The sequence below is a fragment of the Papaver somniferum genome, unplaced genomic scaffold (genome assembly GCF_003573695.1).
Source record: "Papaver somniferum cultivar HN1 unplaced genomic scaffold, ASM357369v1 unplaced-scaffold_35, whole genome shotgun sequence".
Lineage (NCBI taxonomy): Eukaryota > Viridiplantae > Streptophyta > Magnoliopsida > Ranunculales > Papaveraceae > Papaver > Papaver somniferum.
In genome coordinates, this window is record NW_020645971.1 from 4,336,995 (window position 1) to 4,409,083 (window position 72,089).

Genomic DNA, 72,089 nt, shown 5'->3' on the forward strand with positions numbered 1-72,089 from the left:
ATAATATTTGGGATTGCCATTTGTTCCTGAGTTGGTGGGCGCCTGATAGGAGGTAGTTTGATGGAATCATCTTGAAGCCATACTTCCACGAGTTCAATCACTTCATCGATCGGGAACGGGAAGTTTGGAGCAGCATCTCCAGTTTCTTTTTGTTGTGCAGGAATCTTTAATCGCGGCCTTTCGGGATGGGGTCGTCTGATGCGCTGGTGCTGGACGTTTGAGTTGTTGTTCTGCAACTGGAGCTTTTCTCTTTCCTACTACACTCACCACCCTTACAGAGGGTTGAGTTTTGTATTGTTTGTTGATGAGACGTCTGTTTCCTCGAATCTCACGTGTATCTTCATTCCTGGTGGGCCTGATTCCTTCCATCAAGGCTGGTGCTTTTGTAGCCAACCGCTTAGCAGCTTCATGAAGTTCAGAGAACGTCTGGAAGGCGCAGGTTCTCCAGTAAAGCGCGATAGACAGGTGCCATGCCATTAATGCACAACTCTAATAATTGATGTTCAGTCACATTTGGATAATAGTGCTTGAATCCAATTGGCTCTACGGTTTGGTGTAATGTTATTGTACCAGGTGTACGCTCTCCCGGTAAGTGACTTTGAGAACTCTTTCAGGCGGAGGACATGATTGTATTCGTGCTCTTCTAATGACTCCAGAAAACGAGAGATGTGTTCACGAGCATTACCAGTTCCGTCATAAAACGAAAATTGAGGACAGGAGTATCCTCTCGGAAGGGGAACTCTTTGCACATCAGGAGAATACGGAGATTGATGCTGGTGCATGTCCACCTGGTTTTCCTTGCTTTGATTTTGGAGGAGACGCTCCAGATCCTCACGTGTGATGAAGTTGGACAGCTGATTCCTTTCTCTTGAGCGCTCAGGAGCAACACAAACTTCATCATCCATGAATGCACGCTTTGTTGAAGTGCTTGCACCCAAAGTGTTGAAAGTACTCTTTATTGGCTCCACGGGATGACTAGGCTCTTGTGGTAGTCGTTCGGTTAGCGTCTTGAGAAAAGTGAGTACCTCTTTCTGAGTTGTGGCCATGTCTGTCTGAGCCTTAGCGAGAAATTCTTGTCTTTCCATCAAATCGAAAATGGTAATAGGGGGTTGGCCTCCTCTGGCTCCTCCAGTCTCTCGTCCTGATGGGGGAGTGGCAGTATCTCTAGTAACAACCAGGGGCGTTATGCTCGAAGAAACATTAGGAGTGGAGGCAACGGCTTTTAGCTCTTGTAATTGGAGGTGTCACGCCTAAGGAATGTTTCATGCGCCGTTGGTGTTGGTGGTTGAGGATGTAGTGCCACGAGACGCCTGCTGGTAGGAGGTACAGTGGTGTCACCAGCAGGAAAGTTGACACCAGGGGTTTTGTCAGCACCAGTAACATCGGGATTTGTCGCTGATCTAGACCTAAGATCCACCATCTTGAATTTGAGAAAAATTGGAATGAGATCTTGTTACCGAGAGATTAATCTCCCACTGTGGTCGCCAGTTGTTTGAGGGTAAAAACTGATGCTGCTGTTTTTTTGGTAAATTTGGGGTGTGTTGATGAGAAACGAATTTAAATCTTAAACAAATGCACTACACGGGAGTACTTTTAGATTCGAGAGATCAATCTGTAAGACTCTAGCCTAAACCAAGAAACGGTCGTTCCAGATTCAATTCGGTCACAAGGTAAAGGAGAAGGTTGATCTTAGGGAGGGAAGAAGAGAAGGTGTTTGAGATCAGCATGTTAAATTATGAAGGTGTGGATGTTTTATGACTTGTATCAGAAAAATGGTTTCTGGCTACTACTTGTGTTGATAACACTTGTGTTGTCTTTTTTGTTCGAAATAGATTGAAAACCTATTCATACAAGTCATTGAGCGCACCATGATCTCATAGGAAGTGGAGGAAGTTAAGTAGTGGAGAAGTGGGTTTTTGCTGAAGGTGGTGATCATCGTGTTTCCGTTATGAGGGAAGAATGACCACACGTTCTCCCACCACTCTCATTACCGTTAACAGTCCGTCTTTCCTGATACTTTCTCGTATTGTGCGCGTTGGACGCCGCACGATGTAAACCGCCAGACCAATAACCCAGTGAGCATCCCCCAGTTTGTGACATGTTTGATGTCTCGAGTAAGTGGGTCGAGTTGTGGGACTCGTTGCTGAAAGCATCACGTAGTGCTTTTAGGTCAAATAATAATTTATTTGTTAAACCGATATTTATAAAGCATTGCTTATAATCGATGTATGTGAATCATCGCTTTCGAATAAGCAGCTGAAAATAATCGATGTGCTAGAAGCATCGTTGTTTTTGAGATCGATCGAATCAGTCACGAATCAAGCATATTAAAAGCAGCACGACCGGCCCTATTTGGGTGTTCGTTTGAGGACACTATGGGCGAGCTATCACTTGGTCGATCGCTCCCTGTGGGGAAGAGATGGCCGGTGATCACAATGCTACTTTGTTAGATTTCTGAAAACAAATCTACATTATCCAACTAGGCTGGCGAAGTTGGATGGACGAGATGATTTGCAGCAGTTGTATATTTTCGTTGTTGTATTTAGGGTTTGGAAGTCGTGCGGCCATCCCTGTTTTAGCTAGTCGAATCAAAGCGTTGGGCGCTGATTCGAACAGGCCAATCGGTTATGTGCAAAGATGAGCCGCTGGTGTGCATGCTGAAATCTCTTGGGCCATCTGAAATTATATCTAAGCCACTCGATTCGGCTAGCGAAGATGAGTGGTCACGATCGATTTGCAACAGTAGTGCGCTGCCGCACATCATTTTTTAGGGTTTTCAAACGGTACGTTCTCCCTACTTTGGGACGGCGATTTGATGTGCTCTGATCTTGTTATGAGCGAGTCGATCGACCAAGTGTGGAGTTGGGTTGATGGTGAACACGTTAACACTTCTTTAATTATTCGAAAGAATCTAAGCCATCCAACTAGGCTAGCTAAGTTGGGCGGTCGTGATGTTTTGAGACCGTTTTGGCCGGTCTTAGCTCTTTGAGATATTTTTCAACAGCGCGATCATCCTACTTTGGGCAATCGTTTTGATGATTTCCGGGTGAGGTTCGATCGACTAAAGATGAAGGTGATTTCCGGTGAACACAACGACGCCTCTTTGATCGCCCAAAACACGATGTACGCCGTCCAACTTGGCTGGCTAAGTTGGATGGATGTGATGCTTATAAGACCGTCATGGTCGGTCTAGTTCGTTTGAGCCTTATTTTTAATAGCGTGAACGTCCATGTTCAGGCCAACGTTTGAGTGTGCAGCGGATGAGCTAAGGAGTTTCGACCGGCAGGGATGCTAGTTGGCCCGCTGGTGTTTATCGTGACGATCACCTAGTCCTGTTAGGAGTAGGCTAGACCTATTAAATTGTGTGGCCAAATCATGTGGCCGTGGTCGTTTCTTAAGACTGATATGGACAGTCTGGATTTCCCTTAAGGAATTTAAACGCGTTCGATCACGCTAACTTTTAATTGAAAGGCGTGTAAACACGTTGGTCTCTTTGTCAGAGAGTGATGCAGCCTGTGTGAGTACATCCATGCAGACCTCAATACTGACACTTCGGGAGATTCATGCTACTCTGCTGAGAGTGAACATTTAATCGTCATGTCATGTCAATATTGAGTGGGAACATAGCGTAGGAAAATACTAGGCAAGTCATGCATTAGTGAATAATGCTGGTGGAAGATAAAATTCACAGAATATTTTGGGATTGCTGTTGCACGCACCATTCTTAGTAAATTTCATATATACAGATATATTGAATTTCTCAATACATATGTGAGCGAATAGGCGTAAGCACTCATTGCTTTTAAAACCTTGTAACAATTCTTCATCTTTCTTTGCCTCAACTAAAGTCTTGACATCAACATAATCATTACAATCTTTTGCAAGCTCAATTGGGTCTTCCACACATTACTCAATTCAGTTTCATTCTAGATCAATACTTCTTCAACACCCTCATACGTTACACTATCTTGAACGACGTTTTTGTTATACCAAGACTTCACCTTTTGAATAGGCGAACGATCGTTATAATGATCCGGAGCTGGAATAACTTCATCCGTGTTACAAGGGTTTTCAAAAAGTTCAAAATCATCATTGTAACCCGTAGAATAACGTCTATCATTCTCCTTTATTAAAGCTCTTTTAGCTTTAATAACTTCTCCATCTGATGCTAGGCCTTCATTAACCAATTGATAGAACCTCCTCTCAAGTTCCTTCAAACTAGGTTTCCTTACACCAAGGAGATCAAGAATAGGTTTAGATACACTATCACAAGCCTTAGTTGGTGTAAAACTCTCAACTGTACGCTCATGATTAGAGGATGATGGATCAAGGTATTTCTCCATATTATGTGTGTGTCGTTCAACTTGTTGTGTCATCCCATTTATTTTAGTACATATATGTTCTGCAGCAATATGAAAAATATGATTAGAATAACTATCCTCCCTTCCTAGTGATTGTTCACTTACATACCTACCATAAGAAGGTTGGTATGTGTGACAATAACCAAAAGGGTACGCGGAATATTGACCATAACTAAAAGATTGGTTTTGGTTATACCCCCGTATGGTTGGTAGTTGTCATAGGATTGAGATTGAAAACCAACTAGATTATTGTGTGCATGCTCTTGTCAACCATACATATGAGACAAGTAATTGATTGGGTACTGATAGACGCATTTATGTGTCTATTTTGATCTCGATTTTCTATATTTTTAGTACCCGTTTTTGTACTTATTTTGGTGTTTTATGTCTTTATAGGTATTTTTGGAGAAATAAACATTGTGGAAAAATTGGCTCGAAAAGTGGTATACACCCCCGGAAGGAATTACTAAAGGCACTCAAATGATGTACCCCGAAAGTATGTTGTAGACGCCCCAGAAAAATATTATTCACACCCCATGACGTGTGTTATTTATAACCACATTTTGTATAAGGGGCACCCAATTGATAAGGGGAAACCCCATGGCAACTTCTATTAGCACCCCATAGATGGTTAAGGGGCATCTTCATCTTTCCCAGTTCAAAAGCAGATTTGGCGGGAAATTATTTTCTCGCCTGCGTACTTTGCTGTGAAGAATTCAGACGAGTTTTACGTGGACTTTCTAATCGATTTCAATTGGTATGGGCATGTGGCATTGAAACAGAGTTGGTAATGGGCTTATATTCGAAAAGAGAAGAAGATATCCATTGATTATCGGCAAACAGGGTGTGGCAGTAACTCATGGTTTTTTGTATATTCACTTCTGTTCTTAACTTGGAAATTACGTGGAGTTCTATCTTTGGAGGAGGGTTTATTGACAACTCAGGATGCGGTAAGAAGAAAGGACCGAAACAGAAAAGATGATATTTCGAAATTTTGTGGCTCTGTTTTGGGATGTACGTGGACCGTAGGATATATACTAAATATGATTTGGCTCTATCAGCGGCAAGTTGGAGTTTACAAGGAAACTCAGAATACGCGTGCGAGAAGAGAGGAGAAGAATAAATCTCGTGCCTTGGGTTAAAAGTCAGGGAGAGATATGGAAGATTTTCTCGAGTTATTCTCGACTCTGTTATGTATAAATAAGATGGGTGCGAGTCAGAAAAGGGGATCGGGAGACCTTGGGGTAACAGCAGAGGAAACACAGTCGAGAGGAAAAAAAAAACCAGAAAAACCGTCACCTGCTCTTTCGATTGTAACAGTTTTCCAATATTATTTTGGTTAGGGTCTCTCTGTAACAATAGGTTCTGTAACAGTGGTTTCTGTAATAATTATATTTGTTACAAACCCACTGCTTTATTAGTTTTATCTTGTTTTTCACCTTTTTGACCTATGAACACCTATTTTGATCACGTGAATAACATGAGGAGCTAAACCTCTTTCCTGAGGCGGCGTAGGAAGCCAATTTTCCAAGATTTGTGTGGTAATTTCTACTTAATTAATCCTTGCAATTTTCTTATATGATTATTTGCCTTTATTGAGAATTGATTGAATGATTTTTCCTAAACAATTGTGATTTCTCTTGATAGATTATGCTTAGACCTATGTTTTGATATTCTATGCTTTCTAAATACACTTATTATTCTAAAAATCTACCTATGCAAAATATTAGAATCACTTTAAACGTAAAGAGCTGCATGAATATTGATTAGATTAAATCACATAAAAATTGGAGCTTGGTGGAATCCTGAGTCTCAGTGCTTTTAAAATCTTGATAACGACTTCAATTTGATTTTTCTATTTGAATTTGAATCTAAAAACGAATCTTCACAAGTTCGAGAATCGAATCCTTTTCACCACCATCTATAAACCACATCAATTATTGGCGTCGTCAGCGCGAACTTTTGTTTAGGTTTAAGGTTTTAGATTTTTTTTTTTAGATTTTTTTGTTCTCTTTTACGCCTTTGGTACTTTCGGTTCTTTTACAAGGAAAGAAAAAGCGTTATAAAAGGAAAGCAAAGCCAAAGAAGGAAAGAAAAGAGGAATCCAAAAGGAGTGAAGAAGATTTTTTTTTTATTTTTTATTTTCTAGATTTTTATTTTTAGAAAAATGTATTAAGGTTTGTTGTATTTTCTGTAAATTTTATTTTTATTTTTGGACATTTTTTGGACTTTATTTTTGGACTTGGACATTATTACTATTTTTAAAGCCCTAAGGAGGGTTAATTTTATAAAATTGCTGCAGGGAAGGACGACATTTACGATACTGTCTCGGCCCCTCAGGTTCGTACACTGACATAGGAGTCGGTGGCCTGAGTCGACTACAACCGATTCGTCTCCCGTCTGGTACGGGAGGTAAAATTATTTCCACCCACGAATCCCTTGTCAGTGGGTTTTCTTTTGTGTTGAAGCTCTGAAAGCACGAACATAAACACACACGTGAACAACATTATTGCATCGTCTGGCACCGATTAATAGGAAAACACGTGGTTTGGTACAGTGAACCCTCTGGGCGTTATCATCCGAAACACTACAAGCCTTAGACTCGTACCTTTGAACAGTCTCTGACTGTAGGTATATTTTTCTAAAGGTAACCCAAGCCTACCCGAAATAGTCAACCCCAGCATTTGCATTTGGATATGCACATAAAATTCCGAACTGGTATTACAATAGCCAATACAATGATTATCCGACTGATCAAAATGGACATTATTATTTTTATGACCATAGTGTGAATAGTGGTTGGGAGCATCAACCTTTTCAGGGTTATGAATCATACCATGGTGAGCCCAATTACTATCCACATAAGCACGGGTCAAACGAGAAAGAAAATAAGGAATATTACAGTACTAGTTCCTCGTCTTTGGACAATATAATGAAAATATTGAAAACTAGTCCTTATTATGATCCTTCTGAAACTCTTCTTCCTCTAGAAGAGTCTCTCAAACAATTAACTGAGAATACAAATAGGTTTGTGTTAATGAAAAAACAAAATGCACCTATGAGTGAACCTTCTATACACGATACCATAAGGAAGTCATGTGAGTCGACTCAAAAGCTTTTGTTAGAGGCCCAGAACAGAACTGCTCGAAAATAATCTTAGTTTCCAATAATACCCTTGAAAATGAGGATAGTTATTTGCATAATCAAGATGACGAAGTTAGAATTGGTAACACTACTTGTTTCGATGAGGTTCAACCATTTTCATGTTATTATAATAATGATTATGATGAGGATAGTATTGATGAAGAATCTGAAATATGTAGGCATAGTGATCAGGAATTTATTACTCCAATTGAGCTTCATAATGATAATGTTATTTCTAGTTCAAAACCAAATAATTTTAATAACTATTCACATATTCAAAAGGACGAGGATTTGACTAGAGATACCCATACTTTGGACGATGTAGTATTTCCTTTTTACGAGGCCGATAATGGTTTAGAAGAACGAGTTAATTCTGAGAATAATATTTTAGAGTCTAGCGATTTAGAAACAATAGTCTTAGTCGACCAAGATGAACTTGTAGAGCTTTTTGAGGATGCGTCACCTGAGTATAACCTAGAAGAAGCAATTAACCATTTTCAGGATTCTGATGATCTAGAAATTAGGGAAATTGTAGCTAGTCTATCTAGAGACATCAAAAACTCTAAGTTTGGGGGTGATTATCATTATCCATGTGACTTACCTTTAACTCTTACAAATATCCCTCACTTGGGACTTGACATATGTACCTCTACCATTTTACAAGATCATCTTCAGACACGTTTTCCCAATCCTAATGATGTCCAGGAAGAAGTCCAGTTGTTAGAAACCCATCCTCTGGTTGATGTGGTTTACCCATGCTATGATACCCATATTGATTTTGTTTTCCCACCAAAAAAATTTCTTCCAATTGTGGGAATGTTTGAATTTGAAATGTGTCAGTTATTATGTTTTGAAACTAAGCCTAAGTACCTTAGGAGATTAGAATCTACAAATTTTCTTAAGAATGACCATCACTTTCATTGTGGCCAACTGTGTGAGTCAAATTTGTTTTACTTAGAGGATCCTCAATTATTCAGGTTATTGTTATGTGCTTTTAAATTCTTATTTGAGTTTTTCCAGACTCAACAACATGATAATCCGGATCTTACCTACGAGAAACACAAGCCCAAAGAAATTTATTTAGACCCTTTCATAGATCCTGAACCTGAACGACAACTAGATATAGTTGCCTTAAACAAGAAATTAGACAAGGGTGTACTTTATTTGTTAATTTTCTTGGCATGTTGCAGGTTCCTTTTATTTGTGATAGTTTTATTTGGTTTTGATGACCCACAGATGTTCCGGCTATTACTTTAAGATTCTATAAGGTGACTAATCCTTTCTTGGTCTGGCTGAAGACGTTAAACTTAGCACTTCTTGGGAGGTAACCCATGCTCATGCAACACGGTAATATCTTTCCTTGACTCTTTTGCTTCAAATGGTAATGGTTTCTCCTTGTTCATGCTTTTAATTTTATCTTTAGAACATTGAGGACAATGTTAGATTTAGCTTTGGGGTATGGGAGAAACTTTTTAGTTGCATTATTAAATTACAGAGCCTAAACATTTATGCCTATTAAGAATGGCACTAACCAATCTAAGTAGATGGAAGCATCATGGTTGTAGGAGTTGAAGAGCCAATCTGTGTAGATGGTGTTTTGGGGTAAAAACTGTTTCTGCTGTTTTTAGTAAATTTGGGTGTGTGGATGAGAATCTAATCTAAACCTAAAACAAATGCATTGCATGGTAGTACTTTAGATTCGAGAGATCAGTCTGTACAATTCTGGCCTAAACCAAGAAATGGCCGTTCCAGTCTTGCTTCAGTCACAAAGTGAATGAAAAGGGTTGGTCTTAGGGAGGGAAGCGAAGAAGGTGTTGAGATCAGAATGGTTAATTCTGAAGGTGTGGCTATTTTATGACGTATCAGAATTTGGAACTGGCTTGCGGAATGTAAGTTATGAGTTCTTTGGTGTTTCCTGTATATTGTATGGTTGTTAAACAAACTGTTATCGTTTTGGTCGAAATAGGTAAAACTATTTATACAAGTCATATTGAGCGCACTCTGATCTCGTAGAAAGTGGTAATGATTGAGTGATGGAGAAGTGGGGTAATGTGTAAGTGCCAGAAACCATATTCCCACTATGAAGGAAACGAGTTAGTTTACACCCACTACTTCTTTCCGCGTCTAAGTGCCCTGCTTTCTGACACATTCTTATAATGGACGTGTTGCACGCCGCACGCTGTAAACCGCCAGACCAATATCCTGATGAACATCCCCCAGTTTGTGACATGTTTAATGTCTCAAGTGTTTTCTCGGAAAACGTGTAGCAGAGTGTTATGTGTGGCAAGTCAAAGTCAGGAGACTTGCCGCAGGAGAATAGCATGTGATGCTATTAGGCTTGTCTTGGCTGGTCGCCTAACACTTGCCACAGGCTTGTCCATTCTGTGGGGTATTTGGGCGGCTGAGATTGTGACTCATGAGAGAGGGTGGCCATTGATTATGGCCAGATTCTGTTGGTGATGAGTGCCAAATATTGTATATATTTATCCCTTTTTGTTGGCATTTTAACTCATCTTTTGCGCATTAATTCTACATTTTATCCCATATTCTGTATTTTCATTGTTTTCAAGAATAAATATTTTTATTAATTAATTTTGCATTTTTAGGTAATAAATAAAGTTCGGATGAGTCGCGGAGCGAAAAGAGCAGAAAAGTAGTGAAAAGCCGGGAGAAATTACGCAAGGAAGCCGCGAAGAATGGTGCGCACAACCTCATTTTCTACACACAAAAGCGCCTCCGTTCTCAGCCGTCAGATCAGTTCTCAGAAGCATCCAACGGTCGCTCCTTCATAGAGCATCAAAATCTGAAGTCTCTGCCAAGCACCACAGCGCTGAAATTCCAAGCCTTCAGATTAGATGGTAGTTGAATCCAACGGTCGCTCCGTTGCTGTTCATCAACGTTTGATATCTCCGCCTTACACTACAACACCTAACCCCATCTAGAGCCGTTAACTTCGTTGTATCAAAAAAATCTGACGGTCGCTACAAGCTTCACTTCACATCACCGTCCGATCTACCTACCATCTTCGCATCTCGCAGCTCAGAGTCACAGAACATCAAGACTCGATGAATCCGCCTAACACCCTAGCAACCGAGCCTATACCACCTACCCAAACACCCCCCTTCTCCCAAACAATCGAGCCCTCTCCTCCATCACCCCTCCTCTGCAGAACCATCACCCTGCAACTGTCGCCACCATCATCGCCACCACTCCCTGTCGCCACCAAACACCACCATACCACCTCCGTCATCATCCTACACGTGATTGAACACCTTCCCCCATCATTCTAGCCCTTTATCCCATCAACTCATTACCTAACCTAAACCCTAGGTTATGGGTTGATGGATTAACGTGTGCTAGAGAAGCAATTGATGCATGGAGGTGATACAGGAGAACAAATAGAGTAATGGGTCGAGCTCAATTTGATGTTGCTACATCAAATTAGGTGAGTAATCACCAACCCTAGCTACTGTTATTTTGGGGGAAAATTGGGTAGAACCCTAATTGTCTGTGGGTATAAATATGTAGTATGGGTGTGTTGTAAAAACCATGCTTGGAGTAGCCAACATCCAGAACTTTCAAGTTCTGTTAAAATGTTAATTTTCAGTTCACAGCTCAATTTCAGTTAAGTTCAAATTTTGTTAATGTTTGTGCAATATCCTGTTAGTGTTTCTGTTAAATGTTCATTGTTAATTTCAATTATGTTCATGTTAGTTGTGTTAGTCTCCTGTTAGTTCAATTCTGTTAAGGTTCTGTTAGATTCTAGAATATCCTGTTAATGTTTCTGTTGAATGTGCAATGTCATGTTAGTTCACTGTTAATTTGTCATGTCAGTTAAATGTTCACTGTCATGTAATGTTATGTTCCTGTGAATGCTAGGCTAGATACATTTGAAGCTTTGATGTGATTGTGCAATGGAAGAAATCAGTGCTTATAGCAAGCTGATTTTCTTGCCATTCCTTGTGTATGCTTAGATTGCAATGTGCTGATTGTGCAATGGAAGAAATCAGTGCTTATAGCAAGCTGATTATCTTACCATTCTATTTGTGAATGCCTGTATTCTTGCCTTAGTATTGCTTCTTTTCAGTTTCATTATCACCCTTGCCCTTGGCCTTAGGCCTTGGTTCATCTTGTTTTGTTTTGTTTTTGTTCACTGTTTTGTTGCTGTTTAGTTTTTAATCTGTTTAGTTTTTGCTGTTCCTGCAACTCTGTTGCCTCTCTGGTTTGCTTCCATCTTTGGCCTTTGGCCACTGTTTTGCTTTCCTTCCCCCACTGCTGCTGTTGCTGTTGTCTGCTGCTGCACTACTGCTGCATTGCTCTCTTTCTCACTTGCCTTGCACTGCTGCTGTGCACTTGCCTTGCTGCATTGCACTGCTGCATTGTACTGTTTTTTTTCCCCTGCTGCTATTTCTTTTCCTGTTAACTGCCCTTTCCTTCTTCTTGGCCTTGTGCTGTTGTGCACTGCTTGTGCAGCTGCTGCATTGCCTTCTCTGCCACTGCTGCTGCTGCTGCTTCCTCTCCAAAGCCCAGCCCACAGTCCACTGTTAGCTCAATCCCATTGAGCCCAAAAGCCCAGAGCACAACTTGAGCTCATCAGAAGACCAAAATAAAAGCCCAGGTTTAATCCACAGGCCCAGATCCTTGACTGAATCCAAGGCCCAGTGCAATTCAAAAGACCAAAGCCCAAACTGCTTCACAGTTAATCAAAGCCCATCTTGCTCTTATTGTGAAAGCAACAGTTCCTAAGGGTATTCAAAGCCCATTGATATTCAAGACCCTTTGGTATTCTAAGCCCAAAGCAAATTTAGGAACCCAATTAGCTAGAAACAACAAAACACACCCAATCTCTGTGGATCGACCCGTACTTGCACGAGCTACAACTGACGACCGTGCACTTGCGGTATTACTGTAGGCCCCCGTTTTTATTGCGCTTAATTTTATACATATCTCCGGGCCCACAAAGTTTTTGGCCGGGGATAATTTTTAGGACCTCTTTTAAAAGCCTGCCAAGTTTTTTTGGCGCCGCTGCCGGGGATTGGTGCTGTGTTTTCTTGTTGTTTTATTAGCTATTTTTGCATTTCACTGCATAGCATTTGCATCTGCATCTGCTTCACTTCATTTGCTGTTGGACCTGCTGTTCTGAACCTGTTTTCCTCTGCTGGGACGCCACCAAGGAAAAGAACCAAAGCCCAACTGGGTTTTTGCAACAATATCAGAGCAGCTGGGCTGTGCTTAAAAGGTAACCCATTTAAGAGAACCCGAATTGTGGGCTTCCAATTTTTTAATTGTGGGCATGTAATATTAAAGCCAATTTTTGGGCTTCTCTTATTTTCTGTTGGGTTTGTAATAATTTATTTGTGGGCTTGTTTGTTTAATTTGTGGGCTTGTGTATTTAATTTTTGTGAGCTTGTTTAATTTGGACTGGTAATTTGTATTCTGGGTTTTTAAACCCAGCTGAGCTTGTAACCGATTGTGGGCCGCAGCCTTCCTTCATTCCATTAAAGGACCAACAGTGGGCTTGCTCCCAATTTTAAAAAACCAAATCTTATTTTCTTAATTTTATTTTTTAAAAAAAAAAAAAAAAAAAAAAAAAATTTCTTGCTCCCATTTCAAAAAACCAAATTTTATTTTCTTCATTTTATTGTTTTTGAAAAAAAAAAAAAAAAAAAAAAAATATTTCTTTTGCTCCCAATTTCAAAAACCAAAAATTTCTCCCATAAAAACCAAAGTTTTCCAAATGTCTCCCGACAAAACCAATTTTTTTCCAAAAAGTCCAATCCCATTAAAAAACCAAATTTTCTTGTAGATAATGTGTTAGTTAAATTTCCTTTTGTATATATTTTGCTAATCCAATATGATCTCGGCTGAAATATGTTGGATTTTTGCCTTGAATAAAGGGAATTTTAATTCTGCTTTCGCCGAAATCGGGTATTCTCTCTCCTTTTACTCTACTCAGCATGTCCCTTTCCATATGTTGCATTTTAATTCTTTCCATATTTTGAAACATTGAGGACAATGTTTAGTTTAGGTTTGGGGGTATAGAGTAGATACCACGATAATATGCTATAATTGAAAACGAACTCCTTCTTTTGAAAAAATTGAAAAATTCCAAAAAAAAATTAAAAAATGAAAAATCATAAAAAAAATGGAGCTCATTTACCTTGAAATGTTGACTCTTGTGCAAATATGTAATTATTAGGAGTCTTAGTCTAGATATTTAGGCACCCTGATTCTAGCACAATTCACATAGTGATAAGAAATTTGCACGCGCACGATCTACCAATACATGTATGGCCTCGATCTTCAAGGTGTTTGATAGGAAGTTACGATTGCCAATCACTTTAGAATACTGAACGAAACTTGACTAGCTTGTTCTTTGGTTGGTTGGGATAGAAGGTGGAGGTTACATTAAGAAAGACAACCATCGAATTTAACTGGGTGCATCAAAAAGGGCTACCTCTTGCAAAGTGTCATGTAATTTTTTATTTCCTTTTGTACATGTATCAAAAGTGTTTCAGAGAAAAAAAAAAAAAAAAAAAAAAAAATCGATGTATATATTCAGAAAAAAATATCAGAAAAATACCAAAAAAATCAAGTATTTATCAATTCCATCATCTCTTGTTCCAAAAATAAAAAGAGAATAGTCAATGTAAATAAGAGTCATGTAAATGGTCATTTTGTTGTTTCATTATAATAAGCAAGGAGGGTGTATGCCATTGATGTACAACGCGAGTAATTGTGAAATACCTACAACTCATTCACAATTCTCGTAAAGTCCGGACAGCTAGCTAGATTTCGACCTCGGTTCTTAGCCTGAGAAACTATCTCTTGGTGATTAGTAGTCATAACTTCAGATCTTTCTTTACACATGTGTAGATACACTTTACACTCTTATCACATGTCTTTTTTTGTTATCAGTGCTAGGATTGTGCCTTCGATAGCTAGATTGACATCTCCATTTTGCTGTGAGCTTAACTGTTTTGCACATGTCACATTTGATGGAATCTGAGCTTATATTTTGTCCTTAGGTTTTGTAGGCACACCTCTGGTAAACCTTCACGAGACTTCAACTCGTCCACTAGGGACACTTAGTGGTTTAAAAGGCTTAGTGCATACGCTAAATGCATTCGAGAGACCAGCGACAGTGGTATAGTTAGGATTTCCTTAGTTTTGTTTTACTTGAGGACAAGTAAAATTCAGGTTTGGGGGTATTTGATGAGTGCCAAATATTGTATATATTTATCCCTTTTTGTTGGCATTTTAACTCATCTTTTGCGCATTAATTCTACATTTTATCCCATATTCTGTATTTTCATTGTTTTCAAGAATAAATATTTTTATTAATTAATTTTGCATTTTTAGGTAATAAATAAAGTTCGGATGAGTCGCGGAGCGAAAAGAGCAGAAAAGTAGTGAAAAGCCGGGAGAAATTACGCAAGGAAGCCGCGAAGAATGGTGCGCACAACCTCATTTTCTACACACAAAAGCGCCTCCGTTCTCAGCCGTCAGATCAGTTCTCAGAAGCATCCAACGGTCGCTCCTTCATAGAGCATCAAAATCTGAAGTCTCTGCCAAGCACCACAGCGCTGAAATTCCAAGCCTTCAGATTAGATGGTAGTTGAATCCAACGGTCGCTCCCTTGCTGTTCATCAACGTTTGATATCTCCGCCTTACACTACAACACCTAACCCCATCTAGAGCCGTTAACTTCGTTGTATCAAAAAAATCTGACGGTCGCTACAAGCTTCACTTCACATCACCGTCCGATATACCTACCATCTTCGCATCTCGCAGCTCAGAGTCACAGAACATCAAGACTCGATGAATCCGCCTAACACCCTAGCAACCGAGCCTATACCACCTACCCAAACACCCCCCTCTCCCAAACAATCGAGCCCTCTCCTCCATCACCCCTCCTCTGCAGAACCATCACCCTGCAACTGTCGCCACCATCATCGCCACCACTCCCTGTCGCCACCAAACACCACCATACCACCTCCGTCATCATCCTACACGTGATTGAACACCTTCCCCCATCATTCTAGCCCTTTATCCCATCAACTCATTACCTAACCTAAACCCTAGGTTATGGGTTGATGGATTAACGTGTGCTAGAGAAGCAATTGATGCATGGAGGTGATACAGGAGAACAAATAGAGTAATGGGTCGAGCTCAATTTGATGTTGCTACATCAAATTAGGTGAGTAATCACCAACCCTAGCTACTGTTATTTTGGGGGAAAATTGGGTAGAACCCTAATTGTCTGTGGGTATAAATATGTAGTATGGGTGTGTTGTAAAAACCATGCTTGGAGTAGCCAACATCCAGAACTTTCAAGTTCTGTTAAAATGTTAATTTTCAGTTCACAGCTCAATTTCAGTTAAGTTCAAATTTTGTTAATGTTTGTGCAATATCCTGTTAGTGTTTCTGTTAAATGTTCATTGTTAATTTCAATTATGTTCATGTTAGTTGTGTTAGTCTCCTGTTAGTTCAATTCTGTTAAGGTTCTGTTAGATTCTAGAATATCCTGTTAATGTTTCTGTTGAATGTGCAATGTCATGTTAGTTCACTGTTAATTTGTCATGTCAGTTAAATGTTCACTGTCATGTAATGTTATGTTCCTGTGAATGCTAGGCTAGATACATTTGAAGCTTTGATGTGATTGTGCAATGGAAGAAATCAGTGCTCATAGCAAGCTGATTTTCTTGCCATTCTTTGTGTATGCTTAGGTTGCACTGTTGATTGAGCATTGGGAGAAATTAGTGCTCATAGCAAGCTAATTCTCTTCCCATTCTTTTAGTATGCCTGTATTCTTGCCTTAGTTTTGCTCCATGTTAGCTTCACCATCCCACCTGCCTTAGGCTAATTGCCTTTGTGTCACTTTCACTTTGCTCCATTTTGTTTTGTTTTTGTTCACTGTTTTGTTGCTGTTTAGTTTTTAATCTGTTTAGTTTTTGCTGTTCCTGCAACTCTGTTGCCTCTCTGGTTTGCTTCCATCTTTGGCCTTTGGCCACTGTTTTGCTTTCCTTCCCCCACTGCTGCTGTTGCTGTTGTCTGCTGCTGCACTACTGCTGCATTGCTCTCTTTCTCACTTGCCTTGCACTGCTGCTGTGCACTTGCCTTGCTGCATTGCACTGCTGCATTGTACTGTTTTTTTTCCCCTGCTGCTATTTCTTTTCCTGTTAACTGCCTTTCCTTCTTCTTGGCCTTGTGCTGTTGTGCACTGCTTGTGCAGCTGCTGCATTGCCTTCTCTGCCACTGCTGCTGCTGCTGCTTCCTCTCCAAAGCCCAGCCCACAGTCCACTGTTAGCTCAATCCCATTGAGCCCAAAAGCCCAGAGCACAACTTGAGCTCATCAGAAGACCAAAATAAAAGCCCAGGTTTAATCCACAGGCCCAGATCCTTGACTGAATCCAAGGCCCAGTGCAATTCAAAAGACCAAAGCCCAAACTGCTTCACAGTTAATCAAAGCCCATCTTGCTCTTATTGTGAAAGCAACAGTTCCTAAGGGTATTCAAAGCCCATTGATATTCAAGACCCTTTGGTATTCTAAGCCCAAAGCAAATTTAGGAACCCAATTAGCTAGAAACAACAAAACACACCCAATCTCTGTGGATCGACCCGTACTTGCACGAGCTACAACTGACGACCGTGCACTTGCGGTATTACTGTAGGCCCCCGTTTTCATTTCGCTTCATTTTTATATACCCATCTTTGAGGCCTGCCAGTTGGCGCCTGATAATAACATATTGGCGCCATTAGCACATGCCAATAGCGTAGTGGCATATTTAGCGCATGCCAGTGGCACAATGGCATGGTTGGTATAGTTTGCGCATGCCAGCGGCACGGTGGCGCAAGTAGCGTCTGGCGTAGCCATGACCGCTAGATTTTGGCACATTGGTGTTAGCCCCAAATATGGCTTGGCAACGTTAATTATGATTGCCACATCAATCCCAATGCTCTGGGTATCATTACTTGTGGGCGCAGCAACTTTACCTAAATTAGGGTTTGGGATGCCGAAACCCTAATAAGTGCGTGTGGCATGTGGGTGCGGCAAGGTTTTTGTGCAAACGGTGCCATATCTACGCCAAAGGAACTATAGCCAGGCCATAATGCGAGAACGGCCATAAGAGCAAGGGTTTCTATGAGTGGCCATGATATAGCGCCATTCATAGGGTTTCCTAAGTCCCACATGGCTCGTGGCATGTCGTGGGGCCCGAAGTGGCGTAATTTAGGTCACGACTGGAAATTAGGGTTTCGACTAACGCCACTAAAGCAAGGTCGTGTTCCTGATTAGGATACCCTAATTTAAAGTCCGTTGTCCATGAACATAAGGTGGATTAGCACGTAGGCGCGCTATTTATGGCACATTGGCACGTTCGGGATGCTGCTGCGACAAAGTGGCACGTTTGGCATGTTTGGCATGCACGTTTAGTACATTGACGCGACATGGAACGTTTGGCATGCCATTAGCATGCACAGCGCGATGGCACGTTTGGCATGTATATTTGGCATGCCATTGGCATGTTGGCGCGGTTTTGGAAAGCCAATGTGGCGTTGTGACCATCTGGCGCAATTTTGCCTCTTTTAATTCTGTGGCAGGTTTAGAGCGACCTGATTGGTCGATAAAAAGTGGGGTCGGACAAGCATGGGCGTGGACACGCTTCCAGTGCGCGTAGCGGATTTAAAGCGACCTGATTGGTCGATGGGAAATAGGACCGGCAAGTATGGGCCTAACCACAACTCATGTGTGTATGGCGGGTTTAAAGCGACCTGATTGGTCGACGGGAAACAGGGTCCGGTCGGGCAACATGGGGTGTGGCCACTTGCAAGTGGCGCCGGATGGCCTATGGCATGGCCACACCTCCCTTCGTTGCTTCTCCTATTCCGAGACTCCTTTTATTCCTTGTTTTCTGATTTTGGGTAGGATTTTGCACCTACTAATCCATGGCGGATTAATTTCCTAGTTCGCATAAGCTTAATTTTGACCGGCGGGGTCTAATACACTGTGCAGGGCGCAAAACCCTAATTTTTGCAAATTAGTCAGGGTAATATTTGAATCTTGTGAATTATCACAAAATTGATTGAAATCCATGTGCTGACACAGAGTTCTTTAAGTTTATTGACAGAGAGCAGTATGCTTTCCGATTGAGTATTTTTTTGCAAGGACCTTAACCTTGCTTGGAAATTCGTGCTACTCTATTGCGAGTGAACACAAATTGTCATGCCATATCAATATTAAGGGTTCAGCTAGGGAACATAGCATAGGAAAACTACTCGGCAGGCTCCGACATTAGTGAGTAACGCAGCTAGGAGCTTATATACTCATTAGGCTCTATATTAGTGAACAATTAATCTAGGAGCTTGAGTTTCAATATAATATGAAGAGAGACATAGGCACTCATCAGATTTTGATATATTCTCCAAATTCCCTGCGGAATATAGACATATCAATGTCTACCACATCTGATGCTGGGTCAAGTAGATAGACTTTTACAGTTTTCGCCCTATACTAAAAACCACCATCAACATTAAGTCCCCTGCTTAGCACGTAACCGTGACATTGTTGCGGGGTAAGCATTAGATGGTGACAGACGAAATTAAAATGGAAAATACGAAGCAGGTAGATATTACCATGAAAATTCCAATCGGCCTTCAGCAACGGGACCGCGCGGACAATGATCTTCGTATTAGCGTGTTCATAGGTCGGCTACAGGTATGAGTGTTGTCAGCCCAGCCATCTATTCCCGTCCATGGAGCAAGAAGAAATCCTTTTTATGTTCGATCCTCTTTTGTTTTTGTTGCTCGTCTGGCTCCGTGCTTTCGTCTATAGCAGCCAGACCCTCTTCGTCGCTGTCAGCAGCTCCATCACGAGTGTGCCAATCGTCAGCGGCAAGGTAAGTACATCATGTTCTTTCTTCTTCTTTTCGCAAGTATGAACTTTAGTTGTACGCATAACTTTCATGGTTTTGAAATTTCATCAGAGTGAACTCCATCGATCCTCTCCGGAATGTATGATAAGGTCATGTCTCCAGAGAAATGAGTATCTGCCTCTCTAGTGGATTTCAAAATTTTCCGAACTCCATTGTGCTCAATTGTAAGAGGCCTTAACTTTAAGTTGCTTGGAGTCTGGACTGATGATCATCAGGCAGGTCCCGCAGCTGACGTCGTGTTTGGTTTTGTTCAAAGGTGATACGACCATCAGTATCTCTGGATCTTCCTTTGGTGTCTTTGATGCGTGGCATAGCCATGGTCGCTAGACTTTGGCACCTCGGTGTTGGACCCACATGTGGCGTGGCAACATTGGCCTTGTTGCCACATCAATCCCAACGCTCTGGGGAACGTTATTTGGCTTTGGTTGACGTAACAACTTTTCCCAAATTAGGGTTTGGCATGTCGAAACCCTAATTAGTGCGTGCGGCCGCGGCATGGCGATACTTTTTGTGCAAATGGCGCCATAGCTATGCCAAAGGAATTATGGAAAGTCCATAGTGTGGAAACGGTCACATGAGTAGGGATTGCCGTGGGTGGTTATGATATGGCGCCAACCCTAGGGCTTCTTGGGTCCCACACGGCTCGTGGCATGTTGTGGGGTCGAAGTGGCATAATTTGTGCCACGACTGGAAATTAGGGCTTTGGTCAATGCATAGTCATGCTTTTGACTAGAAAACCCTAAATTAAGCTTTTCATGGCGTTGGCCACGAACAGGAGGTAGGTTAGCACATAGGGCGCTATTTATGGCATGTTGCCACTAAGTGGCATGTTGGTGCGGCGGAGTGGCATGTCTCTCAACTTATTGGCGCAACATGGCACGTTTGGCATGTTGGTGCAGGTTTTGGAAAGCCAATTGGCTTTGTGACCATCTGGCGCAGTTTTCCCTTTTTAACACTGTGGAAACTTTAGAGCAACCTGATTGGTTAATATAAGAGGGCCGGACAAGCATGGGCGTGGCTACACTTCTGGTGTGAGTGTGGCGGCTTTAGAGCGACCTGATTGGTCGATGGGAAATGGGGCCATCTAGTATGGTCCCAGTCACAACTTATGTGCATGTGGTGGGTTTAAGGCGACCTGATTGGTCTAGGGAAATAGGGTCGGTTTAGGATGGGGCGTGGACAATGGCAAGTGGTGCCAGCTGGCCTATGGCATGGCCATGCCTCCCTTTGCTGTTGCGGTTGTTTTCTGATTCTGGGCAAGGTTTTGCACCTACTAATCTATGTCGGATTAATTACCTAGTTTGCCTAGGCTTACTTTCGACAAGCAAGGTCTGGTATACTGCGCAAGGCGCAAAAGTAATTGATTGAATTCTATGTGTTGACACAGAGTTCTTTAAGTTCATAGCCAGAGAGCAACATGCTTTCTGATTGAATACCTTATGCAAAGACCTCATCCTTGATACTTGGAAATTTGTGCTACTCTGCTGCAAGTGAACACAAATTGTCATGCCATATCAACATTAAGGGTTCAGCCGGGGAAAACAACACAAGAAGCATTCAAAGAAACTTATATTAATTGAATGTAGGCAAGGTGTCAAAATTTACAGAATACCTGGGATTGTTGCTGCATGCACCATTCTGGGTAAATTTCATAAGAAAATATTGAGTTGCTCAATAAATGTGCCAGTGAAGAGGTTAACACTCATGGATCTGTTTCTTTACAGAGTGACGCCACATCAGATGCAAGGTTTTACAATTTTAACCCTAAGCTAAAAACCACCATCAACAACTGGCAAATGACATACTCCTAGTTTTTCTTTGTTGCTATGCATCCATGAGCGGCCCAGAACCATATCATAATTTGGGCATTCTTTAACAATATGAAATTTGGCGTGCGTTAGAACATCTCCCACCTTGATTTCGAGATTAATGTACCCGTAAGCATTTTCTGATTCTTTTTCTGGGTTTTTGATCACAGTTGGGAAGTGCACAGCTTCCTGCTTTAAAATTCATGCGGCTCTCAGAGTTTTGACGGTAGAAATGTTGAAGTCAGAGGCCGCGTCAATCAGTGTGTTATCGAACTCGACATCCCTCAGGTGGGCAGTGGTCAGCAGTCCCCAGTTGCATTTACCAACAACACCTTCAAGAAGAGGTTGGGATTTGGGAGCGGCTTCCCCGACTGAAAACAGCCGCTTGCCTGACACAACACGATTGAGGGATGCAAATATGTCTTGACGTTGCGCCTTGGAGAAATACAAATCTCACATAAATGCTCCATCATAGACTGTACGGTTTTGTGGACGGAGTCCCCAGAAATCATGCAGCTCCTGATGGGAAGAGGGTCTCTGTGAACTCCTTCGGTGCCTAATTGAAGTTCTTCTGCATCTACCTTCTCCTTGAAAATGCGTTTCAATTTGTTGCATTCATTGGTTGGATGATTGACGAACCTATGGTAATGGAAATACTTGGGATTTGCCATTTGTTCCTCAGTTGGTAGGCGCCTAACAGGAGGTAGTTTGATGGCATCGTCTTGAATCCATACTTCCAGGAGTTCAATTACTTCCTCGATCGGGAACGGGAAGTTTGGAGCAGCATCTCCAGTTTCTTGTTGTTGCGCAGGAATCTTAGCAGTGACCTTCCGGGGTGAAGCCGTCTGATGCGCTGGTGCCACACGTTTGGGTGGTTGTTCCACTGCTGGAGCTTTTCTATTTCTTCCTTCATTAGTGATTGACTGGAGGTTGGATATTTTATTGGTAGGACGCCTGCTTTCCTGAATGTATTTACGATCTTCTTCATTCTGATGCAATATGGGAATTGATATTTTCCAAGAAGGACGCACTTAATGAAATCACCTTTTCTTTGCGAGGACTCTGATGAGAACGTGATAAATCCCACGAGTCTTCTTTCTGATCTTGATAAAACATCTCTTGATCTTCATGAGCAGACAAATTAGGTTGGTGGATACTTTTCCATTCAACGTGACCATAGGCTTCATCCTCCTCACTATGAGTAGGAATATGCATCTTGGAAGAAAGACTAATACCATCAACATTGATCCAAAATGAATTGTTGATGTCGTTTCCTCCAAAATGAATACGTGTTGGTTCCTTTAATAGTTGATCCGTGAGCGCTTTCAAAAGCGTAAATACTTCATCCTGCGTCTTGACAATAATAGCTTGATTCCGACAATATCATTCAGGATTTTCGTCAAATAGTGAATAGTTGTTAAATATCAAGACTCCATAGCCTCGACAAGGGTTTTGAATGAAAGAACGGATTCATGGATAACATGTGAAGTATTTTCAGTGCTAGGAGAAGTAAAATTGGGATTGAGGGTTTCTAAACCATTCCTAAGATCAACCATCTTGAGAAATTTAGGAAATCGAAAATGGAATTGGGAAAATGGTTTTTTTTGCAACCGAGAGATTAATCTCCCATTGTAGTCGCTAATTGTTTTGGGGTAAAAACTGTTTCTGCTGTTTTTGGTAAATTTGGGTGTGTGGATGAGAAACGAATCTAAACCTAAAACAAATACACTGCATGGGAGTACTTTAGAATCGAGAGACCAATCTGTACAATTCTGGCCTAAACCAAGAAATGGTCGTTCCAGTCTTGCTTCGGTCACAAAGTGAAGGGGAAGGGTTGGTCTTAGGGAGGGAAGCGAAGAAGGTGTTGAGATCAGAATGGTTAATTCTGAAGGTGTGGCTATTTTATGACTTGTATCAGAATTTGGGAACTGGCTTGCGGAATGTAAGCTATCAGTTCTTTGGTGTTTTTTGGATACTGTATTGTTGTTAACCAAACTGTTGTCGTTTTGGTTGAAATAGGTAAAACTATTTACACAAGTCTTATTGAGCGCACTCTGATCTCGTAGAAAGTGAGAATGATTGAGTGATGGAGAAGTGGGGTAATGTGTAAATGCCAGAAACCACGTTCCCACTATGAAGGAAACGGGTTAGTTTACACCCACTACTTCTTGCCGCCACTAACTGCCCTGCTTTCTGACACTTTCTTATAATGGACGTGTTGCACGCCGCACGCTGTAAACCGCCAGACCAATACCCTGATGAGCATTCCCCAGTTTGTGACATGTTTGATGTCTCGAGTGTTTTCGTGGAAAACGTGTAGCAGAGTGTTATGTGTGGAAAGTCAAAGTCAGGAGACTTGCCGCAGGAGAATAGCATGTGACACTATTAGGCTTGTCTTGGATGGTCTCCTAAGACTTTCCATAGTCCTGTCAATTGTGTGGCGAATTTGGACGGCTGAGATTGTGACTCATGAGAGAGGGTGGCCATTGATTATGGCCACATTCTGTTGGTTCCTGATAATAGCACAGTGGCGCCATTGGAACATTCCAATGGCGTAGTGGAATATTTAGTGCATGTCAATGGCACAATGACATGGTTGGCATAGTTAGCGCATGCCAGCGGCACGGTGGCGCAAGTAGCGTCTAGCGTAGCCATGACTGCTAGATTTTGGCACATTGGTGTTAGACCCAAATATGGCTTGGAAACGTTAATTCTGATTGCCACATCAATCCCAATGCTCTGGGTAGCATTACTTGGCTTGGTGGGCGCAACAACTTTACCTAAATTACTGTTTGGGATGCCGAAACCCTAATAAGTGCGTGAAGCATGTGGCCGTGGTAAGTTTTTTGTGCAAACGGTGCCATAGCCACGCCAAAGGAACTATATCAAGGCCATAATGCGATAACGTCCATAAGAGCAAGGGTTGCTATGAGTGGCGATGGTATAGCGCCATTCCTAGGGTTTCCTAGGTCCCGCATGGCTCGTGGCATGTCGTGGGGCCCGAAGTGGCGTAATTTAGGCCACGACTGGAAACTAGGGTTTCGACTAACGCCACTAAAGCAAGGTCGTGTTTCTGATTAGGATACCCTAATTGAAAGTATGTTGGCCACGAACCGAAGGTGGGTTAGCACGTAGGCGTGCTAATTATGGCACGTTGGCACGTTCGGCATGCTGCTGCGGCAAAGTGGCACGTTTGGCATGCCATTATCATGCAGAGCGGGATGGCATGTTTGGCATGCCATTGGCATGTTGGCGCGGTTTTGGAAAGCCAATTTGGCATTGTGACCATCTAGCGCAATTTTGCCTCTTTTAATACTATGGCAGGTTTAGAGCGACCTGATTGGCCAAGCATGGGTGTGGCCACACCTCCAGTACGCGTAGCGGATTTAAAGCGACCTCATTGGTCGATCGGAAATAGGGCCAGCAAGTATGGGCCCAACCACAACTCATGTGTGTGTGGCGGGTTTAAAGCGACCTGATTGGTCGACGGGAAACAGGGGTCGGTCGGGCAACATGGGGTGTGGCCACTTGCAAGTGGCGTCGGCTGGCCTATGGCATGGCCACACCTCCCTTTGTTTCTGCTCCTATTCCGCGACTCCTTTTATTCCTTGTTTTCTGATTTTGGGTAGGATTTTGCACTTACAAATCCATGGAGGATTAATTGCCTAGTTCGCCTAAGCTTAATTTCGACCGACGGGGTCTAATATACTGCGCAGGGCGCAAAACCCTAATTTTTGAAAATTAGTAAGGGTAATATCTGAATCTTGTGAATTATCACAAAATTGATTGAATTCCATGTGCTGACACAGAGTTCTTTAAGTTTATTGACAGAGAGCAGTATGCTTTCCGATTGAGTACTTTTATGCAAGGACCTTAACCTTGATACTTTGAAATTCGTGCTACTCTGCTGAGAGTGAACACAAATTATCATGCCGTATCAATATTAAGGGTTCATCTAGGGAACATAGCATAGGAAAAATACTCGGCAGGCTCCGGCATTAGTGAGTAATGCAGCTAGGAGCTTATATACTCATTAGGCTCTATACTACTGAATAATTCATCTAGGAGCTTGAGTTTCAATATAGTATGAAGAGAGACATAGGCACTCATCAGATTTTGATATATTCTCCAAATTCCTTGCGGAATATAAACATATCAATGTCTACTACATCTGATACCGGGTCAGGTGGATAGACTTTTACAGTTTTCGCCCTATAGTAAAAACCACCATCAACAGATGGAATTATCTAAATAGAGTCTATTCATAAAAGAACAGAGCCCAGGTGTTAGAAATAACATGGTAGTTTCGCCATATCTCGTTGAGTCCTTTTCACCTTTTTTTTTTAAAAATTATGTTTCTCTAAGTGATTTGGTGGGTCACAGGCATCGAATTGTTACCATTGTTAGGATGAGATAGAGTGATTGAGTTACTAAAAAAAAAAACCTAAGACCAGGCCAATCAAATTAATCGGAATAAATATTAACACTTGGATAGCAATATTGTGTGTTCTCCCTGTCTCCGTCGCCTAAACAAGCGTGGAACGCAGGATCCGTGGGAATTACCATGTAATCTTCTAACAGCTGAGTTGATATAGAATTAAGATTATCGACCACTGGGTCCCTTGTATATGCTAATTGTGTGGATATTAGTCAGACCAGTATCTCGGTCCATTAGGATAGGTTCATCTTGGCAGTAGCCTTCAGACAGATATGAGAAACGCCGTTCACCTTAGTCGACATTTAAACCATCTACGTTTTTCTCTATATCCATTTTCTTAATCTATCCATATGATTTGTTGACTCCATATATTGATATCCACAGTGCGACTATCTGAGTGGAGCTCTGTCACTTATATATGAATTTTAGTATGCTTGAGTGCAAACTCGTGTACAACAATGGGAATTTCTCATCGGGGTACTTCCTCCTGTAGTAAATGAGAGTATGCCAACCAAGGAGATTATTTAGTGCTATTCCAAGGTTCTGCGTAGATAACTAGGGTTTGGAGTAAAGGTTTTGTGGGTGCACCTCTGGTAAACCCTCCCGAGACTATAACTCGGCCACTAGGGCCACCTAGGGGTTTAAAGGCTTGTTGCACACGCTAAGTGCAATCGCGATGCCTGCGACGGTGAGTTAGGATTTCATTTTAGATTTTCTCGAGGACTAGCAAATAATAAGTTTGGGGGTATTTGATATACGCATTTATGTACTTATTTTGGTGTTTTATGTCTTTGTAGGTATTTTTGGAGAAATAAACATGTGTGGAAAAAATGGCTCGAAAAGTGGTATTTGCACCCCCGGAAGGAATTACTAAAGGCACTCATATGATGTGCTAAAGGCACCCCGGAAGTATGTTGGAGACGCCCCAGAAAAATATTATTCACACCCCATTACGTGTGTTATTTACACGTAATTTTGGATAAGGGGAACCCAGTTGATAAGGGGAAACCCCAGGGCAACTTCTATTAGCACTCCATAGACGGTTAGGGGGCATCTTCATCTTCCCCAGTTCAAAAGCAGATTTGGCGGGAAATTATTTTCTCGCCTGCGTACTTTGCTGTGAAGAATTCAGACGAGTTTTACGTGGAATTTCTCATGGATTTCAATTGGTATGGGCATGTGGCGTTGAAACAGAGTTGGTAATGGGCTATATTCGAAAAGAGAAGAACATATCCATTGATTATCGGCAAACAGGGTGTGGCAGTAACTCAATTTGTTTTGTATATTCACTTCTGTTCTTAACTTGGAAATTACATGGAGTTCTATCTTCGGAATTTTATGGCTCTCTTTTGGGAAATACGTGGACCGAAGGATATATACTAAATATGATTTGGCTCTATCAGCGGCAAGTTGGAGTTTACAAGGACACTCGTGCGAGAAGAGAGGAGAAGAATAAATCTCGTGCCTTGGGTTAAAAGTCAGGGAGAGATATGGAAGATTTTCTCGAGTTATTCTCGACTCTGTTACGTAAAATAAGATGGGTGTGATTCAGAAAAGGGGATCGGGAGACCTTTGGGTAACAACTTAGAGGTACAGAGTAGTTGCAGAGACGTCTTCATCAACAGAGGAAACACAGTCGAGAGGAAGAAGAAGACCAGCAAAACTGTCACCTGCTATTTCGAATTTGTAACAGTTTTCCAACAATGATTAAAGTTAGGGTCTCTATGTAACAGTAGGTTCTGTAACAGTGGGTTCTATAATTATATCTGTTACAAACCCGCTGCTTTATTAGTTTTCTCTTGTTTTTCACCCTTTTGATCTATGAACACCTATTTTGAGCACGTGAATAACATGAGGAGCTAAACCCCTTTGCTGAGGCGACTGAGGAAGCGAATTTTCCAAGATTTGTGTGGTAATTTCTACTTAATTAATTCTTACAATTTTCTTATATGATTATTTTCCTTGATTGAGAATTGATTGAATGATTTTTCCTAAAGAATTGTGATTTCTCTTGATAGATTATGCTTAGACCTATGTTTTTGATATTCTATGCTTTCAAAATATACTTGTTATTTTAAAAATCTACCTGTGAAAAATATTAGAATCACTTTAAACGTAAAGAGTTGCATGAATAATGATTAGATTAAATCACATAAAAATTGGAGATTGGTGGAATCCTGAGTCTCAGTGCTTTTAAAATCTTGATAACGACTTGAATTTGATTTTTCTATTTGAATTTGAATCTAAGATCGAATCTTCACAAGTTCGAGAATCGAATCCATTTTACCACCATCTACAAACCACATCAGGTACTCTTGGCGTTTGGATGCCAATGATCAAGTACCTGAAAAAGGAAATTCTCATAAAGCTAAATCATAAACAAGACACAAGAAACAAAAACCAAAAAATAAAAATAAGAAACCAAAACAAAATAACAACAGTTGCCTCCCCAGCAACGGCGCCAAAATTTGATCGTTGTCGTATGCGTCAAAAATAATTTCACTTTCTCACTTTAACAATATTTAAATGAAGTATGTGATAAGAAAGAGCCTGTTCCATTGGAGGATTTTGTTGTTATAAGATTTCAGTTCCTAAGTAACCAAGGGGGAATTTTTAGAATTTATGAAAGCAACAGAAAGTAAATCAAAAGAAAAATATAATAAGGGGAATAATCAATGAGAGAAAGATATTGGTCAAGGAGTTCATCTTCAATCTTAAACATGTGCTTGCATACATGATTAGAATTACGATTTAATATCTCTTATCATCAAAAGCTCTAGAGTATCAAGAGAGAAAGTTACTCCGTCAATTTCCGAAGTTCATCAACAAACACATTAGAGCGTGAATGTGAATTCTACCTAAAGAATAACCTAACGCCTCTCTTTCTTCCTGAGTTTCAGATGCAAATGATTGAGAGGAATAACTTCTCTCAATTTAAGGGTTTTCTGTAGGAATGAGAATGGCTATACCCACTCAGATAAAGTAGATGGGGTACCCAGAATGACTCTAGGCACCCATAGATAGGATAAGGGCTAACTAAATGGAAGGCCTTATCGACTCTCATGCGACTCGCCTGCGAAATCACCACTCTGCCTTTTCTGCTCCAAATGGATGGTTTATTCTCCTTTTTTTTTTCTCTCCAAATGTCTCCAAAGTACCTGATAAGCTTAAAAGCAATCATAAGATACATAATTTACAAGAAAACTCACAAAGAAAGCATAAACAATAATATAAATCAAGGTGTTTTAGACACCTATATATCGGTAATACTTTTACACAAATGAAAATCACAACATAAATTAGAAAATGATCATGATGCTTTTACTAATTATAAATTAACTAATATAACACAATCATTAGTCGAATCATCAATCCTACTTAAATTACATATTGCAATAGATCGTGATTTGAAAGAAAGACTTTGCTTAGAAGTTGAGAAATTAAGATTAAGTGTTGTGATTATGGGTATGGGTAGTTGTGGATTTGGTTCTTCTAGGAGTAGTGATAAAAGTAGAGTTGGTAGTTTTAGTGGTTATTGTGTTTTCCATTATGTGTTTGTCCTACCGTCGCCATCTGCATAATTTGTATATTCTAATCCTAAAGTCATCCCTAGACTTCGCATACTTATGATTCTTTCCTTAAATAAATATCTATAACGTCTATATTCTTTCAACCGCACAATTTAGATAGACTGTTAGAGCATAGCTCGGTTGAATCCACCAAGCGTTGGTATGTCAAGATTAGTTTTCATATTTTAGTGAATCAAAACTCATTTAAGAGTCGCTTGATTATGTACTAGAGTCAACTTCGTATAGGTTAGCTTGAAAGTATTAGGATATGAGACATTGCAAGTATTACGAAGACTTGAAGAAGTAAAGAAGTAAGAAGCTACAAAGACAACATCATCCTTCCACTTGAGGTTAGTGATATTTGACTTGAATTGCTTCATTCCCTAAAGTATCTTTCAAGGCGTGCATATTGAAAACGAAACTGCGAAGCATGAACACTCTAGATAGACATAGTATTAAGGAATACAATATGAAGTTTATTTCTTAACCATTAAACTTTGTAGATAAGACATCCACATAATCATTTAAATTCTATTGTGATTATGTATGGGTATGAGGTGAGGATTTCATCCTACTAAACAATGTTTTACATGTGTTTTAAGGAAGTAAGTTCATAAAATTGTTTATGAATCGAAAAGGAAATCGCCAAGCGTTATTGGGATTGTTATTCATTGCATATCTTGTGAACATCCAATATGTGTGACTTATGTATTGGTATGACTTTTATTAGTGAAACCGATCTTAAGTAATCACCTGAGATGGTATGATCGAGTTTGTGCTTTGTTGAACCGAATCTGGTTAAAGGGGAACCGATCCTATGAAGAGGTGCAACATATCACAAAGGGGAATCGATCCTTGTATGAGGTGCAGTATGAGGTGCAGCAAGTTTGTAGCATAAATGGGAACCAATCCTATGGACATGTGCAACACGTTTTTAGGAAAAGGGGAACTGATCCTATCGACATGTGCAACACATATGAGTTGGGTACCATATATATTTGGGGAACCCATCCTAGTACCTAGTAAACCGAATTTTGGAAAGCTAGTGTGACTATGCACAATACTCACATGGAGGTAGAACCGAAACTTGTTTTGGTAGAACCGTTAAACCCATGATTTGTGATTGAGTGTTTCTTAATCAATCGCATAGTTGTTGAAAGTCAGATGAACCAATTCTAAACTTGTTTGGAAGTGTGGAAAATCGGTTTCAAGGTTGTAAGTATGAAAGAGAACTACAAAGTAAGGATGTCGGTATACTTTGAACACGTACAATAATGTTTATCTTTTATTGTTCAAAGTTATTCCTTAATAGCTACAGGAAGAAAATCCCAGGATCGAAATATAAATAAGTTAAAAAACTTTTAATTAAGGTTGTTAATTTTATTTTAGGAAAATGAGAATTAGTAATGTGCATTTACTAGTTAAGATTTTCGGTCATTATTTTGGACAGAGCATTTCCAGGAATTATGAAAATCGAATTTGGAATATATTGAATATCTTTGAGAATATTTTCGGTTTTGGAAATTCCTTGGTGTCCAAACTTCCTTGTCTATAAATACTTGAAGTTTTTCTAGAAAACTAATCCTTCGTGACAGTAAACTTCCTCGGTTGTGTTGTTACTGGTGTAGCCGCCTATTCAGAGAGGAGAGTAACCTAATTAGGTGAAATATCTTACGGCCGCTCACTTTAAAGTCTTTTTTGGGATTGAGAAGCTCTACGAGTACCGTTGGTGGGAAACTAGATAATTGTGGTTTATCTTGTGTTTTCAATTGATTTGATTGACTAACGGTGGTTGAAATTTGATTACACCTAGTTTGTTTATGCTTGAGAATCTTCTCTTCTGATGTAAGATTCACTCAAACTAGATCGAAGTTTCAACATGGATCTTTAGACTGTTGTTAGTGCTAAAGAAGATCTTGTAATAATCCATTGTTAACAGACTCCGTTCTGTGCGTGATTGATTACAAGAGATTCAAGTTGATGTGTGCAGGTGTTTATTGAAGATCTAAGAAGATTTGAAGACAAAGAAGAAATTGAAGATTTCTGATTTGGGGTTCATAATCTTTGGTATGCAAAATACTTATTTCGGTATAAGAGGATCCAACTATAATCTGTTTATCCTTTTGGTAGATTAGATTGATTAGTTGTGTAGATCGGCATCAATACAATTCTTTGTGATTAAAAGTATTGATTGCAAAATCTTAACAATTACCTTTGGTAAATGAACATAACATAGATCTAAGAACCTGACGAAGGATTTTATGTTATGATAAACAGAAGAGCCTTTGTCCGACTCACATCACTTGGTTGAATAGAGTTGATACCAAACAGATTTGTTGTTCCTTTACTATTTGGAATACGAACCAAAGGAATTGTTCCAAGTACGTGACTTATTCATAAGTTGGAGGCGTAGGAATACTGACGGAACTAGGTGAACTATAGGTTTAGTTACTTGGTCTCAACTATACGAAGTTAGGTCTAATTTTGTGTATCGGATTAATCCTGAGAGTATTCAATTCTGGACAAGGTCCCGGGGTTTTTCTGCATTTGTGGTTTCCTCGTTAACAAAATCTGGTTGTATCATTTACTTTATATTTCCGCATTATAATTATTTTATTATAATTAAAGTAAATTATACAAACGTTAATTCCTATTTACTTGATAAGCAATCCTATTTTGTTTGGTTAAGTCCGAACCTTTTTATCAAGTAAACATACTTCGTTGTTGTATTGTCTTGATCTCGTATCCATAGACGATCACACGAAGTGTGAACCGATTAGTTTCATTGTCTCGACTTAGTCCATAGACAATCACTTTTGGAGAAAGGACTTATAGGTAGGAAAAGTTTTAGCTTGAGGTATATTTGGGTACCCTCGCCTTTTGAATTGGTATCAGAGCAGGCAAACACGAAAATATCTAACAATCTGTGTTTGATGCGATTCAACCTATAAGAGATGAGTCAAAATAAGAAAAGCAAGGCTAACATATGTCAAGATAATGAGAATAATGTCTCAGAGAAGGTCAATGGAAATTGGTCTCGAAAGTTTTTTCGAAAATCAAAGAAAAAGTTTATGACTAATGATTTGATTGCGAGTCAGGTTACTGATCAGAAAAGAATGAGTTCGAAACTCAAGAAACATGTTTTGGATCCGACTACAATTCCTAGTGAACAATCGTCTGAAAAGAGATTTGATTCACTAGCTTGCCCAAGTTCTGGATTTCAAAGATGTTGGAAATATTTTTCAAACATGTTGAAAAATATTCAGAAAAGGAAAAGACCATTGACAATCTAGATGATTCACAGAACTTATTGTTCAACTAAATGTAAGAATATGTGAAGGAAAGCGAGAAACACTCTGTCTTCAAAATAACCTGGCAGATTATATGGAACAAAAACTGGCCTTGTGCAAAGAAGTTCATCAACATACTACAGAGTGTGAAATTCCTACTCAATCGCTAGAACATTCAAAGATAAGGAATAAAGTCCTTAATGAGAAACTTCTTACTGTAACATGTTGTGAATACCAATATTTTGTAGAGCACGTGTCACGATCTTAGTGGTCGCATATGTGTCTAAAACTGTATAGCCTTCGTAGACAGAGGAGCCTGAGTAGCAAGGGATACCTCCGCAGATCTGCTTTATATCATCCCAAGAGAAAGGACGTGAACGGTCAAGATAAAGGAAGAAAAAGGCTAGTCTACATGGGGTCAGATGGCAAAGGGACAGAGGTAGATGACGCATCCAATCAGCATTAAATGCTCTGATTCTTATCTACACGCATGAGTCAAAGCACGTGGAGAGAGGAAGCGTGTCAGAACCCGATTGGCGGAAGCAAGCGGTGAACGAAGATACAACGTGCACTGAGGCTGGGTAGTTCCCAAAGGAACGTGGGTCAGCTGAGGTGGTGAGATACAACTGGAGAAGCATGCGGTGGACGAAGGTACCACTGATACGGATGGTATATCAGCAGACGATGGACCTAGAGGCAGCAAAGATATACCAGGAGCAGAAGGCGCTATAAATACCAAGCTTCACCAACAAATTAAGGGCATTCAATATCTAGGAGAGAAGATCTAGTCTTAAACTTATACCTCTTTAATGTTTAGAACTTAAGTAGTTACTTCAACTTGAGTTCTCTCTATTACTTTGGGAAACATTTAAGATCTTTGTAACCACCACATACTTAATGCGATTTTATCACTCATTACCCCGTGGACGTAGAAAAATGTCGAACCACGTTACATCTTGTGTCTCATGATAACTTAGAGGCCTTTACATTACTCTTATGTTCTTTGTTATTATTGTGATCTTAGATACCATTTATTGCTTAGCTTAATCAGTTCAACAGAGGTATCGATACTCCTTAGTATCAGATCCTTTGAGATGTACACATCGCGTAGGCTACGGGAAAACGAGTAGTCACAGTTTGACGCCCACCGTGTTTTCCTCACGTACCGGAGTTTAGACACGGTTTATATTTTGCTTATATATCTGAAATGAAGGGGTCTGTGTTTCAGCGGTGAATTTCACTCTCTAGTGATTCATTCATCCATTTCTTGTGTATGTTTTTGGAGTTCATAGCCTCTCAAACCGTGCCACACTACAGATCCACAAAAAACTTTCAAAAAACACACTCACAAAACGCCAAAATGTTTGTTTTTTACTAAAACAACACACCACGTTTCAGATCTGAGAACCTTTGACTGACAGAGGAATCTCAGTAAGATTTTAAGGATAAAAGATCTTCTAACGCATTTAATAGCCCTGTTTTTCGCAAGATCCGACACCCCTTTTTCATTGGTTTTCGACGTTTTAAGGTTGTTTTCCCAAGGGTGTCATAAGCATTTAATACCCGTCTTTCAAAAGCTTTATTTCAGTCCTTTTCTGAAGAAGCTGCTTAACAGTCTTTTGTGTCAGAGCATTAATTGCTACTTTTAACGAAGGCACCCAAGTAGCAGAAATTTTTCGTCTTTTCTGTCACCGTAGGTTACCAAGAACCAAAGGTATGTAGAAACCAACTGATGCACCAACAAACTCACGATCAGCTATCACAAGAGGGAGATCCCAAAAGCCATCTCAATCAAACCAAAGAAATGAAACGGAGGACGGCCAAAGTGAAATAGCAAGAAGAACAGTTGCTAACAAATCACCTATTCCTGCTGAAGGGATGGGGAAAACATCAGGAGCTCAACCAATCTACGACATGCCGTTATCGGAGCATGAAACTACGACAAAGCCACCTGCGGATAATGCAGGGTTGTCCAGAACCTTAGCCCCTAGGGGACGAGGGTTGGGAAACCTAACTCCAATTCAGATAGATCCAAACGCGCCAATTATAGAAGGAGTGGAAAACTCCGGAAATCCAGACGACAACACTCCTCAGGGAGGTGGAGACCACAATGAAGATCAAATGGAGGCACAAATAGCATCTTTTTTACTCCGTAACAAGGAAAACGAAGATGCCATGCACAACATGGCTCAGGAGAATCAGAACCTCAAAGGTATGTTACACACACAGATCGAAGGTTCCCAAACTCACCCCCCGCAACGGAGGCGTTACAACGGAGCTATCTCAGGAAGGCGAAGGGTGGATACCAACCCACCAAAGGCGACTCAACCTAGAGGAGCAAACAAAGCACATCACGATCCATACGAGACGGATTAAACATACAAGACCTCCCAAAGCTACTACGACGAAGCATTTTCTAAAGATGCTCACAATGTGAACATGGTCATGGAACAAATGGAGAAAATGCGGAAGGAGATCCAAGGCTTAAAAACTGGTCACGCAGGCGCGCGATTGGAAGAGGTACTACAGGAAGCAACTACGTCTCCGCTATCCTTTCGCATTTTGAGGGAGTTCATCCCTCCGAAATGCCCGATACCTACGTTCCAAGCATACAATAGTACCTCTGATCCCGCAGCACACCTACGGTATTACACTCGTGTTCTTTCCCATTGGGAGAAAAATGAGGTAGTACTTTGCAGATACTTCCCATCAAGCTTAACAGTATCATCACTAGCATGGTATTACAACTTACCAGCAAACTCAATTGACTTCTTCAAGCAATTGTCCACGGTGTTCTTGGAGACGTACATGTATAACAAATCAACTAAGGCTGGGTTAGATAGGCCATTTGCTTTAACCATTGGACACCGCGAAACACTGATGCAGTACACAAACAGATGGCAAAAGACATGCCAAGCAATTGGGAAAGTCAATCCAGAAATTAGCATAAACTGCTATAAGTACGGACTTGACAGAACCTCAGCCATCTTTGTGGAGCTCCACAACAAAGCCTTAGATTCTGAAGGAGATCTCAGAGTTGTCCAAGACCGATACATCAGACTCGAAGAAATCCAGAAGGACAACCCCGGGTCACAAACAAAGACAGTATCAGCTCCTTAAAGGACCAATTCTATGGAACCAATTCTGGAGATACCTAAGCGACAGAACAAAGCAGGGTGCAGAGCCAGCTCTCGAGACAAGCGATCCAAACACGGAGATGGAAAAATAGGCAAAGAAAGAGAAGAATTTGCAGATAAAGTGTACACGAAGCTGAACACAACTTTTTCTCACATCCTCATCAAGGAGGGAGCAAAGTCGGGCTTTCCTTACCCTAATACTAAGGGGAAGGAGCCTGACAGAACGAAGGAATCTAAGGAGTACTGCGCATACCACCAATACTATGGGCACACCACTGATTCATGCTACCACCTCCGCAATGTGATTCAAAGATTCATTGATGAAGGTAAATTCATGGAGTACGTACAACTGCAGCCAACAAAGACGGAGGGAATCCCAAAGAAAATGGTTGAACTACCCCAGGATGGGAAATACATCAACATGATCACCTTCTCCAACGGAGGTCAAGAAGAGATGCTCGAAGATATGCTCGAATTAGCTCGAAACAGAAAGAAGGTCAAAACCCACGAAGTATTCAAGCTAAGCGGACCACCTTATAGCACTTTGGAGGACTGGATGGCTACACCATTAACCTTTTCAACAAAAGATGTCAACCAAGAAGTGGAAATGCACAACGATACACTGGTAATCACCCTCCCAATACATGGATGTAATGTTACGAAGGTCCTCGTCGACGGAGGAAGTTCGTTAAATGTGCTATTTTACGAACCATACCTACGTATGGGACAAAAAACAGAGCAGATGGATTCTTCCACTTGCACGATATATAGGTTTAACGGAGCAGTCTCTAGACCAAAAGGAGAAATTGTTTTGCAGGTACACGTTAACGGAGCAGTCTCTAGACCAAAAGGAGAAATTGTTTTGCAGATGGATTCTTCCACTTGCACGATATATGGGTTTAACGGATCAGTCTCTAGACCCTTAGTAACCAGCACGTGCTTCTGCGTGGTAGAAGCACCTTCGCCCTACAATGTGATCATGGGCAGACTATGCGTCCATAGATTACGAGGAACAGCTTCAACGTACTTCCCCACACCTATGGGAGAAATGGAGATCAAAGGTGACCAGCAAGACGCGAGGCTATGCAATTTAGCAGAAATACGACTCAACGAAGAAAGAGTTGCTGCTTAGCAGCATGAAAGAAAGAGGCGTTAAGCAAATACTAAGGAAGTGCAGAACGCAGCACCCTCCACACACAAGGATGTCTCATCACCAGAAGCAAACACCACCACCAATCCAGGTGCAGGCGTCTCCACCAAATAATAATTACAGAAAAGAATTCCTCACATCTCCTTGCCAATTGAACCAACAAAGAAAATCAACATCGGAACGGAGGCAGAACCAAAGATGTTAAGCATCGGAACGTTGCTTGAAGATGAAGAGGAAGTGCAAATACAAAGGTTACTAAAGGAATACGCAGATGTCTTTGCATGGTCAATGGAAGACATGTCAGGAATTGATCCGAACTTGGTCTCACACCACCTTCGGCTCAAACCGGAGATACCACCATTTAAGCAACGCATACGTAAGGTGGCAGACATCTACCATGAAGGGGTAGAAAAGGAATTGCAAAAGTTACTTAAAGCAGGATTTATACGAGAAGTGAAATATCCCACGTGGATATCCAACATGGTCATCATTCCAAAAAAGAACGGAGGCGTACGCATTTGCATTGATTTCAGCAATCTTAACAAAGCGTGCCCCAAAGACAGTTACCCACTGCCAAATATCGACCAACTGGTCAATGCAACATATGGTCATCAAAGATTATCCTTCATGGATGGATACTAAGGCTATAACCAAATAGCCCTTGCATAAGAAGATCAGGAGCACACTGCGTTCTTTACCCCACGAGGCTTGTATTGCTATACAAGGATGCCTTTTGGACTAAAAAACGCGGGGGCAACATACCAACGATTAGTAGACAAAATCTTCAAGCTATGGATAGACAAGATACTAGAGGTCTACGTAGATGACATGCTTGTCAAAAGAAAAGAAGAAAAAAACCATCTCTCAGACCTAAGGGAGGTATTTGAAGCTATGAGAAAATTTCACATGAAGGTAAACCCGGACAAATGTACGTTTGGAGTTACCTCAGGAAAATTCTTAGGCTACTTGGTCACCAAACGAGGAATCGAAGTAGTTCCTGAAAGGGTCAGAGAAATAATGGAGATGCCATCCCCGCAAACGCTAAAAGGAGTACAAAAGCTAAACGGAATTTTAGCTTCCATGGGAAGATTCATATCCAGGTCGTCAGATAAGTGCAAAGCGTTCTTCGATACGCTAAGGAAAGGAAACATGTTTACATGGACCAAAGAGTGTGAGCAAGCTCTTCACAAGATCAAGGAATACTTAGCATCAGTACCCATCTTGCAAAAACCGGAGCCAGGTGAGACACTCACCCTATACCTAGCAGCAACGATCTACGCTATATGCGCAGTATTGGTAAGAGACCAAGGGCAAGGAGAAAAGCCCATATACTATGTTAGCAAGATACTCAGTTTGGCGGAGCGTAACTAAACCAAGGTGGAGCAACTCATATATGCCTTAGTAGTAGCAACAAAAAAGCTAAGGATATATTTCGATGCGCACACCATCAGAGTTTTCACAAAAGCTCAGATAAGCCAAATCCTTGACAGCACGGAGAAGATCGGAAGAGTGGCAAAATGGAATGCCATGATCAAACAATTCCATATAATCTTCGAAACCAGGAAAGCAGAGAAATCACAAATCTTGGCAGACTTCTTGGTGGACTTACCTATAAACGACGAAGCGGAGATAGACGACATTCCAGGAATGGAGGAAGAAAAGCCGGAACCAGAAGACCTCTTGGAACCGCAGAACGCACGAAGGTGGGAAATATTCGTAGACGTCTCCTCAAACGGAGAAGGAGAAGGCATAGGGATCGTGATAAAGACCCCTACTAGATACCGACTCATCTATGCATTCAGTTTAGAATTCGATCAATACACCAATAACATCATGGAGTATGAGGCAGTCATACATGGCCTACGATTGGCACATGAGTTGGGCTTGTCATATGTTCGTTTAACTAGTGACTCGCAGCTGGTCATTAGACAAATAGAACTCAAGTATCAAACTTTGGATCCAATACTATCTTCGTACCTAAAGCTGGCACAAGAACATGCAGAGAAGATCCACAACGTCGTGTTTAGGCACGTCTGCCGAAAAGACAACAGACACACATATGCCTTAGTATTCATATCATCAATGCTGAAGGACAAAAATACTACCTCAATCCAAATTCGGAGAATTTATGAACCTTCGATAGATGTATTAACCTCCGGTACTGAAAGTACCTTAACTGTCCAAACCAGGGCTATGAGAGAAGCATAAAAAGAAAAAGAAGACGAAAGAATGGAGGAACCAGACAATGAAGCCGAGGAGTCTGACGAAGATAAACCCATGTCAGATGAAAACAATGAAGATGAAGCTGAGGACGATTGGAGAATTCTAATTCACCAATACCTCGACAAAGGTACTTTACCAGCAGATGTTAAGGAGGCATGAAAACTCACGTCAAAAGCAGCAATGTACAGCCTGTGAGACGGGGTATTGTATAGAAGGTCATTTCTTGGACCTTTGATGCGATGCCTCTCACAAACCGAAGGTAAAAGGATATTGCATGATATACACAGCGGAGTGGCCGACAATCATAGCGGAAGAAGGTCACTAGCAATCAAAGCTAAAATGCAAGGGTACTATTGGCTGAGCATGAACGAAGATGCGAAGAATGTAGCAAGGTGTTGTGAAAGATGCCAATGCTACGCAAGAAAAATCAGAGCGCCAGCAATGGAGCTTAACTCAGTCATCAGCCCTTGGCCATTCTCCAAATGGGGTGTTGATATCGTTGGACCTTTGATAGAAGGGTCGTCAAAAAGAAGATATCTTATTGTAGCTACGGATTACTTCACCAAATGGGTGGAAGCAAGGGCTTTGGCAAGAATTAGGGACACGGATGTCTTCAAGTTCTTGTTCGAGCAAATCATCTGCAGGTTCGGAATACCAGCAGCCATAGTCTCTGACAATGGCAAACAATTGGAGGGAATGAACATAGATATGCTCTTTAACGCCTTCAACATTCAGAAAAAACAAGTCCACTCCGATATACCCTAAGAGCAATGGACAAGCGGATGCCACTAAAAAGACGATAGTGATGAACTTAAAGAAGAAGTTGGGGTATACAAGAAGAGATGGTGCGAACAGCTACACAATGTCATATGGGCCTACCGCACTACAAGAAGTGAATCCACGGGATAGTCTCCGTTCTTACTAACCTACGGAGTCGAAGAAATCATTCCAACGGAGATAATACTGCCAACAACAAAAACAGAAGCGTGGGAAAAGAACCTAACCACAGACCTCATGCTAGAAAAGCTCGACGACCTCGAAGAAATGCGGGAAGTATCTTTGCAAAGGATGGTGAATTATCAGCGAAGGCTAGCTCGTGAATACAACAAGCGGGTAATCCCTAGAAACTTTGTGGTAGAAGAATATGTGTTACGTCAAACACCACCATACCAAAGGAAGAAGGAATGGGGAAAGCTAGATCCAATGTGGGACGGACCCTACATCATACACGACATTACTGGGAAAGGTTCATACTACCTAAGGAACCTCAAAGGGGAGGTATTACAACACCCCTGGAAAGCAATGTACCTAAAGAAGTATTACCCATAAGAGAATGGTTATCACTCAGGAGAAGAAGGGAAGGGGCGGAAGCCCACCATGTTCTATCCCTGATCAAAGGTATTATAAACCTAACTAATCAATGAAAGAAACTTTTTGCTAAGAGAAAGTGTATGTTGATTAAAACAAAGTGGGTTAGAATAGACACCCTCCGTCAAAATTGACGATGAGACAAGGCACGGCATAACTGTGCATATGTCAATCTCGGATCCTAAGGGAAAACGAATCCCTCCAAAAGGCAAATAATAAGCAATATATCCCATAAAGAGAGATATCTTGTCGAAGTAAAGCAGCAATCACGCTGAACGCGTAGGGTTACAAGAAAAATATTGCCCACGTAGGAACCCTCGCCACCTCGGTACCTTCTGGCCAAAGGATACTAACGTAGGACGATGAATGTTCCACCAAAGGTTAAAAAGATAAAAATACCTTAGCACCTAGTGATGACTCGAACGTGCAAATAATTAGACAAAATACGTCTACACACACACATATATATATATATATATATATATATATATATATATTAATTTAAAGGTACCATAATAGAGTTACCAAAAGAAGACTAACGCGCCCCAAAAGTTGCATGTGACAAAGGTTTGACAGTTACAAATAACGGAGCATTGTTTCAAAAGAAATGAGACAACGAAGGACCCTCAGCTGGGGGCATAATACAACAAAGGAGTTCGGTTAAAAACGAAGTCAGCATAACACAATCAAGGATAAGGAAGACGAGGAAAGGTGACACCCTCCGCTTGGAGCTCAGCCTCCCCAAAAGAATTGTTGATATAATCAATGACAGAACGCTTAAACCGCGCCTCCATCTCAGAAGCCTGAGCTGACAGATCAGAAGCCAACTTCTGACGAAGCTCCCTAAGCTGAGCACTGAGTTGATCGTTAGCTCGCTGAAGAGCCTCAACCTTAAATTTCGCAGCAGCATCAAACTGGCGAGATATTTCCAACTGGGATATCTGACCCTCAAGGTTGCTGATCTTAGCATTTGCACCCACCATATTCTCTTGGAGACCTACGGATACGAAGGATATTAGAGACAATACAAAGCAACTAAAGATACGAGGAATACTATGAATGGAATAGTCATCCTAAGCTACCTACGGCATGGATATGAGACTCTAATAAACTATACCTCCGGTAAGGTCCACCTCAGCCGTATCAAGATCATCCAAAAGAGTATCCCTTTCAGTCCGAAGATCGTCAACATCTATGCGGAGCGACGCATTCTCAGAAGATAAAGCTCGGTACACATTCTCTAACTCTTCAAATCTTTTTACTAAGGATGCATGAGACACAGAAGAAGGCACGGAGCCGGCATCGACAAGTTTTTTCTTAAGGGAGCAGGCCTTGGAGGTCAATACATTACGCTCTGCAGTGACCTTGGCTAAAGAAGCGCAAGCATCTTCAAAATCAGCATGATATTTCTTACGAATAACTTCTTGAGCAGAGAGACGTTTCTCAAATAAGGAAATATCCTCTTTTTTCTTTAAAATAAGACCTTCTTTCCATCTAAGGGCTTCGTCACACTCCTTACGAAGCGAAACCATCTGCTTCACTAAATCAACATTATGGGCAGACTCAAGGGAAAGCTGGGCCTCATTATGAACGGTCACATTCATCAACCTATCAGACTTCTTTTCGTAATACCAGACGTCGGAGGTTAGCTTAGCCACTTGATCTTGGAGATATCTAAGTTCACTAGAACTACTGGCTGGTAGATGAAGGTTGTCTCAGAACCAAACAACCACAAAGTAAAGAAACAAGCTAAGGACAAGGAAAAAACTAACCAATAGATTTGGAGGACTCAGTGGCTAAGGTAGAATCAACAGCTTTACGACCCTCCTCGGCAACCTTAGCAGTGTTATTAGCTCTCTCAAGAGCCAATAAGCAAGCTTCCAGAGACCTCTTCGTCTTCCTCAGGTCACCCTCCAACAAAGATATCCTAGCAATTGAAGCAACATCACTAGACGAAGGCTGCTGAGCAATAACAAGGGCATAGTCTTGACACGCACGCTCCAACAGGGTACTCAGATGAGTACACTTACCCCTGTATACCTTAAACAAGGTATAACTAACATCGATTTGCTTGCAGAGCTGCAAACAAGGCAGTATGAGAGCAGGCGAGGGAGTAAATCGATAAGAAAGGCGACAAAGTAAGAATCACTTATCGAGAATGCTGAGAGACGAGGGAGAAAGCTGGCATAGATATCCATAAAAGCTTCCATTTCTTGAATGTTACCCCGGCGGATCTCACCAAAGCTTTGAATAGAGCAAAGACAATTAGGATCAAAGAACAAACAAGTCTTTGGCAGCACGGTACTGAGCAGACAAGACATCCAACTGCGAAGCTATCTCAAAAGAACTACCAAGATGATGATGGTCAACTCCAACAGCAAAGAGATCCTTGAAATTACGAAGGATGGCCTCAAGAATAGCATCATCAGAGTTACCTAAGCTCAAGCTCTCCGACATTCGACCTTGGCTAGACTCAGCAACTGCACCCTCGTTCGTTTGCACGAGAGCAAGGGGAACGACAGCTGAACCCTCACCACGACGGAGGGATGGCATGGTGGAAGATCTAGGAACAGAAGGAATAGACTGAGAGCCGCCCAAATCCATATCACCAGCAGAAGGAAGATTTCCCAGTATGGCCCAGTCTGGTGACGAAGGTGGAACTCCAACAGCTTTGCTAGCAGGGCCAGTAGAAACAGACCGAGCACTCCCTAGTGAAGCAGGAGAAGCATCGAAGGAGAAGTTGTCTAGTGAAATCACAACCTTCTTCTTCTGCTGAGAATATGAGCTACCAGCCCTCGCCGAAGGGGCAACAACCTTAGAAAATGAACCGCTAGATTGGAGGGAAGCAGCGGGAGACGAAGGAAGGCTCTTCGAAGCTACAACAACATCTCCAGCAGTAGCAGAAACGGTAGGCAAAGCCTTGCAGGGAGCAGAAAGCGAAGGCATCTTCAAATACAACGTAGGCGCAGGCGCTTGAATACTAACAGGCTCGATCAACTGAGGACCAGCACCAGCAGGGAGGTTCTCACCCTCAACGGAAGCAGCTCGGACTGGGCTAGGGTTATTCTTGGCAAAATCCTCTTCAATGTCATCCAAGTGCGGACTAAAGACAGTATCCTCGATATCCTCCATATCTTCGTCAACAGGTTCCTCAACGGCGGCCTTAGGGTCATCATCCAAGGCATCAAGATCAACAACGATCTTCAGCTTTCCCTTCCTCTGAGAATACTGCAAAGAAACACATGCGACAGCTAAGAATCAGGGGCAAGGTACTAAGGAATATATAAACACAAAGGTATGATCCTTACCTCCGCAGGTGTACCAGACGAAGCCTTTCTCTTCCTAGTCCTGGTGGCCACGGAATTACCAGCAGAGCCTTGAGCAGTCCCAGCAGAAGAAGCAGAGGCAGACTGGAAGCCATCGAAATAAAGACGCTAAAGTTAGCAAAGATACCATAGCATACGAAGCTATCTAAGCAGGACAAAGGCGCTACAACAAGGGCACCTCGTGAGAAGCATCAGGATTGAAAACCCAAGGCTGATAACCATCATACTTCTCAGGCAAAAAACGAGCTGAGCGAGGAACCGAAGGGTCCGCAGTGGTAAAACTATAGGACCAAGGACCAACCAAACGAAGGGGAGTACGAGCCCAGCGGTCATCATGATCAAGACGAATGCGGTCAGACTTTGGGAGAGACATCCTAGCAGAGTATGGGATCGTAGTCAAATCGGTCTTGTCAATTTCCTCCAGCAAATGAAGGTTGTTACCTTCCCTAATCTTCCTAGCAGTAACATGGATGCGAAGAGGGACAACGCTCCAAGGAAGAAGGTTAGTCTTTTTAATATCATCAGCATAGGTGGCATTGAAGTTTGCGATAGTATAGTCTTCTCGCTTAGATCTCCCCTCAGCAAAGGGATCATAAGACTCCAAGGTGGTCTTGCCATACTACGGTACCAGTACTCACGAAGGGCACGCCAGTAATTACCAGTATACTGATAGATTCCTCGAACTTGAGTCTTGTTCGCCGGGTCATCCCTAGTGGATAAGACATCATAATAGAGAGAATCCTTTCTACTATAAAAAGGAAGAAACATACCAGCGGCCAGCTGACCAACACTAATCAAAAGGTTGTTCTCATCGTAAGGAAAATCTCGAATGAGAGACTCGGTGAGGACATCAGGGCCGTTAACAAAAAAACATATCAAACTTGTGAAGACGAAAGTTCTTTGCAATCTCAACAAGGGACAAGTGAAAGTAGCCATCTTTGTCACGTAATTGAAGCCTCTGCAGCTCATAATGAGGAGGAGGAGGAGGAAGATCTTCAACATCAAACTCTTCAGCCCGAGACTCCGCGGCCTCCTAAGAAACTGCAGATATATCAGCAATCGTAGGCACGTCAGTATCTTCAGGAGGAGGGGACGGCGTAGCATCAGGATGATCCATCCGTGAAGGAGGATCAGTCGACGAAGACACCCTCGGCCCTTTACGCGTAGGTTTCTTCGGAAGCCTCATTATACTTAACACCACCAGGAAAAACTTCATCATCAACAATGGTGGCAGAAAAATTACAATACCTCCAAAAGGAAAATAAAGGGGCAGAAACGGGAAATTTTGGGCATGGGTTTTATAAACCAACCAAAAAGACCCGTTTGAACATATCATGACGCAAAAGCGAAAATCTTTGATCACACGACCAAACTGGTAGGTGAAGAAACAATCATGGCAAAATTAATATCAAAAGCCAAATTGGAACAAAACCCAAGTTCCCAATCATCACAAGCAGTTAAGAACGAGCGAAAATTCTCACATGCAAGTATAACAATAACTACAAGAAGAAAATCATGATCGAAAGTGAGTATCACTTACTTGTACGATCGACACAGTGAAGACAACGTACGAGGAGAATCGAAGAAGAAAACAGGAGGAATAGCAGTTAACAGCAGAAGAACATCTCCACGAAAGTGATGGAGAGCGACAGTTCAGAAGAAAAGAAGGAAAGGGAGTTAATGAAATTCCCTTCTGTTTGTTCTCCTCTTATAAGCGGCTGGAAAATCCAAAAAAATTTGGATGTCCCGAAATTCAAGGGGAAGTTATTACATGAAAGGACATGTAGAGCCACCCAATCGGTACGTGCAAAATTGGCAGCGTAACAGAAGTTTCCTTCCACTTCTACCAAACGGCAGAAGATGAAAGAAAATGGGCAAACTGTGAATACCAATATTTTGCAGAGCACGTGTCACGATCTTAGTGGCCGCATACATGCCTAAAATTGTATAGCCTTCGCTAGACAGAGGAGCCTGAGTAGCAAGGGATACCTTCGCAGATCTGCTTTATATCATCCCAAGAGAAAGAACGTGAACGGTCAAGATAAAGGAAGAAAAAGGCTAGTCTACATAGGGTCAGCTGGAAAAGGGACAGAGGTAGATGACGCATCCAATCAGCATTAAATGCTCTGATTCTTATCTACACGCATGAGTGAAAGCACGTGGAGAGAGAAAGCGTGTCAGAACCCGATTGGCGGAAGCAAGCGGTGAACGAAGGTACAACGCGCACTGAGGATGGGTAGTTCCCAAAGGAACGTGGGTCAGCTGTGGTGGCGAGTTACAACTGGAGAAGCATGCGGTGGACGAAGGTACCACTAGTACGGAAGGTATATCAGGATACGATGGACCCAGAGGCAGCAAAGATATACCAGGAGCATAAGGGGCTATAAATACCAAGCTTTACCAACAAATTAAGGGCATTCAATATCTAGGAGAGAATATCTAGTCTTAAGCTTATACCTCTTTAATGTTTAGAACTTAAGTAGTTACTTCAACTTGATTTCTCTCTATTACTTTGGGAAGCATTTAAGATCTTTGTAACCACCACATACTTAATACGATTCTATCACTCATTACCCCGTGGACGTAGACAAATGTCGAACCACGTTACATCTCATGTCTCATGATATCTTAGAGGCTTTTACATTACTCTTATGTTCTTTGTTATTATTGTGATATTAGATACCATTTATTGCTTAGCTTAATCAGTTCAGCAGAGGTATCGATACTCTTTAGTATCAAATCCTTTGAGCTGTACACATCGCGTAGGCTACGGGAAAACGAGTAGTCACACATGTCAAGAGGTACATCTAAACAGATGTTTAGAGAAACACTTCCAACAAGGAATGGATACCTTAATAGGACATATAGAGTGCCTTGAACAAGAGACATTGGTAAACTGCCGATTGGCAGATCTAGACCACGCGGGTTCAAGCTCAAAGAACATACCATCCTGGGCACAATATGTAAGCGAGGATATTGCATCTCGTAATTTTCCCAACAGAGAGGATGGGTTCAAAACCCACAAAATAGAACATGATGATGTTCATAAAGGGGGTAGATCTCCTCATGAGGTATTTGATAAGGAATATCCTCGTCCAAGTACTTAAATCGCATTGGATTGTGCATCCTTACAATGCCCAATCTTCGGATGTAAGGAAGCACATATACCTAGGCTATTGGTATCCTACTAATACCACTTATTCAACATAGATAGATTACACTCTCTAACTAAGGATATTTTAAACATCTTTATGTGTAGAAAGGTTGTCTTACAACAACTTGTGTAAAAAAGGATAAGTGTAAGTGTTTGAAGTATCTCTTGATGGCGATCTTGAAGATAATCTCTTTTTGGAGAATGTTGTGTTCCAATAACACATAAGATGCGAAAATATTTTCAAATCTTGTCGGAATTATTTATTTAAGGCTGATATATATGTTTGGTATGTGTTAAAGGTATTTCTAGTATATGTACTCAACGTGTCTGAGAACTTATGCTAAAGGATGTATTCTCAAACCAGATCTCAAGCAAAACTTCTGAAATCCTTAAGTGGAATGACTTCTAAGGAAACCATTCATCTTGATGATACCTTCAAGAAATATGGTGGTGAAGATATAGACAATGAAAAGGAAGATGTCATTAATCTCATGCAACGGATGCGAGTTCGACCGAGCAATGCTCTAACAATCTCCCCCTTTGTCAATTTTAGTGACAAAACTATCAACACATATGGAATACAAAAAATAAATAAATTAACTTTTGTAGCTCCTATTCCACATGTCTAATCTTCAACATTACTCGAAATATTCGTCACTTCCAAGTACTCCAATGATCCCAAAGGTTGTAAGTTCAGCATCATCGTTGTTGAAAATCCGTAGCTATATCAACGAGAAAACAAGAGTTCTCAATCATTGTTATATAGTGTCATAGTATCATTACACATCGTCAAAGTTCAATTGTATCGTAACTTCAACAATAATACTACGGTGTTATGTATCGCTCCCTCTTAGTCAATACTCCATCTCACATGGAAACCACTCCCCCATACATAATGCTCCGAAAACCATATGTATTTGTAGTGTGAACTACATATTAATTCTCCCCCATTTTGTTAATAAAATTGGCAAAGGTACAAGAACGGGATCCTAATGAAATTTCCGAAAGAGACATTTCATGACCAAAAGAAAGAAACAGATATCATCTTATTTAGATGCAATCATATAGCCGAAGCTAAATGCATTCATCAAGGAGTTTATAAAGATACAAGATAACCCCTATAATATTCCACAACCGCACTCCCCACAAAGACTTGGCAATTAAGCACAAGTTCAATTAAGAACTTCCCCCGTAAAATGTCATTCCCGAAAGAACAACGAGAGCGACCTTAATTTCGAAAGAAAAGAAGGATTTCTTTGGACATAAAAAATCACATACAATTATGAATTTGAATCCAAAAATACTCAATTAAATTAACCGCAAGTGAACCCATGATTAATTTAATCGAAAATGCTCAACATAAGTGAACTTATGGAGACTCAAAGATATATAATTAGATTAATCACAAGAAAACCCATAATTAATCTAATCGAAATACACAATCAAACTAATCACAAAAGTAATCAATTTAATTGGTCATGCTCGACATAAGAAAACTTACGGAGCAACAACTAAATAACCAAACAAGATGATTAATTTAGTTGAATATGCTCGACATAAAGTACCTCACGGAACAACAACAAATTTAATCATAAAAATAATCAACTTGGCCGTTTAGTGCTCAACATAAGACACTTTACGGAGCCTCACAGTAATACATAAAATATGGATCAGGGAAGATCAATACTGCGGAATACACAAGGATTCATTCTATTTTCCATCACTATTCGCATAACGACATTCAATAGACATAATCCTTGCAAACAAAAGATTTTAACCTATCTTCCATCAATAATTGACATAATAGGCTTAACTTTTGTATTTATCAAAACTCTATTCATTCTTTTATCAATACATGCATATCGACATACGAAAGAATTTACTTTTGACAAGGTATTGGACAATCATAGTTCACGGACGTAAACACACATATCTCATAACAATATTGCAATATATAAAACCATAAAGATTAATACTGCAAAAAAACATCTTCCAAACCAATTTAGAATTTAGACCAATAAATCTAAAAACATGAAAATGAAAACGTTGGACATAACTATGTGTAATCACAATAATGGATATTCCAAACTCTAGTTATTCTTCTAACAAAAACAAGAAAATAGAAGATTTACTAGGAAATAAGACATTTGAAGAATTCTTTATCGTCCCCGAACTCCTTGTCGTCAACAACCATTGGGACATAAGGTTCATTAAGGTAGGAGTTTATATCAATAAACCTTCTTGGATGATGATGTCGAACCAGGGCCTTCTGAATCTCATGAGTCTTATACACAAAAGCCTGTATTTGTTGAATCTCCTTTCGCATCTCCTTCAACACTTCAAGAACATCATAAAACTTCTGAGAGTTTGAAGAAACGGCTCTTGGCTTCCTCACATTCCTTCTTTTTCTTTTCAAGGTAGGAGATAGCGGAGATTTCTCTTTTTCCTTCATGATTGATGGCTTAACAATCATATTAACATCTTTTACATCAGAGGACATCATGCTTGGAGTATCTATAACGTATGGGTTTGTGAGAGGAAATCAAAAATTGAACTCAACAAGTAGTCTTGAGACAAAAAGAGGTTTTGAGGAAGGAAAAAGGAATGTAGGGTTTCAAAACCTTTAAACAGGTTCGTACACGTCCAACTCATAAACCTATAAAGAGTAGAATTGTCGATAATAAACCTCGTTTGTTGATAGACAGGGAAGAACAAAAACTAAGAAAAGAAGAGAAAAAAAAACTTTTCCTAAAGCCTGAGAGGTACAAAATCATTGTCTCTTTTGATCAGGCACATGAGACAAGATTTCCAAAACAACACAGTCAAGTTACGTTGCGGTGAACAATAATTTGTCCACAATTTTCCTCTTTCTTGGTTTATCCTTGGAAACTAACTTCTTAGACGAAGATAAAATCCTACATACCTCAGCGGTTTTCTGAGCAAGTTTAAGCTTATTTGCTCATTGATTTTCTCTTCGTTGAAGTTTGTTGACGTGCCTCAATTGGTGTTTGTACTTGTAACACTTTGAAAGTCCATGACCCTTTAGAGAACAATACGAGCACGTCAAACTAGGATAAAAGTCAGGCTTCTGAGATGTGCACGCAGCTAGACACATGGTGGAACCTGAAACATTACAAACAGAGTTTCCAAGAAATGGGTCAATTTTTTCTACAGTTATCAAAATCAATATTTTCACCAAGAAGTGCAACACTTGATTTCTCGTCTTCATTAGAATCATAATTGTCAGACATTTCATCAAGAGTTGCAGCAAGACCTTTGTTCCCGGTGTATTTTCTACGATTTGGGCACTCGTTTGCAAAATGACCAAATCCCTTACACTTAAAGCACCGAGGCATATCCTCATCATCAGTTTCATCTGTTTCCCTGTTTTTAAGAGGAATACGATTATGAGGTTTAACTGATGCTTTAGGCTTATCTCTGGAGAACCGTTTACTTCTCTTCAACAGAAGATCCATAAACTGTCTTGTGATCATCGAGATTGACTTTTCAAGATCTTCATCTGATGAATCTGTCACAGAGTGATCATCTTCAGAGATATACGCTTTTTTACTCTTATCAAGTAATTTAGTGTCCTTTTGTTTCTTGAACGCAACATCCTTAGTTTTGGATGAATGTTCGTGATCAAATATCTTAAGCTTCCCGACCAGCGTATTTCTGGAGAGATTATCAAGGTTATTTCCCTCAACGATGGCATGCTTCTTAGAGTTGTATCTAGATGGCAGCGATCTGAGAATTTTCATCACAATGTCCTTTTCAGGAATAGTCTTACCCAATGCAAAAAATGCATTAACAATTTCAGACACTCTGCGATTAAACTCATCAAATGTATCTTCATCTGCCATACAAAGGTTTTCCCAATCGGAATTAAGGTTTTGAAGCCTAGCTTCCTTTTCACTGGAGTTACCTTCGAATACGGTTTCTAAGATATCCCACGCATCTTTAGACCTCGTGCAATTTGACACATGGTGCTGAAGATTTGGGGTAATGGCATGTATAATGGAATTCAAACCGTCGGAATTTTTCCACGACGGGAGCATTAGAACCATTAACAGCAAATACCCATGAATGAAAATCACGTGCTTGAAAAAAACTCGCATAACAATTTTCCACCATAAGTAATTAGAGCCATCGAAGACTGGTGGTACGTTAGTTGAGATAGCACCTCTGTCCATAGAGTCAAATCACTACAAACAAAAACTTGTAAGGTCTTAAACATGTTTGCATGTTTTGATACCAATTGAAAAGGAGGGGGTACAACAACCACACTCAATATTTCTCTTAGCAATTTGTATGGACAAACTCCAATATACTTTTTAGAGAATCAACTAGACAGTCATACTCAATATAGGTAAAAAGTATATCAAAGAGTTTATATCTCAATCTCTCGATTTGATATATACTCAAGCAAATAGAAATTTTGCGGGTCTTTATCAAATACTAGAGAGATAACTTGGATGGTACCAAAAACCAATATCCAAGTATCAATCAATTTAAATCAACAACCAAAAGGTCGGATATTCTAATTGATTGAACAACGCACAACCTGTGATATTTCAATTATATAACAAAATATAATGCGGAAAAGAAATAACACAGACACCAGAATTTTGTTAACGAGGAAACCGCAAATGCAGAAAAACCCCGGGACCTAGTCCAGATTGAACACACACTGTATTAAGCCGCTACAGACACTAGCCTACTCCAAATTAACTTCGACATGGACTGTAGTTGAACCCCGATCAATCTCACACTGATCCAAGGTACAGTTATGCTCCTACGTCTTTGATCCCAGCAGGATGCTACACACTTGATTCCCTTAGCTGATCTCACCCACAACTAAAAGTTGCTATGACCCAAAGTCGAAGACTTTAATAAACAAATATGTATCACACAGAAAATTCTACGGTAATAGATAAATCCGTCTCCCACGAATATACCTATGAGTTTTGTTCCGTCTTTTTATAAATCAAGGTGAACAGGAACCAATTGATAAACCGGACTTATATTCCCGAAGAACAATCTAGTATTATCAATCACCTTACAATAATCTTAATCGACGCAGCGAAAAAAGATATTGCGCAATCACAAACGATGAGACGAAGTGTTTGTGATTACTTTTATATCCTGTCTATCAGAGATATCAATCTCAAGCCCATTATTTCAATTGTACTCGTGCGATAGAACAACAAGATCAGATCACACAACTACAAGAAAGTAGTATCGTGCTGGCTTCACAATCCCAATGAAGTCTTTAAGTCGTTAACCTGGTTTAGAAGAAGAAACCAAAGGTTAAAGGAGAATCGACTCTAGCTTAGCACAACTAGTATCAAACAGAAGGTGTGGGGATTAGGTTTCCCAGTTGCTAGAGTTCTCCCATATATAGTCTTTCAAATCAGGATTTGCAATCAATGTTAGCTTGGTAACAAAGCATTCAATATTCACCGTTAGATGAAAACCTGATTAGATTCAAGCTAATATCTTTCAACCGTTAGATCGAAAACTAGCTTGTTACACAAATGAAAAGTATGTTTCTAGGTTTGTGTAACTGTACCCAAACTTGTACATTTGTTGGTTCAAATATAGTCAACCAAATGGTTAGCCATATGATCACTTTCATATCAACCATATTCTTCTTCACCATAACTAGTTCAAGTGATTCACTCGAATCAGTTCATGAACTATATAGCCACGGTTTGCAATTTGCATTCCTTAGTTTATATAAGAATAAGTTCACAAACATCGTTTTTAGATATAACCTACTCAAGTTCGTGGACAGGGTTCGCGGACTTAAGTTCGCGGACGGAGTTCACAAACTCCAACAAAATTTCTCGAGTCGAGAACTTCCTTCAGTTCGCGGACTGATCAACAAATTTCGCAAACTTCGGTTCAAGGAATAAGGACTTATACATATATGTGTTTCCACAACAATACTTATATCCTCCAATGGTCATATAATCTAAACTCTCATTTCAATCATTGAAACATTCTTAGAGGACGTTGATATTCTATAGTTGTTATTCACAAATTATTTTTCGTCAAAGTAAGCAATTCTCAAAGTGATTGAAACTTGTCATCATGACTTTCGTCACTAGTTAAAGATGAACTCGGCTAAAGCGAAAGCTTACCAACACATATTTCGAGAAATAGATAGGCGAGATAAACTCGGCTCGAAATAGCAAATGTGTATCTAAATATATATAGCAAAACGACTTTTGTCTCAAGATAGAAGATAAATAAACTTTTGAGTGATAGATAAGTTCAAGTTTCCACATACCTTTTAGTCGATGAAGATACACCGGTTCCTTGAGTAGTCCTTCGTCTTGTATGATGATTGCCATGGAGTTCTTGAGCTCAACTACACTTTCTATCCTAGTCCGAGACCTTAGCTATATTAGATTAGAAATCAAGACTTATAGTTTTGATCACTAACATTGAAAAACATGCTTGATATATCAACGCATGCGAGTTCGACCAAGCAATTCTCTAACAATCTGTCGTCCTAGCATCACCACCATCACCAACTTGAGTAATTCTCACACCAATAGAACGCCAAAAGAGTTCAGTTTTCTGAATGTTAAGATCAAACCCTACAACAGATCCTTCATTCTTGATAATGTGGAAGGCCCGAGAAACCATCAGTGTATCTTCTATGATGGTACCATCATCTAAATACCAGGCCTGCAGGTCAAGTTTGCATTGCTGAGAAATTTTCAACACAATGGGGTGCAAAGTCAAAGAGAAAAGGAGAGGACCTAAAGGATCTACTTGTTGTACGCTTTATGCCGAAGACAAAGTAGAGGAGCCATAATACAACCTAGCAGAGGACGCGTAACAAAACTCAACCCATCTCGAAATACTAGGGCATTTATTTCTTACTGCTTTTAACATGGCTGATCTATCAACTAGGTTAAAAGCATTCCTAAAGTCAACTAAAAGCATGGACATGGAATTCAGATTACGCTTATCATCTAATATGTGATTAACAGAATGTAAAATAGCTTCCTCTCCACATGGTACTCCCACACCAAATTGGAAATCACTCAAATAAACTGACATTTCTTTACCTACAATAGAAGCAGCAACCTTAGATACTAACCTTCTCCATGTAGTACCAACATCAATAAGTCTAATACCACCACCTGGTTTAAGCAAGGGTGTAAGAGGTGCACTAGCAAAAAAACATACCAAGCTGAGGGGGGCAATTACCAGCCAATAAGAGATTAACAATTGCTGTGATAGAAGCTAGCAGATCATCTGCAATAGCCGCGACAGACCCACTAAGAACATCTACAAAATGTTGCGCATGAAGTCCATCTCTGCCACATGAAGTACCTTTGGTAAAACTATGAATCCTATTTAGAACCATATCCGAACTAGCAGATGCTGCAGCAACTCCATTTGTTACAGTAGGCAAGGTAGGCGGCGCTGCATAATGATGCTTAAGCTGCAAATCTGCCAAAGTGTTGTTAGATAAAGGGGTTACACCAGAAGAAGTAAGAACTCTGATCGCAACAATATATGAACCTTGGCTTAGTTTCCTTCTACAAAGTCTAAGTTTAACATATTAACCTTGGCTTGAGAGTGATTACTCGTAGAATTCTTGTTAGACGTGTATTCGAGTGTTCGAATGTTGTCTATTGTTTTTCAATCATGGATTCAGAGACTTATTTATACTGTCAAAATAGTAACACCACTGACCCCTGTAAGTGTGACGGTTTCTTGAGTGAAAGAGTGAGAAAGTGGGAGATCGTGGTAAAGTCAGTTCCATGTCGTGTGGAGACTTGACTGATCGTGCACCCATTACTTTGCTGACTCCTTCAACCGTTTACACGACTTACGCACATTTCTCGTTGTGGATGAATCCACGCCGTAGACCGCCATACCAAAACCCTAAGTGATATCCCCTCATTTGTGACGTGATTGATGTCTCACAAATCGTGGAGTCGGCAGCGAAAACGTGTTTTGATTAGTCAATTGTTGACTGAATACAATGAGTCTAAGTATTAGTGAATCGACCATGAATGGTGAATGCTCAGCGATTCGTAAGTTGAACATGTAGTTCTCTGAGGGATGTCAGTACGATGGATTACCGACTAGTTGAGCGATTGAGCAAGTATTGCTCAATTCTGCGAATTGCTGAATAATGAGGATTTGATGAGCAACTGAGCAAGTATTGCTCAATTCACCAAATTAAGGATTTGATGAGCAACTGAGCAAGTATTGCTAAATTCACCAAATTAAGGATTTGATGAGCAACTGAGCAAGTATTGCCCAATTCACCAAATTAATGATTTTTGGTAATCTGACGTGCAACTGAGCAAGTATTGCTCAATTCGATAAATTATGATGAATTGTTGAATATTGGTCAATATTCGGGACCAAGTATTGCTCGATTCAGTGAATTATTTACTGGTAACGTGACCCAATAAAATATCAATTAAAATATTAGTAGATTACTGAATATTGCGTAATTAATTTAGATGCTGATTGCTGGATCAACAGAATTTTATTAGTATTTGAAGGGTTCTCAGAATGATGGTTTCACAGAGCGTTTGTTCAAAACCCTAATTTTTGGTCAATTCTTCATCCATCCATTGGGGAATTGCTTAAAATTGACCATGAGTGATGAGGGACCGACCACATGGGATGATGAGCGCTCATGTGATGCCCAGTGCTCAAGTGAGCACGCACCAAGATTCTCAGTTTGAGAGTTGAAAAATCATGAATAAATGGTGGATTCACCATTTACTAAAAATATTGCTGGGTTCAGCATTAGGTGTAAAACCTAGGTATGAGAGATGGAATCGACCAAGGGGGAATGGGACCGGCCCTTGGTGGTCACGTGACCAATTGTTGGTCGTTTGGAGGATTCTCCAGTTGGTTGGAGAGAGTTCGGGCCCAGTATGAGCAATTGAGCAAATTAGGTCAGAATTGCGAAAATGTGTGGGACCGGCTTCGTGCAAGCCCTAGGAATGACCTGGTCAGTCATGCAGGCATGCACGTGTTGCCATGATGTCTGTGTCTCCATACCGAGAGTTCCACTATTTTCTGATGCGCGTTTGAGCAATATCGTGAATTTTCGGAAGAGTTTCATCTTGACCGAGAATTCTCGATTTTTTGGTGGAATGAGCATGTATGCTCAATTCATCAATATTTTGAAAATATTAAAATAAAAATATTTTAATATTTAAAACTTTTGTGAGAGGCTAGCCGGCCGTGTGACCATGTTGGCTTTTGATTTTTCGTGATTTGAGCAATATTTGAGAAAACATGGAGAAACAACGAATTTTACTCAAACCCGGGAATTTCACGAGTTGAGAAAAATAATAATTATGAAAGACTAAGGATTGCAAGGTGTGGGACCGACCACGGCTAGGGCATGGCCAGCTGGGCATGTTGCCCGGTCCCGCACACCTTTCCCTATTTTACAATATTATTTTTCTGTGAATCCACCAAGTTATGGAGAATCCTTGAAGATATGGAGAATCCATGAGTTTTTGTTGAAATAAGGAGTTTCACCAGATTAGGGAATAATAATTATAAAAAGCTAAGGATTGTGAGGTGTGAAACCGGCTACGACTTTGGCATGGACGGCCGGCTAGGTTGCCCGGTCCCACACTCTCTCCTTATTTTATAATTTTATTTGATGAACCCACGAAGTTGTGGAGAATTCACGAGTTTTGCACAAATAAGGAATTAAGATGGAGAGGTCTTCATGAGTTTATGAAAACTACAAAAATAAGGGAAAAATAATGGAGGAAGCATGGGACTTGCCAAGGCTAGGGCATGTCCGGTCGGTGGGTTCGGCCCATGGGCACTTCCCCATTATTTTATTATTATTATTTTCTCTCTCCTGTTTTGTGAAGGATTCCCCATTGTATCACATTTTTGGATGCTCGTTCGTGCATCTGGGTGCTCAGTCGTGCATCATTGTCGAGTACACTTGCACCATTTTTGTGGGGCTTACTCAGTGATAGTCCAGTTGCCCAGTTGTTGAATATTTATTACTAATTCTTGGAATTCAGTGGAGAATAATTCATGAAACTGAGTAATAAAATGAGTAGTTTTTATTATCAATTCATAGGATCAGCCGTGGATTCAACCATGAATTCGGAATAATAAAATAGGTATTACCATTTCATGGGATCGTAGATTCGACCATGTAATCAGAGTAGTAAAATAAGTGGTGATATTACCATTTCATGAGACCAGCCAAGGGGTCGACCATGAAATCAGAGTAATATCTATTACCATTTCATTAGATCAGCCGTGGATTCGATCATGAAATCGGAGTAATACATTTATCTATTATCATTTCGATCATGAAATAAGAGTAATAAGATAAGATAGATTATTTTCTAGGAATTATGCGGCGAATATGACATAAAAATTAATCTCTTGCGTATAGTCAGTGAATCAGCGAGCGTTGCTAATGTCCCGAAGACGTTTTGCCCTCTCAACATTTCATGCATGGAGGACCGCCTGAGTCTATACACTAACACTCTACATAGTCAGGGAAGAGTGGGTGTCACCGGCCTCCTGAAGGCGTTATTACTCTCAATCTTACGGAGAACCGCCCAATCATTCTTCTATGTAGAGGTGGATTCCTCTATGTAGTCAGAGAACAGTGAGTGTCACCAACATCCTGAAGGCGTTAAGCTCTCAATCTTACGGAGAACCGCCCAATTACATTATTCTACATAGAGGCCATAATGAAATGCCAGGGATCGAACGCTCAGCTAATGGAGGCTTTTCGAAAACATATTCATCATGGCTTCGTAAAATATGAATCGTTGCATGCCTGAAAGCCGTGTCAAAAACATGCCTCATGATTTTACGATTTTGCCCTTTGTTGAAAATCCACCATCTACATTAAGTCCCCTGCTTAGTGGGGAACAGTCATGTTCCGCGGTATGCATAAAATGGTGATTTTCAGTCGACGAGGTCTGTGATTGAACTCAGTCTACAAAGGTAGTTTCAGAATCCTCGATTTACCCCAATGGTGTCACGTACGAGCCAATGCACAGATGAGGACTCTGATAGTAAGGTAGAGTGTCATCTCGTAAGCGTGGAGAGATGAGGTACTGCTGATTTGGGCATTTGGAAGCCTAGTCATGGTCGGTTTAGCGTTTACGGGCTCGACCCAAAAAGGAAATCCTTGTTTTAGGAACAGAGGTTCCTTCGTTAGGTTAAGACACGAATCAAATATACCTGAGTCTAATGATACAAAATTTTGTCTATGAGATTTCATGAAAACCAAAATTTTATTTTTAACAATATGTGAGATTTCACAAAGTGAATAAACCTTCGTTTCAAAGGGGGGTGCTCATGAGAGGGAGAAAAAATATATACATATATTTTCAAAGTTACTTGAGCTTCACGTTATATACCTTTGTAAAATCAATGTTTTGATTTTGAACAACTGGTGAAGTAATATCTGTATGTGAGTTTTTGCAATTGTAGAATGGACGTATGTCCAATTTTTTGAAAAACCAGTGGATGTTCACTCAGTAAAAATTTACGTGGGTTTTTCACGGTTTTATAAAAATCAATTTATGATTTTGAGCAATTGCTGAAAGCAAACAATTGTATACGTGATGAAATAATGTATGTATGAGTTTGGCGATTTTATAATGTATGCACACATGTAGAAAATCAGCGAGTGTTCACATGAAAGGTTATGTAAATTATTCATAGTTTTATGAAAAGTCAGGTGTTGACTTTAAATAATGAATTTTACTCGTCTTGGCAAGTTTGAAGAAGCGAGCAAGTTTTTCGAGGTTTTTATGTTATTATCACTAAGTTCGTGAAACCGTAAATAGGTAAAGAATTGAGGATTACCATTTTTGTAGACGCTGTTGTGAGAATCTTTATTCCATGATTCATTTTTCTGTCGAATCCTGCGCTTTGTATGAACATGTGATGAAGTAGCCACTTTGCAAGAATGACTGACTCCCATGATGACACTTCCAAAGATGGTGTTTCCAGAGATAACATCTCTACGGACGAAACTTTAAGAAATGGTACTTCTGGGACCTCTGGGCGATGGTGAGAGATCCTTCACACTGAGTTATACTCCTGGTTATTTCATTAGCTTTACCATAGGATGATCGTATAGTGAGATACCGGATCAATGTAGACTCCACAGAAATGTAAGAAAGTCTACGGGAGCGGAGAATCCAGAAGCAAGGACTGCATGATGTTAACAAATGACGTGCACTCCCCAGCCGTTTCTTTGGTGAGTTGTTAGCGATGCTTGTTTCATGATTTTGCCCGTGAAATTAGGATCACGAGACCAAGGTTTGTTATTTCTTTTTTAGACTTTTGCTCACCATCGATTGACGGTCTTCAACTTGTTCCCCGGAAAACAATTCATGAATCTAGCACTGATGGAGAAGTCGATGCAAGTATCTTTTTAGTGCAGGTGATTGTGACATCTCCTTGAATAATAATTGTTGTTGATGAATCCAGGAATAAATTATTTTAGATGAGCATCATGTTGATGAAGCGTGCTCTTCTTTTGGATATGGGAATATGAAGAATTCCTGAAATCCCGAAACGGATGGAGATAGCGGCGTTGCCAATGGAGATTCCGGCATTGCTGAGCCGCATTGCTGAGCCTTCAAATGATTTAGATACTCCCATAGTAAGCATATCTCCTGTAATCTCTTCATATAAGTATGAAATTTCTGATTTTTGCATGAATGAATGAGAATCCATATGAATATATGAATAATTTTGCCGAAATACGTCACCAGAAAATTTCAGACTTCAACTTTTAATGAAAACACCTTAAAATCTTCGTTTGGAGTCGGATTTTCAATGTCTGCATATGTATCCTCAAGCCCCGGAAATTTCCAAGATTTAGCAAAGAAGATTTTTGAATGTTGAGCATGTTTAGGGCCTGAAAAAGGCGAAACACTAAACTTCTAGGAGGTTTTCAGAACTTTTCCACATTGCATGTTGTCCAATGTTTCGACCACATCTCTTTGATCGTTCATCCAATTGTTATGAAATTTTGACATGTTGTAGAGGACTTCCATACGAAAAAAATGGTATACAACCCAACTCTAGATTATTTTTTTTTACTCGGTCAACTTAAAAATAAAATAAAAAGCGAAACTGTATAGGGACTAGACTATATTAGCGCTAAGCCATTAGGCTGCTCGCCAATAAGACCTATTTGAAACGAAAATAAACCTCTCCAGGTCATTCAACAAACTGAATGAAACCTGGACGACCCTCATAAAACTCATAAATTTCCTCAGCCAACAAACATGCTTGTTTGGCCGAGGCATTAGCTGAAAAATTAGCCTCTATGTAGCTATGAACATAGCTAATACTGTTGTAGAAACTCTTCGCCATTCTCCACTTCTGCATTAGCTGCCACGGTAACTTCCCTTTCTGAAGAGCTAATATGCAACTCATCGAATCCGATCTGACGCATAGATTTTTGACATTCCACCTTTGAGCAACAACTGCGCCATAGATAACCGCACACACTTCAGCATAGTAGTTGGTCTGCCAGCCCAGTCCAACACACAAAACTCCCAGAACTGCCGAGTTAGAATCACGAAAAACTACACCAGAACCAGCTTGGCCCAGGCAGTGAACACAGGGCAGTGTAAAAACTACACTTCAGCATAGATAACCCAAATCTAGATTACCCACCAAATACTCCCAGTTCGTCATTGAACACATGGCAGTGTAAATTTTCTTCAGCTGAGTTTCTTTGAAAACGTGTTTCATAACCTTTACAACATTCGTGTATGTCTTAGACGCATAATAAGGAACTTAAATGATGTTAGTTCACTTACTTTCTTGACTTTATGGTTATATTGGGTTTCCACATTTGAAATCCTTCTAATCCCATGTAATCTTCACGCTAGGTGCCAAATGTCGAAGTTGGGAATAACGGATCCGATGGTGACGGTTTGAGCAATCTCGGTGTTGTAGATGATGAAGCTTCCATCCCTGCACCTCAAGGTCATGAATTGTTGGTTGTTGATGCCGCAAAGGTGGTGGAAACTCCAATTGTACCTGAGATAGTGGAACCTGAATCCAGAATGGCAGAAACTGCTTCGTCTGAAGTTGTCTCCATGATTGTTGATGTTGCTCCAGTAATTGAAAGGCGTATGATAGTGCATGAATATCCCAATGCAGGGGTTTCTTTTGATCCTCCATTCGGTGAGACACTCCCAAATTACATGTTAGTTGGTGGATTTAGCGTTCCCACTGAGTATGCTGCTATGTACGAGAAGTTGTGGAAGATGTATGGCCACTTTGTTGTTACGAAGGATCCAGAGCATAGCTATTTCTTGATAAGGCAAGTATAGATCATATTGTGTGTTATAGGTGATGTTCGTACCAGGGCCAGAAATACTGTGGCTCGAGACGTACTCTTTGATTGGGAGTACAACTTGAAGAATTCTGAGAGACTTGGCTTTAACTTGAAGTGGCTTCGTCAGAATATCAATACCATCAAGGATGCAGTGGTGGAGAACATCCCTTATACTAGTGAAGCCGTGATGAAGAAGATGATTGAAGTTGCTGAATTGACCAAAAAGCTGGAGTTGGAGAAAGCGGCTCTATAGGTCTTGGAGAATGTTGAGAAGCAAAAATCATTCTTTGACGGCTTTCTTTAGTTTCCTTTCCATAATCTCATGAACACTGAACTTCTGAGAGATGTGAGATTTTATTTGGGTTTTGATTTTTGATAGGTTTTGAATTCGATTGAGGATTTTCTTTTGGATTTTGGATTTGATAGAGATTTTTCTTAAATAAAGAACTTTGATAGATTGCTGAATTTTCAAATAATGAGCGCAAGTATGCACACGTTTTGGAGGAATTGAGAATACAATGAAAGAAAATCCTTAAATGCCAAATTCAGATGTTTTGGATGTTCATGTCCTGAACTCCAATACCTCAAATGTCCCTTTCTTAGGCTTCAAAAGCTTTGAGCCATTTATCACGAATCACCGGTACAATGGCTTTATCATCCATGTCGATCAACTTGTAGTACCCACCGACCATGGATTTGGTGATCATGAAAGGCCCTTCCTAGTTAGGCTTCCTCCTTGAATTCTCTTTGAGTTTAACTTCTTTGAGAACTAAATCTCCTTCATGAAATTTGTTGGGTTGGATTGCTCGTGCCTTGAATATCTTCTGCTGGTTAGGGATCCCTCGTGGACTCCATGTTGGTGGAGCTTTCCAATTATGCGGCATATGTGGACACTCGTGTAAAGGAAAATACTTAGGATACTGATTGTGAAACTCAGTCATTATCCTAGCAACGACCTTGTTAGTAAGATGATGGATTTGGAGGGGTTCTGCATCTAACCATTTGGTGAAGTATTGCTGAGGAGAGACTAACCACTCATAGCGTTTGGTGATAGCTAGGTTTTGAGCAAGCCCCCGGACTAGGGTAGCATATTTGAAAGTTGGTAACACATATGCATCATGAGGAATAAGACTTGCCCGAGTGCGAAATCTCCTGAAGAATTCGTGGCGTTCTCCCCAGGTTTTTGCATGAGTTCCATTAAGGCTTCGACTTTTCCCAAATGCTCGAAAAGTTGAGAGTCAGAACTTCCTTCGACCGAGAATTGTGTAACCGAAGATGAAGATACCGCAGCAACTTTTCCACTGTGAATCCATACTCGCCCCAGAACCATGTCATATCCCGGATCCTCTTTAATTATGAAGAATTTAGTTTCGGTCCAGGTTGACTCATTTCTTATGTTGAGAATAATGTATCCATAAGCATCCCTGGAGATTCCTTCGTGATCTCTGATTGAGATAGGAGCATGAGTTGCTTCTTGACGAGTGATACCAGGCGCTCCGAGGGTTTTCAAAGGGATGATGTTAACAGCAGTGCCAACGTCGACCAATGCTCGCTTAAATTCATTTCCTTTGAGATGGACCATGGTGACAAGTCCCCAGTCGTACATCTCTTTGTCCGTCACGGGCGGTTCAGGGAGTGTCTCTTGAATTTTCAGTCGTTTTCCTGACACAATATGGTTCAGTGCAACAAACATATCATCTCTTTGAGCCTTTGACAAGTACATCAACTCACAGACGTGCTCAATTTAGGATTGAACTGCTTCCTTGACTGGCTACTCGAAGGGTGAGAATGTTCTGATTGGGAGAGGATTTTTGTGCACTCCCTCATCCCCAGTTCCCCTGAGTCGGCCTTCTCCTTGAAAATGCGCTTCAAATTTCTACAATCACTTGTTGGATGGCTGACATACCTATGGAAATGGAAGTAGCGTGCATTTTCCATCTGTTCCGCAGTTGGTTCCCTTTTGACAGGAGGTAGTTTGATTGTACCATCTCGGATCCAGACTTCTAGTAGTTCGATCACTTCTTCAATGGGAAAAGGGAAGTCAGGCGATTCCTGATCGTCTTTTTGATGTTGAACTAGTGGTTGTGCATTTCTAGTCTGATTGTCCTTTCTTGGCACTTTTTTAGGATGGGATGTTGGAGGAGCATTCTTATGATGTTGCGCCCAAGCTTTCCTTTTGCCTCCTTCAGCAACATTCATGAAAGTTTGAACATTGTATTCTTTATTGACTAGGCGTCTGATGTTTCTTCGAGTGTCTCGCGGCTCCTCGGTTTTGACAGTTTTTGTTCTTTCTAGTAAGGCTGGAGCAGTAGTCGCTGATCTCTTAGCCGCTTCATGGAGTTCTGAGAAAGTTTGGAACCGGAGATTTTCCAGCAAGGCTCGGTAGACAGGAATCATCCCGTTGATGCACAAGTCCACCAATTGTTTCTCAGTAACATTAGGATCATGACAATCCAAGGCTTGAATTATGAACCTCTTCACATATTCGTTCGGATGCTTGGTGTTTTTCTGAGCCGTTCTCCCTAAGTCAGAAAGAGTAATATGTTCTGAAACGAAAAATTATTTCATGTAGAAGGCATTAACCATTTCTCCCTAATTAGCGATGCTCCTTGGTGCAATGTTGTTGTACCAAGTATATGCTCGTCCGGTCAGAGACTTTGAGAAATCCTTCAGTCGGACGACATCATTGTGTTCATGTTCTCCTAATGCCTCCGGGAATCGAGAAACATGCTCTCGGGCGTTCCCCGTTCCATCATAAAGTGTGAACGTTGGAGAAGTATAGCCCTTCGGGAGAGAAATCCTCTGTACAACAGAGGAATAGGGAGGTTGATGGCGATGGACAGATGGTGCCTTGCCCTTTCTTCGATCCTCCATAAAACGTTCCAGGTCTTCACGAGTGATGAATCCGGCAGGTTTAGGTTCTGCAGCTTTGCGGGTTTCATCGTCATCAGGAACTGGAATAACTTCGGTATCTGTAGTTGGAGATGTTTCCTTGTCTTTTCCCTTCTCTTGAGTTTTATCTGACATCTTGTCAGTGAGAGTTTTGAGGTGGTTACATAGCTCCTTCTAAGTAGCAACCATATCAGTTTGATTCTTGGCGAGAACTTCCTGAACCTTCATGAGATCAGCGATAATAGGTGGATTTTCTCTGATTTCTTCAGGAGATCGTCCAAAGAGGGGATTGCTTCCAATGTTAGTTTGAGGAGGATTGGTTTCGACACCAGTGTTGGAAGCGGGAGTAGTTTCTGGAATCACATCGTTGTTAGTGTTGCTAATGCTGGCATCGTTTGCGTTTGTAACTAACCCAGACCTAAGACCAGCCATTTTGCGAGAATGAAAGATTGCAACCGAGAGATTGAGCTCCCACTATGATCGCCAATCTGTGTATGGGGAAAAACGGTTCGCCGGTTTTTTGGGAAGTGGAGAGACGAGCGTGATGTCGATACTCCTCAGCCGGGCAAAATGTTAATCCTCACACAGATGCACCGCTGCAAAGGGGGTGCTTAGATTCGGGAAATCAATCTGTATGACTCCGACCTAAACCAATACAATGGCCGTTCCAGAGTCAATTCAGTCGCAAAGAGGGAGATGGTTTGATCTGTAGGAGGTAATCTGAGAATTGTGTAGGATCAGTGATGATTGAAGATTGTGGGTGTGTTGAAGGTTTCTGCAGTATTGGTGAACTGTTGAGTTCTAATAAGTTCTGATGGATTGACGAATTCTTGAGAGTGATTACTCGTAGAATTCTTGTTAGACGTGTATTCGAGTGTTCAAATGTTGTCTGTTGTTTTTCAATCATGGATTCAGAGACTTATTTATACTGTCAAAATAGTAACACCACTGATTCCTGTAAGTGTGACGGTTTCTTGAGTGAAAGAGTGGGAAAGTGGGAGATAGTGGTAAAGTCAGTTCCATGTCGTGTGGAGACTTGACTGATCGTGCACCCACTACTTTGCTGACTCCTTCAACCATTTACATGACTTACGCACATTTATCGTTGTGGATAAATCCATGTGTCGTAGACCGCCAGACCAAAACCCTAAGTGATATCCCCTCATTTGTGACGTGATTGATGTCTCACAAATCGTGGAGTCTGCAGGGCAGACGTGTTTTGATTAGTCAATTGTTGACTGAAGACAATGAGTCTAAGTTTTGGTGAATCGAGCATGAATGGTGAATGCTCAGCGATTCGTAAGTTGAACATGTAGTTCTCTGAGGGATGTCAGTACGATGGATTACCAACTAGTTGAGCGATTGAGCAAGTATTGCTCAATTCTGCGAATTGCTGAATAATTGAGGATTTGATGAGCAACTGAGCAAGTGTTGCTCAATTCACCAAATTAAGGATTTGATGAGCAACTGAGCAAGTATTGCTCAATTCACCAAATTAATGATTTTTGGTAATCTGACGTGCAACTGAGCAAGTATTGCTCAATTCGACAAATTATGATGAATTGCTGAATATTGGTCCATATTCGGGACCAAGTATTGCTCGATTCGGCGAATTATTTACTGGTGACGTGACCCAATAAAATATCAATTAAAATATTGGTAGATTATCGAATATTGCACAATTAATTTAGATGTTGATTGGTGGATCAACATAATTTTATTAGTCTTTGAAGGGTGCTCAGAATGATGGTTTCACAAAGCGTTTGTTCAAAACCCTAATTTTTGGTCAATCCTCCATCCATCCATTGGGGAATTGCTAAAAATTGACCATGAGTGATGAGCGACCGACCACATGGGATGAAGAGCGCCCATGTGATGCTCAGTGCTCAAGTGAGCATGCACCAAGATTCTCAGTTTGAGAGTTGAAAAATCATGAATAAACGGTGGATTCACCATTTACTGAAAATATTGTTGGGTTCAGCATTAGGTGTAAAACCTAGGTATGAGAGATGGGACCGACCAAGGGGGCATGAGACCGACCCTTGGTGGTCACGTGACCAATTGTTGGTCGTTTGTAGGATTCTCCAGTTGGTTGGAGAGAGTTCGGGACCAGTATGAGCAATTGAGCAAATTAGGTCAGAATTGCGAAAACGTGTGGGATCGGCTTCGTGCAAGCCCTAGGAACGACCTGGTCAGTCATGGAGGCATGCACGTGTTGCAATGATGTCCGTGTCTCCATACTGAGAGTTCCAATATTTTCTGATGCGCGTTTGAGCAATATCGTGAATTTTCGGAAGAGTTTCATCTTGACCGAGAATTCTCGATTTTTTGGTGGAATGAGCATGTATGCTCAATTCATCAATATTTTGAAAATATTAAAATAAAAATATTTTAATATTTGAAATTTTCCTGAGAGGCTAGCCGGCCGTGTGACCATGTTGGCTTTTGATTTTTCGTGATTTGAGCAATATTTGAGAAAACATGGAGAAACAACGAATTTTACTCAAACCCGGGAATTTCACGAGTTGAGAAAAATAATAATTATGAAAGACTAAGGATTGCAAAGTGTGGGACCGACCACAGCTAGGGCATGGCCGGCCGGCCATGTTGCCCGGTCCCGCACACCTTTCCCTATTTTACAATATTATTTTTCTGTGAATCCACCAAGTTATGGAGAATCCTTGAAGATATGGAGAATCCATGAGTTTTTGTTGAAACAAGGAGTTTCACCAGATTAGGGAATACTAATTATAAAAAGCTAGGGATTGTGAGGTGTGGGGCCGGCCCGACTTTGGCATGGTCGGCCGGCTAGGTTGCCCGGTCCTACACTCTCTCCTTATTTTATAATTTTATTTGATGAACCCACGAAGTTGTGGAGAATTCACGAATTTTGCACAAATAAGGAATTAAGATGGAGAGGTCTTCATGAGTTTATGAAAACTACAAAATAAGGGAAAAATAATGGAGGAAGCATGGGACCGGCCACAGCCGGCCGGTGGGTCCGGCCCATGTGCACTTCCCTATTATTTTATTGTTATTATTTTCTCTCTCCTATTTTGTGAAGGATTCCCCATTGTTTCACATTTTTGGATGCTCGTTCGTGCATCTGGGTGCTCAGTCGTGCATCATTGTCGAGTACACTTGCACCATTTTTGTGGGGCTTACTCAGTGATGGTCCAGATGCCCAGTTATTGAATATTTATTACTAGTTCTTGGAATTCAGTGACGAATAATTCATGAAACTGAGTAATAAAATGAGTAGTTTATATTATCAATTCATTGGATCAGCCGTGGATTCGACCATGAATTCGGAATAATAAAATAGGTATTACCATTTCATGGGATCGTAGATTCGACCATGAAATCAGAGTAATAAAACAAGTGGTGATATTACCATTTCATGAGACCAGCCGTGGGTTCGACCATGAAATCGGAGTAATATCTATCACCATTTCATGAGATCAGCCGTGGATTCGATCATGAAATCGGAGTAATACATTTATCTATTACCATTTCGATCATGAAATGGGAGTAATAAGATAAGATAAATTATTTTCTAGGAATTTTGCGGCTAATATGACATAAAAAGTAATCTCTTGCGTATAGTCAGTGAATCAGCGAGTGTTGCCAATGTCCCGAAGACGTTTTGCCCTCTCAACATTTCATGTATGGAGGACCGCCTGAGTCTATACACGAACATTCTACATAGTCAGGAAACAGTGAGCGTCATCGGCCTCCTGAAGGCGTTATTGCTCTCAATCTTACGGAGAACTGCCCAATCATTCTTCTATGTAGAGGTGAATTCCTCTATGTAGTCAGGGAACAATGAGTGTCACCGATATCCTGAAGGAGTTAAGTTCTCAATCTTACGGAGAACCTCCCAATTACATTATTCTACATAGAGGCCATGATGAAATTCCAGGGATCGAACGCTCAACTAGTGGAGGCTTTTCGAAAACATATTCATCATGGCTTCGTAAAATATGAATCGTTGCATGCCCGAAAGCCGTGTCAAAAACATGCCTCGTGATTTTACGGTTTTTCCCTTTGTTGAAAATCCACCATCTACAACAACCACCAATCTCATGCCATTTAGTTAAAGCTTGATTTATATAAGCAATTTGTAACCTATTACGCACACCAGATCTCTCTTCAGTCTTACACTTAGGAGTCTAGTTTCTTAGAATACATATTGGAAATAGCAGTAACTTAATCCAGCAAGATATATCTAAAGGATTTATCATAACATAGTCCATTGTTTGTTTGAAAGCCCTATAGAAGCTAAGTCTGCATTTGATAGGTACATGTCGAATGGTATGAAACTGAGCCTGAAAGACCTTATCTCATAAAACCACATCAAAACATGGTTTACTAAAAACATCCTCATTAATATTTTCATCAAAGCAAGGACTTACCTCAGCAATGCGTTTTGCAATGCCATGGATAAGAAATCCGCCTCTCTGCCATTTAAAGGCGCAAAAATTATATCACTATCATGATTCCTGCAACACTTACTCCAAGCTCGAAGAAGCATACACTTGGTACACAACCACATCCTAAGTTGAAGTGGAGCCTCTTCCCACAAATAATCATAAACAATACCATTATGTGCAATTCTATCTGTATATCTATCATGTTCTGCACCGTGTAAAAGATGTATATCATTGATATGCTTAAAAAAACAACTCCTTACTAAACCCCTGGCCCTCACACCATTCTTACAACCATCAAAACCCCTAAAAGGGCATTGTAGAAACCTATTAGCAGTTTGAGTATCAAAACCTTGAGAGATTGGACTCAAGCAATGTGCATGACTAGCCATAGCGACCTTAGTCATTCTTCAACCCCTCACTCGAAAAAAAATGAGGAGAGAGAAAGTCTGGCGCTTCCTCTAGGGTTTTTCAATAAAAAAATCTTCAATCTCTGGATTCACGATAGTTGAAGATACACAAGCAACAACTTCCAGAATTAATTCACCACTGCAGTCTTTTGCGGACAAGGTGAAATCAAAGCAAACTTTGAAGCCTACGGGGGTTGATATTAATAGTTTACCAAATCCTACGTTAATTGATGGAGAACCTTCTCTAATCAATCCAACAGAATTCTATCAAGAAAGATGTAAACCTTTTGAACACAGCTTTATTGCGCGTTTAAACTTCACAGGTTTGAAGTTCGTGGAGGTGAAAACCTGTTTGGTTAGTCAATGGCAGATAAACCCTAATTCAGTTAGGTTTATGACTATGAGTAAGGGATTTTTCGTCATTATGTTACAAGATGCTGAAACTAAAGAGAGAATTCGTCATACAAAGTGGTATGTAAACCAACATGAGATCAAACTCATGGATTGGTATCCTGTTTTTGATCCAGAACGCCAGAAAACATCTCATGCAAACGTACGGGTACACTTTCCTGGTTTTCATGCAGAGCTATGAATTGAGAAGAACTTTTTATCCATGCGAAGGTTTTAGGAACTCGGATTATGGTTGATCAGAGAACCCTAAACTTAGAATTTGTAAACTTTGCGTCTATCTTGGTTGATGTTGATTTTGCCAAACATATTCCAAGCAGGATTAAGCTTACAGCTGGAGGTCGCACATTCTGGCAGTATCTTGATATTCCAAAATCACCAAAATTTTGAATGAAGTGTAGCATCATCGGGCACAATGATGATGAATGCAGGCGACAATCCAAGAATGATGAGCAAACAGCTAAGGTTGACACTGCAGCTAAGGGGACTCTTCCAAGGGCTGGCAAACTGCAAGAAACAAGAGGCATCGTAAGGGTAAGAACGCTGGAAATGCTAATTTTGGTGAGGAGAATGCAAACAATGGTATATGTGATATTGTCGGTGTGCCAGCTGATGTTGGGGAGAATGTTGTTGGTGTGAAGGAAACCAATCAGCTTGAGAATGGACCAGCTTCTTCTGAAGCTCAACTTCGAGCAGCGTTTGAGGCTTTTGAGAAAGCTAAACAGGCGTTAGATGCGAAATCAGCATTATCTAGCAAGTTGTTAGTGGGTGAAACTACATCCTCAGCTAAGTCAGTTACGAGTGGTGAATTGGAAAGAACTGATTACTCAAATACTGATAAGAACAATTCTAGTTCTTCTTATACTCCTGTTGAAACTGCTGGTGAAAGAGACCACCTAGTTCAAGACACGGTGGTTGATAATATTGGGGATACTCCAATTTACAATGCTTTAACTGAAATTATAGTTGTAATTTTGCCTGATAAATTCAATGTCTTGAATGATGAGTTGGGTTTAGATAATTCTGTGCAACACTCCAATGATCAAGAGGAGGAGAGTTCGGATGAAGAATTAACGCCTTAGAAAGCATCTTCAGGTGTCAAGGGTTCTAAGTCGGCTGAGATACCTGTGGAGCAAGTTAAACCAAAACAGACCAGGAAGCCTGGACGTGTTCGAGTTATAAACTCTCAGCAAAGCGCTTCTCAAAGTACTTTGCAACAAAGCACTAATGCAGATTCCAAGTCTGGTTCGGACACTGAAGTTAATGAGTTGGGAATCCGAGTTCGCAAGGGAATTTCTCCAATTATAAAAAAAGGCATCCGAGTAAGAATCCAAAAGTTATTAATAAACCTAAGAAGATTGTTTCCTAATGCGTGTGCTCTTTTGGAATGTCAATGGGGTGGCAAAGGTGGAGGCTGGTTTGAAGTTACGTGAGTTAGTAAATGTATATAAGTCGGTTATACTTTGTATTGCTGAGCCGAAAATACCTTACTCTGACGGTGATATGTTGAGGCTTAATTTAGCTGGTTTTATAAAGAAGGTAGTTCATAATTCTTCTTCAAATTCTTTAGGTACTCTTTGGATTATTTGGAGTGAGGATATTGAAGAGACAATGGTGTTAAATATGACTAGACAGGCCATTACGATGAAAACTGAGGGGGTCTTTATCTCTTTTGTTCATGCTAGTTATATACAAGTTTTTATAAGGAGGTTATGGAGTCAACTCTCTGCGGTGGATTCTACAACTCCTTGGCTGGTAATGGGTGATTTTAACTGTGTACTTCGTAATGATGAGAAGAAAGGGGGTAGAGAACCTCGTACTTCTTATATCAATGAATTCGGTGATTGGATGAAGGAGAATAATCTTTTTGAAGCGGACTCATTGGGTTCTAAGTTCACTTGGACTAATGGTCAATCGGGTGTGGCAGAATTCTTAGCAAGTTGGATCGTGTTATTATTAATGAACCTTGGTTAACAAAGTTTTCGAATTGGCGGTGTAAAGCTCTTCCTAGAGAAGTTTCCGACCATTCAACCCTTATTGGGTATCCTTTTGTTTCTCCAAGACCAAGGCGTGCTCCTTTCAGAATTCAGAAAATGTGGTTTACACATCCTGATTTTTTGAGAATGGTCGAGGTTTCTTGGAATGCTCCGGTGTATGGTAATCCTGATTTTATTTTCCCTTTCAAATTGAAGAGTTTGGAAGAATCTATGAAGTTGTGGAATCTACAGGTGTTTGGAAATGTTAAGGTTCGGCTCAAACAGGCGCAACTTAAGTTTGAAGTGGCTAGTCGTAATTCTGATGAGGATCCCTTTAATTCTTCTAAATTGAATGTCATGAAAGATGCCTTAGCGGCTGTTCAAGATGTTCAACTGCAACAACATATTATGCTCAAATAAAAATCCCATAAAAAGTGGTTATTGGAGGGTTCTAGTAATACTTCTTATTTCCATGGTACTATAAACATTCGTAGGAGTGCCAATACTATCTCGGAGCTGGTGAATGAGGATGGTACAACTATTACTGAATCGGACCAACTAAGGAATCATGTGGTTTCTTATTATGAGTCTAAATTTAATGGGAATGATCTGCCTATTGAAGAAAATTTGTTTGAGTATGAGCATGAGACTATTTCTTTGGAGGAGAGCCAGATGTTAGATGCCGTTCCTTCTATGGAGGAAATCCATGC

At 40.5% G+C, this 72,089-nt stretch overlaps 1 protein-coding gene across 1 annotated transcript in view; it reads left to right on the top strand.

The window, feature by feature from the left end:
• Positions 1-71,526: 71,526 nt before the first annotated feature.
• Positions 71,527-72,089, top strand: part of LOC113342250 — a 1,364-nt gene continuing 801 nt past the window's right edge. The window contains exons 1-2 of the mRNA XM_026586848.1: positions 71,527-71,774; positions 71,874-72,089. The exon at positions 71,874-72,089 is cut by the window's right edge and continues 563 nt beyond it. Of these exons, the coding sequence (XP_026442633.1) occupies positions 71,527-71,774; positions 71,874-72,089 (464 nt within the window). The remainder of the gene's footprint in view (positions 71,775-71,873) is intronic.